The sequence below is a fragment of the Tasmannia lanceolata genome, unplaced genomic scaffold, assembly GCF_043159265.1.
Source record: "Tasmannia lanceolata isolate RefF3 unplaced genomic scaffold, GAP_Taslan_0.1 ptg000037l, whole genome shotgun sequence".
Taxonomy (NCBI): Eukaryota; Viridiplantae; Streptophyta; class Magnoliopsida; order Canellales; family Winteraceae; genus Tasmannia; species Tasmannia lanceolata.
The window spans coordinates 25,616,849-25,682,966 of record NW_027518714.1 but is presented as its reverse complement, the minus strand read 5'-3'; the positions used below and the strand labels follow the sequence as shown (position 1 = coordinate 25,682,966).

Sequence of the window (66,118 nt, the reverse complement as noted above, 5' to 3'; positions counted from 1 at the left end):
GGGTCCCATCTATACACGCGCAGCCCATTTTGGGTGGTTTTATTAATGCATACAATTTATAAGGTCTGTTGCTTTTTGCATGGATCGGATGATGAAAAAGGAATGTCTACTTATATACGTATGCATGGTAAGAAAGAAAGAGAAGGATATATTATTTAAATGGAAAGCAAAGGCAAGGATCTTTTAATAAATTAGAAAGTGGGCTTCATGGCAACATGCCATGTTCTTTTATTGGAACTCACGCCCAGGATGGGAGAGAAACAATTCTAACGTTATATATAGTGTTTCCAAAAAGGTAATCATTACTTTTTCATGGTGTATGTAATGTTAGTAGTTTACTATATTATTCAAACAAAGCTGGGGTTTATTTTTAGAAATCAAACCTCTTATATATTCATGCATTGAACGAATTCTAAAAAAACGATTTTGGGAATTTTCTATAAAATAATCCGAAGAGCACTTCGTCTATTGCTTCTTCTCTCTCCTCTTCTTGTTCTTAAACTACGATTTGACGGTAGTTTTACACTCAATAAAGCTCCACTAAAAGACAACGAATTCTCACTCTTAACAATTGAGATGGATCAGTAGATCGAAGAGAACAATCGTTGTTCTCATTCCCTTGTACGAAAGGATCCCATCGGATCAACTTGCGGCGTTCTCGGCGATTAGATTGTGCGTGACGATTTGAGGAGTAGATCAAGCAGACAATCAATTCCGTGATCACAAATAAGGTATTTGAAATTATCTTTGAATTTCTTTTGTCAACATAATATCATCTAGTCCCTAAGAATCCTGGTTAATAACGACAAAGTTTTAAAAAAAATTGTATTACGCGATTTCTTATTCCGCTACCCATAATAACTTTGTCCAGGGGTACGACCATTCTAACAGAGCAACTGTTGCATGGAAGTCAAAGAGACAGACTTGCATTGCTCTGTCATCTATGGAATCAAAACTTTATGCTCTAGCTTCTGCAGGAGATGAAGCAGAGTGGATAAGAGATCTGATCATGGACATTCCATTGACCAGTTTAAAGATTAACTCTTTAAGTTTGTTCTGTGATAATCAAGCTACAATTACGACGATTGTAAAGAACTCACTCTTTAATGGTAAGAGGAGATATATCAGGCTGAAACATGCCACGCTAAATTATCTCATAGAACAAGGTATAATCACTTTGGTTGATGTGCGATCGAAGGATAATATGGTTGATGCTCTCACAAAGGGACTGAACAAAGATCGAATATTCAAAACTGAGGGGGAGATGGGGTTAAAGACTGTATAGACAGGTATTAACCTACATCCATGTTAGTTTGATTTTTTTTGAATCTCTCTCTTTTGGCCAAGATAAGTACTTGATATGTTTCAATGATGTTTACAGTTGTCTTTATGTCATTCCACATTTGATGACATGTCATTTTGGGAAGGTTGATTCATTCCAAACTTGATGATACAACTTAACTCAAATTTGGATATGATGACTGTAACATTCCAAATGGAAACATGAAATGGTTCTTTGCAAAAGAAACTATTTAGGCCTTGTTCTTGTATTGAAACTTGATAATGATGCTTATTGATATTTGTTTTTTCAGCCATTATGAAATTGTACTAAGTTCTTTTGGTAGAACTATATACTTAAGTATTTTACACAAATGACTGGATTCATTTTCATGAAATTCATATTTGGTAATTTACAGGACTTGGCGAAAATGGAGGAGCTTGTCTCGGTCTGGATTTTGATGAGGATGACTTACTAGATGAGTGAATGCTTATAGAGCAGTGGGAACTTCTTTTTTTTTTAGTTGAATAAATAATTCACTTACATGTGAAACTGCTTTTGTTTAAGTTTAGATTATTTCTAAAACTCTTGGTTATTCTTAAAGTATTCTTGTTTTCTGTTGGATTATGGATCTTTTTTTATATGGTGATATGGATGGTTCAATATTTTGTTTGGACATCACATATCTATCTATTGGATTGTGCTATATGTAGAGCATAGGAGGAAATTGTTGGGTATATAGTATAACCCTAATTATGTTCTAAAATAAGCCCAATAAGATAATGGACTGGTGTAGTGGGCCTACATAGGCTAGAGTCCATTAACCAGTTAATAACCCTAGTGTATCTCTATATATAAGGGATGGAGGCAGCAAACTATGTATTCCAAATTAGATACCTAGGGTGTAATGCTTCAAGCAACCATTGCTTGACCTAACATTAAGGGCCTAGGATTATCTGACCAAGGCATTCTAAATGACATTTGGCCAGACTTATGGTTGCAACCCCTGTCAAAAAATTCAATGTCATACATGAGGGGAAAGTGGTGCCAAGTAATTGTCTTTTAGGAACGAGTATAACAATCCCTTACATTTTAGCATTTTCTTGTAATTATATTGTTGTTATATTCTTATATGTTAACAAAATATTAACATGTCTAAACAGAAATTATGACTTTTTTTTAGTAATTTTCTTTTTTAATTTGATATGAACTTAGGCCATGTTTGGATTGCAAGGCTTTTATGGAAAAAGTTAGGAAAAGATTTTTTTTACAAAATTTCATGCCTTTCTATTGTTTGATTACATATGGAAAAAAAAAGTTGACTTGAACCACCATAGCTAGAGTTTTATTTACAAGAACCTCTAATGACATCCCTATTATTTATCATTTTCCTCCCAATTGTGGAAATAAAGAAATTTTCTTAAGAAAAGTTTTTCTCAAGAAATGTTTTTCCTGCAATCCAAACAGGGCTCCTGTTTGTTTAGATTGCGGGAATTTGGGGGAGAAGTTTGGAAAGGAAAAATTATTTCTTAAGGTCTCTATTTTTACACACAAAAATTAAAACTTGAACCAAACCTATTCAATTTTTATTTAGAGGAAACTTCAATTTGTGATGGTATTCCTCTAAATTAACCATCATAATATCATTTTGCTCTAAATTGTGGAAAGAAAAATTTTTCCCAAGAAAAAATTTTCTTGAATGGAATTTGCAGTTTGTATCCAAGTCTATTCCAATTCGGATTATCCGATTTTGAAGTATTATTTAGTCTCTTCAATGGAATCAGTTGTGGTGGTCGCAGCAGCCATGGACTCTAACGCGGCAATGACAATAGCACTAATGACAAATGCAAGTAGGGTAATAGCACCAGTATCCTGTCTGGTAGAGACAATAGGAGATCACTGGGGGTTGTGGTAATTGGAACGACCCAGATTTTTGGACTCTATTTTTTTTTAAAAGATAGCCAAAAGTCTGAATCGCTATCACAAGATTAGAGATAAAACACAACTGAAAACTGAGCGATCTTATTCTAATAAAAGTTTATTACATTGATTACTAGGACATATTTCAGAAATACAATACACTATGGAGGCCTTTTGCTAAGGCTAACTGGCCACAATAAGGACTCGCATTCGACTATTCACTCTTCCAAGTCATCCACTGTTGGGAATCCTGAAATGTTTAAGCAACATTAGATACAGCAATCTAGCAGGGTCATTCAGTGACTTAACTAAGTATGGAGGTCAATAAAAGAGTAAGTAGTAATATAGTCTACTGAATTGAATTACAATCTGAAATAAACAGGAATAAAACTTAAAAGGTTATTTGGAATAATAAAAATATGAGTTAATAATAAAAATATGAGTAATAAGAAGCATAACTAGATAGTGCAATATACATGAAATATGGAATGGCTACCCAAGGTACTCCGGCTCCCCATAGCTTATTACCTTTGCCTGCACGGTCGGTTCTGTGAGGGCTTGTTACGGTAGATCCTACCGCCTCGGGACTTATAGTATCCAGAGAATTCTGCATCGACAAGGGTTAGCACTTATCACCCTTGACGTCTAATATTCGGGGATAGCTCGTTGGCCTCCCATCCCCCACCCATTAACAATATTCATATATTGGTATAACACCTTATCAGATCTAAATATATATCATATTATCATTCAATAAACGATATTATTGCATCTACTTCCCTTATTGAAAACCATACAGAGTTTAGGCCAACTGTCACCTGCCTTATCAAACATGAAGAGTGTGGATCTGAAATGACTTGAACTGCAATCTCCTTGAAAATAAAGAGTCACACACATATTCTAATTTTTTTATTTACAAATACTTTATTTATTTATTTATTGTTAGATTCCTTTTAATCTCCTAATATGTCCAATTTGTGTTCGTCAAATAATGTTCATTTTAGTCCAGGTAATTTCGTCCTTTGTGTTCCAAGACCGTGTCCTTTCTGTCCAACTTAAGTTCTAAGATAGTGTCCTTTGTGTCCAAAATAGTGTCCAGAGTGTCCCACAGACAGTGTCCTTTCTGTCTGGTTTTAGGCTCAGAAATTACTCATTTAGTTAACAACATATTTGTTCAAATTTTTAAACATATAGTACACATACATACAGGCATTATTTCTGTCCATTTTCTGACCTAATAATGCTCGTATTATGTCTGTCCTAAATAAAGTCATGGATAGTAAAAATCATAATTTCTGCCTTATTTTATTAGAAAAATAAATAAAATTAAAATCTTACCAGATGGGAGAAGTAATTCTCCCTAGCCTCCTCTCTTCTCCTTTCTCCTTCACCCTTCTCTCTCTCTCTGTCTCTCTCGCTCTCTCTTTCCTTACTTTCTCTATTCTGTATTTTTCTTCTTCTTCACTGACTATTTATAGACAAAGTTTACGTGAACAGTATATATCATTATTAAATTCGTACAGGTATCATTATTAAATTATGATAGATACCTTTAATATAGTTTATTTATAAATAAATGAATAGTATAGGTATAAATTTTTAAATAGTAAAGCCTTTGGAATAGTGTCAATGACTAATATTATTTTTTTATTCAAACGAATTCCTTCGACTATTATTTTAATATTAAAACCAAACGGTTTTCGTCGGTGATTTATTACGATCTAACTACTTCGTCGGTATTTTATTAAGGTTGTTGAGAGTAGTTGAGAGGTGGGTCCCGCTAGCGATGGGACCAGCTGGTGGTGGGACCCGCTTGTGATTAGTACTCAGTGGGTCCTAATAGTAATTGTTAATATTATGTTGAATAATACTTTGAATAGTATTTTGTAAATAGTTGTGGGACCCGATCCCGCGGGAGGGTTGGGGCGCGAGCCGCCACGCTCTCTCGTACCCACGCGATTGGCGTGTGCTTCTTAGTATTGATTTTAATACATCTTTTATGTGAACTTGGGATCACGAAGGCAATCCGAATTCCACACAAAAGAAGCTGACAGAGTCGCCACCTAGATGTGAGATCTAGGACTCGTAATTAACCAGAAATCTAGACTCGCTACCTGGTTACAAGAATGGAAGGTATGGGGAGTTATCCACCACATGCACCATTCCTGCCCGATAATCGGTCTTCAATTCCAAAAGTTAACTCTTTTAAATTTATTTTAAATGGCTCATTCAACTCTTTATTAATGTGCTAACTACGGGACATGCATCCTAAAATCTAATTTCAATGTAGATCCTAAGTGTGTATCTTGATTTCTTTATTTGTTTGAATTCAATCTAAGTGAAAGTTCTCCTAAAATTCTAATTTCATGGAAAATCCTAAGTGATTTGATTAAGCATTTACAAGAAAATTAATATACAAAATACCACAATTTGTTGTGGTGCCGACTCGCGGTTGGTATGCCATCAGACATCCAAGCTGCCTACGTACTCAAGCCTCACTGGGATCAGAGTCTACGTAGTTCGGTGCACCTAAGCTAAGCTACTTATGCCTAACTCATCTAAGACACCGATCTAAACTGGACTGACTGTTTCAACAGTTTTGAGAGAAGTTATTTAATTCAAGTTGAAGTTTTTATTATCCTAGGACTTCATCTAAGATGCTATATGATCATATCTAAGTGCAAGTTGTTCCTTAGACTAATGCAGGATAACCTACATCCTAGTTTACTAGGCCTCTCCTAGGGAAAGATTGGGTGACTAGTGTAACTAGACCTATGGCACGGTTGCTATCCATAGCAAGCGTCCGTGATGAGGCTGGACTCCTAACTCTAGGACTCCCTAAAACCTAAGACTCCCTAAAACCTAGGATACGACCTGACACAAGTGTTCCTAAATTGGGCTCTAATGGTTCTTATGACAGAAACCATAATCCAATGGTTCCGAGAGACACGAGATGAATCGATTTCAGTTCTTGAAGTTAATGAATTTCAGATTTCAAGGATTTTCAGTTTTTGGACATTTAAGGATTACCAATGGCTCTAGGGTTCACCAATTTCGGCCCAGAATGGCATCCAAGGGAGGGAATCGTGCGCTCTTTCCTTGCGCAATTTAATACTTAGGTTATAGCATCTTATTGCTTGGCATATCTCAGGATTTCTGTGGACAGTAACCTCGGAGCCAACAACATGCTATAGCTTAAATATTCAAATTGTCAAAGATCGAGTGCAATAGGGATACGATTATAGATGCGCTGGCCATTTTTCCAGGGAAATCTAAAGATCCTAAGATTTCTATTTCAATGGATTAAGGAGTTAATATGTGACAGAGATTTAAGGTTCTTTAGAGATTTTCATATGATTTTCAATTAATTTCGGATTTTCAATGAATTTTATCAATTTTAAACATATGAGTGATTTTACAAGTGAAACTGTTGCAAACGAATTCGAAATGAGTTGAAACTTCTACAGCAGCAAGATGTGATGAAATGCAGCTTACGGAAAGATTTTTACAGATTTTTACATTAAGCTCATATTTAATTTTGATTTAACAATTAATTGATCATATTGCAAAAATAAGACAGAAACTACTAGAAACAGAAATCTAAATTCAATGAAATTTCTACATAAATAAGATATGAGTAAATATAGCATGCTGTGAGATTTTCATGAATTTTAGAAACTATTTACTATTAGTTTCGGATTTTTCAATTTTTAGACCAGATTATAAATTAACACTACATCCCATATGAAACAAGATCCAAATCACTTGAAACTTTTACAGAAACTAGAAATATAGAATATAATACTACTGTAAAAATTTTGGGAATTTTATCTGTGATCTGGTTTCTATAAAAATTCTCCCAAAATCTGATAATTTTCAAAGAAAGCATGTAAAAATATATCAAATCAAATCCAAAAATTCTCAAAAATTCATGGTAGAATGTATCAGCATTATATTATTTTCCCACAAAATTTCATTAATTTTGGAATTCGTTTAGTATATAGTTTATTTTTCTTCGTCGAAAAGATATTTTTGAAGAGTTTTCTATTTTTAAAACACGATTTTCGAGAAAATTACGATTCCGGAAAACGTCCCCCAACCTTGTTCTGATGTGATGAACACAAGAAAATTTTAAAATTCCAAAAAATAGATCATCCTGAGATGGCTATTTTTTCGAATTTCGTAATTACTCAGCCATTATTTTAAATAAAATACCACTCTTCATTCAAATTTTTGAAAACCTTTGATCCAACGTCCGATCCGATCCGACAGTTATTTTACTCTATTTAGATAGATCGTTGTAATAAATTTCGGGACGAAACGGATTTGAAACGCTCATGGAGATCATGATTTTAAGCACACACATTTAATATTACATTAAATTCATTTAAATGCTAAAAACCATGCAAAATTCATAAAAAATGCCAAATCATCTGGAAAAAATCCGAAAATTGAGCACCTACCTGTGATCGAAATCCTCGCCGAATCAGAGAGCCGAAAAATTCAAAAATATCCCGCCGATGTGCGATCCGCTCCGCCTTTCTTCCTCTTGATTTTTGTTTTTTCTTCTTTGCTCTCCTCACTGTGAATGTAGACCTGGCAAACGGGTGGGTCGGGCCGGGTCAACCCGCGGGTGATGCGGGTGCGGGTCCACTGGTCGGGTGAGAAAATGACCAACATTTTGGCGGGTCAAAATTTACGTGACCCGCGCGGCCCGCGGGTGGGCCGGGTCAACCCGCTGGTCACCCGCAAATATGCCGCAAATATGGGAGTGTAATAATTATTTTGATTTGACAGCCTCTATTTTCCCGTAATTGTCATAACCTCCGATATGTGATTTGGTATTTTTTTCGTAATTTTAAAATTTTATAACCCTTTTTAGGTAATTTTTCATTCAAAACTTTATAATTTAGCTAATTTACTTTTTGTGGTGTAATGATTACTTTTTTACATTTTCTAGGAACATTTTAGCAACATTTGGACGCGCGCATTTTGCATACACAAAGGCCACTTGCCGAGAAATTGCCAAAGGAGAAGCTTGATAGCAAATTCTAATAAAATAAAAACCACATTTAAATGTTATCAACACTACTGGGCACTCTCACTTTATGTATGGCCCACACCATAGGATGATCCAAACCGTCCATTAGTTGGGCCATAGCCTAAATAGGTTATGCTCCAAAAATCATTTCCATAGGATGATCATATCCCTCCAATCTGAATGTTAGAGGGTTGATCCTAACCCTCTATAGATCGGAGGGTTAGAATCAACCGATGGAAATAATTTTGGGGCATAACCTATTTAGGGTATGGCCCATCTCATGGACGGTTTGGAACTTTGGATAATCCTACGGTGCAGGCCATACCGTACTTTTTATAAAGTGAGGAGTTACTCATAAAAAACAAACAGCAGTGATGATAACATTCTAAAAAAGATTAAAAAATACGGTAAAAATGCGGGTGCCCGCGGGTTGACCCGACCCGACCCGTGTTTTTGCGGGTTGGGTCACCCGCGGGTTGGTTTTTGACGGGTCACGGAAACTTAGACCCGTGCCCGCAAATTTGCGGGTGGGCCGGGTCGACCCGCGGGCACGGGTCACTTTTGCCAGGTCTATGTGAATGGGGAGAAAGAAAGAGAGAGAGAGAGATGGACAGACCGAGAGGGAGTGAGATTGGCAGAGAGATAGAGGGAGTGAGAGATAGAGATGAACAGAACGAGAGTGAATGGGATTGAGAGAGTGAGATTGAGAGAGTGAGAGATAAGAGAGTGAGATTGAGAGAGAAGAACAGATATATAGAGGGGGAGAGATAGTATAAGAGAGAGAGTATAAGAGAGGGAGAGAGAGAGAGAGAGAGAGAGAGAGAGAGATAAAGACCGAAATTGAGAGGGAGAGAATCGTCTGGCGAGAGAGAAGATACGAAAACCCGATACTCTGTTTTTGTATTTTTTTGTTTATTTTCTGCTTGGGGCTGGAGTGGGTGAAGGAGATGAGGGGATGAGGAGACTACAGGGTGAGGGAGAGGTGTTGAGGATCAAAACAGAGGGATGAGTGACGATGAAGATCAGAACAGAGGGAAATACGAGAGAGAGACAAAAAACAGGGGGATGAACGTGGGATGGCTGGTTTGTGAGAAGAAAACAGAGTGTGGGTGAGGAAGAGGTAAACTGAATGATGGGTAATGGAGAGAGAAAACCGTGGAGAATGGGGGGGGGAGAAAAACAGAGTATGGTGCTGGAGGAGGCAGAGGGGAGAAAAAAAACTGACTCTCTGCAAGCGAGGGCGATCCGAGTGGGAGGGAAAACATGAATTTGAGCAGGCTCTTCCAAAGATTGGAAGTCCCTCTTCTTCTCCTCTGTGTTTCTGCTTGTCCGGTAGAAAACTCCCTTCTTTTTTTTTCTTTTTCTTTCTGTCTTTTTCTTCCTCCTCACTAAGCTGCTGCCGAGAAAGAGAGATCCCTCCTCCTCCAGACCGATCCTCCCTCGTTTCTCTTGTTCTCCCCTTTTCTCTCTTCCCCCCGGGGAATAGTATTGCCCATCTTTTTTGAAGCCGAGCCTCCTCCTCTGGAGAGAGAGAGAGAGAGAGAGAGAGTGAGAGAGAGAGAGAGAGACTATCTATCGTAACTTCTTTTTTTCCTCTCTTTTTTAGGAACTAACAGCTTGCATTCTTAAAAAAGATGAAGAGCTACGAATTTTTTAGGATTAATGCCAAAACCTTGCTTTTTTAAAAAGAATGTGTGATTTGAGCCTTCTAAAAACAATAGCCGACTTACCCCGTTAATGCTTCATAGATTTTTCTTTTTAGAATCTTTTTGTAATTGGGTCAGCAACAGATATTTTAGTGACCCTTGATTCTCTATCCAATGGTTGGATGAGAATCCTTCTTCCATATGAATGAAACAATAATAGGCCTCACTTAAAGTTGGTTGAACATGCCTCTCTTCCAAAATTGCGATTTTAAACATTAGTGGGCCCACTTTTTCTCCCACGCACGCCCATTCCAGTTTACATACCCATTTCAGTTAGATGATCAAAACCGTTAGATTGGTGGGTCACGACATGAGAATCCATGAGCTCAACACTCTCAAAAAAATAATACAGGGTACATTGACTTAATCCCCTTCCAGTTAAAATGTTCAATGCGGGCCCACCAAACGAGTCCAAATTCTCCCTTGCTCGGATTCTCGCGAACAACCCCTTTCAACACTTAGCGGGAACATGCAAAACACGACGAAAACGACCAAAATATTTAGAAATGCAACAGACGGACGCGGAAAGGAAAGACATTGGAAAACCGATAGACAAACACTAATTTCTTTATCGATTAAGGCAGAGCAAAATGGGGGTGTCTACAATAGTACTTTAGTGTCTCTGAATAGTAATTTTAAATAGTGATTTGAATAGTATTAAATAGTGTCTGTTGACATTATGCTATATATATATATATAATATATTTACTCATTTTTGTCGACATCTGGGGTGGTGGCTTAGTGGTAGGAAACCGTTTAATCTACGCTTAGCGTCCGAGGTTCGAATCGCATAAGCCCCATTATGCCAGATGTCATTATGCCCTGATTAACTCGGAGGAAAATAAGTAATGGTCGATGATTACCCACTTATGAAGCCACTATCCTTTTAGTTTTACCTTTCTACTGTTAATTTTTTTATCCGGGTATTACAATATACCCCCTTCAAGGAATTTCGTCCCTGGAATTTTTTTTTAAAGTTTGAAACAGAAATAGGTAAAAGCGTACCTTCATATAATTCTGAAATTTTTTTCTGAACATCAGATTCCCGTTCCCAGGTAACTTCTTCGACACCATGATGACGCCAGAGTACCTTGACTAACGGAATTCTTTTGTTCATTAAAACCTTCATTTTTCACTCAATAATACGCACCGACCCTTCTGGGAAGGACCAATCCTCCTGCAGTTCCACCTCGTCTTCTTCCAGTACATGGGAAGGGTCAGGATGATATAAGCGAAGCATTGAAACACGAAAGACATTATGCATTCTTTGAAGTTTTGGGGGTAACTCCAGTTCATAAGCTCGAGATCCAACCTGCTTAGTGATGCGATAGGGTCCGATGTAACGAGGACTCAACTTTCTCTTTTTACCGAGCCACATCACTGCTTTGAAGGGAGAGATCTTCACAAAAACCATATCATTAATTGCAAACTCAAGCTCCCTGCGCCACTAATCTGCGTAACTCTTCTACCTATTCTGAGCAGCTTTCAATCTTTTTCTGATTAAAGCCACCTTCTTTGTAGTCTCTTCCACCAACTTTGGACCCAGCAACTGTTTTTCACCAATTTCTGCCCAACACAAAGGGGATCTACAAGCACGACCATACAAGGCTTCAAAGGGAGCCATCTGAATACTCTGCTGGTAACTATTATTGTAAGCAAGCTCACAAAGATGTAAGTGTTGCTCCCAGTCTCCTCCAAAATCAAGAATGCAAGCCCTCAAGGGATCTTCCACTATTTGATTCACCCTCTCTATTTGACCGTCAGTTTGAGGATGATATGCAGTACTGAAATTCAGAGTCAACCCCAAAGCCGTATGGAAACTTCACCAAAATCCAGAAGTGAACCAAGTATCTCTATCTGAGATAATAGATGTGGGTACCCCATGCAATTTAATGATTTGTTTAACATACACCTCGGCCAACTTTTCCAATTTCCAAGTTTTCTTCATGGGAAAAAAGTGAGCCGACTTGGTTAAACGATCCACTATCACCCAGATACTATCAAAACCACTCTTCGTTTTGGGTAAACCCATGATGAAATCCATAGATAAACTGTCCCATTTCCACACAGGAATCTCTAAAGGCTCAAGGTGCCTCCAGGTTTTTTATGTTCAATTTTCACCGTCTGGCACGTTAAGCATTTGGAGACATAGTCAGCTACTTCCATCTTCATCACATTCCACCAGAAGTTTCTCTTCAAATCTTGGTACATCTTGGTGCTACCCGTGTGAATGGTGTAGCGAGACTTGTGAGCCTCCTCCAAGATGCTCTTCCTGTGGTCCTCCATAGATGGTACACAAATTCTACCTCTGAAATATAAGCAGTCATTGGTACTAATAGAGAAATCTGGTCTGGAATATACATAAGCCCGTAACCTTAAAATTTCAACATCATCAGCCTGAGCCGATTTAATCGACTCTAAGAATCCAGGCTGAACTTGAAGGTTGGCTATGAAGGAATGCTTACCAACCTCGCAAGTTCCCAAAGTCAAATCCTTGAATTGCTCCAGAAGCTTCCATTCTTCTAGCATCATACAAGCTATCTTCATACATTCATGTCTGCTGAGAGCATCTGCCACAACATTGCCTTCCCAAGGTGATAGCTCAAAGTGAAGTCGTAGTCCTTAAGGAATTCAAGCCACCTCCTCTATCGCATGTTTAACTCCTTGTGGTCAAAAAGATATTTAAGGCTTTTGTGATCTGTGAAGACCTCAAACTTCACCCCATACAAGTAGTGGCACCAGATTCTGAGTGCGAAGACTACGACTGCCAACTCTAGATCGTGAGTGGGGTAGTTCACCTCATGCTTCTCCAACTGTCGTGATCCATAAGCGATCACTTTTCCAGACTGCATAAGCACACACCCCAACCCTTTTATGGAAGCATCACTGTTGACCACGAATTCCATCCCTTCAGAAGGTAGTACCAATATTGGTGCAGACATGAGCTTTTTCCTCAATTTTAGAAAACTGCGCTCGCACTCCTCGGCCCAAATGAATTTAACATTCTTTCTTGTTAGCTTCGTCAATAGACCAGCCAAAGTAGAGAATCCCTCCACAAACTTTCGATAAAAACTGGCTAATCCCAAGAAACGCCTGATTTCAGTCGCATTAGTAGGCTGCTTCCAAAGAGTGACTGCCTCGACTTTTGCTGGATTGACTGAGATACCCTCCTTTGAGACCACGTGACCTAGGAATGTCACACACTCTAACCAGAATTCACACTTAGAGAACTTGGCGAACAATCGGTTCTGTCTCAAGGTCTCAAGTGCTTTTCTTAGATGCTCAGCATGATCTTCTTTGGACTTAGAATAGATGAGAATATCATCGATAAACACCACAACGAACTGGTCCAATAAAGGCTTGAATATTCTGTTCATCATATCCATGAATATAGCCGGAGCATTTGATAATCCAAATGACATCACCACAAACTCGAAATGACCATATCGAGTCCGGAATGTCGTCTTAGGAATATCCTCATCTTCAATACGTAGTTGATGATACCAGGACCTGAGATCAATCTTTGAGAAATGGCAAGCTCCTTGCAGTTGATGGAAAGCTCCTTGCAGTTGATCGAAAGATCGTCAATCCTAGGCAGAAGATAACGATTCTTGATGGTAACATTGTTCAGTTGCCGGTAGTCAAAGCATAGACGAAGACTGCCATCATTTTTCTTCACAAATAGTATTGGATATCCCTAAGGTGAAGAGCTAGGCCGGATAAAACCTTTCTCTAGCAGTTCTGTCAACTGGTCTTTCAATTCTTTTAATTCGGCAGGGGCCATCCGATAAGGTGCTTTAGAAATAAGTCTGGTCCCTAGCTCGAGGTCAATGGTGAAATCAACCTCTCTATGCGGTAGTAAATCGGAGAGGTCTTTGGGAAAAACATCGAGGAATTCGACCACCACAGGAATTTCTGCTGCGGAGAGTTGATGACTATCGTCCTTCTTCACATAAGCAAGGTAGCACTTACAACCCTTGCTTATAATCTTCTGTGCATTGATTGCAACAATGAGTTTGATCTTCCTGGGCGCTTCACACCCTAAAAAATGAACTCTTCTTCTCCAGGAATGGAAAATCTAACAAATTTGTGGAAATAATCAACACTGGCATGGTATGAGGCCAGCCAGTCCATGCCAAGGATGACTCTAAAGTCTTTCACATCTAACAACACGAGGTCTCCTAACAGTTCTCTGTCTCTAATCTTAATAACACACCCTTACATATTAGATTGGTAACTACTACATCTCCTATAGGTGTAGCTACTCTTAAGGAATTTAATAAAGGCACTGGGGTCAAATTTAATTCTTGAACAAAAGCAGGAGATGTGAAAGATAAGTAGAGCCAGAATCAATCAAAAAATGAGCAGGTATATTATTTATAAGGAGTTGACCTTCGATAACTGCTTCTGAAGCCTCCACATCCTACTGGTTGAGGGCAAAGACTCGATTTACGGAGTTCGATGGTGTGTTTCTCCCTTGATTCTGAATGCGGTTCTGATTTTCTCTCCATTGGTTTTGCTGCTGCGGGAGTGGAGGTCGAGGTCAAGGCTGGGCCTGTTGATGTGGAGGTGGAGGGCGAGGTTTGTTAGCCCAAGGTTCCCCATGGGTTCAACTAATCACCTTTTCCTTGTTGTTTTGATGCTAGCAAACCCAAATTGATTAGTCTTTATGGACTAATGTGTTGCTTTGTAGTGTTGTGCCTTAGACAGAAACTTTATATGTCATATCGCCATTACACAATACAACACAACACATGGCTTGAAGATCAACATGCACGAAAGAACCAAGTGAGCTTGCACATATTGGAGGCATCATCCTTGGAAGATGTCCAAGCATAAAGCTCAAGTTGAGGATCCCACAAGCAAGCCTAGCATATGCCAAGAGGAGCTTGAAGTTGAACAAGTGTTGGTGACTATCTCAAGCATTCAAAGTGATGAATTCATTCAAGAGAGAGAGTCACATGGACCAAGCATTCTCAAGTGTTCACTTACAAGTCAAGAGCCCAAGGAAGACCTTTGAAGCCAATACGATCAAGGTGCTAAGTAGTTTGACTTTCTAGATTGTATTGGAGATCTTTTTCAAAGTGGCTTTGCATTTAAAAGTGTTTTTCAAGCCATTCTCAAAGCCACCTTGAAACCTATTTATATTACATGGAAAATTATTTTCAAATGTCCTAAATATTACAATAACAAAAGTTCATAGCCCAAGAACCAAAGCCCAAGTGCTAACCAAAGTTTACAAATGGAAAAACATAACATTGTCAGTTGAATTATGAGTTCAGCACCTTATACTTGATTTAACTGATCCAAAACATTTTCAAATATTTTTGAAAATATTTTTAACAGACAGCTCTCATTTTTCTCATGTCTGTAGAGTATAAGAACGTTAAAATCCGACGATAAATGAGCAAGTTATGAATTTTACAAAACGGGCTGAAAACCAGTTTTTACAACCGCGGACGTCCGGACTTCGTCCGTCTATATTCGTCCGTCTGAACATTTGATTTTCAAATGAAATAACTGAGAAGAATTCGGTCGTCCGGGAAACTGGCGGACGTCCGTCTGAACATGAAGTTTTTGACAAAAAATAACTGAGAGAATCGCGGTCGTCCGGGAAATCGGCGGTCCTCCGTCATAGACCGAGGCGTGATTTTAAAATTCAAACGGTCATATTTACCGGACGTCCGGACTTCGTCCGCAACTCCTGTGAAGACCAAAAGTTAGGGTTTTTCTCTGACTACAACTATATATACATCTCTAAAAACCGTTTGGAGATGCAGATTTTAGAATCTTGGATTTCCCCAAAATCCTAGATGGGAGACGAGAGAATGAGGAGGACCGTCTCTCATTTTGTGATTTATGGCCCTTCTTTCCGTTGAGCGAGAGAGTAGGAGATCGTCCCGTGTTTCTAGGTTTTAGAAATCTCAAAATGGGGGAGAGATATCTAAAACCTTGATTTCTTACTTCAAATCTAAGATAATGGATTTTAAAATCCAGAAATCTACCCCATTTTCAAACTAAAACCTAGATTCTAAAGTCTGCGTATCCAAACGGCGCCCAAATGTTGGACAACAAATGTCATGTGGCTAGGGGTTGGGGGTTGTGGTAATGGAAAACACGTAGAGCCCCAACTGTATGTTGATTCACACAAATCATGTAGGGGTATTTTTGTGTTTCTTTGGATCCTAATTGAATTCGAACCTGTTAACGAATCTTGAAAATGGGTGCATAATATTTTGGATCAAAATTGGATTATGAACATAAAGAATCCATCAGATTAAAATTAGCATCTATGATCCCTTTACATCGAAATGGATCTTGTGGATCCATCGGACCATCCAAACCCATTGACAACCTTACCGGTCAAAGGCAACACAATGGCAATATGGTCCGCTCTGGACCGGCCCGATAACTAAACAGGCCAAATCAGCCCTATAATTGAAATGGCCAAACTATCCGTTTAACTTGGACAGGTTTTCATACCTATAGTTGCTCCACTAGAACCCTACACACGAGTGGGTCAAGAGGTTGCACTTATGTGTGCAATGACTCTTGGTAGCATAGTTTTTAGGGAAAATTACATTTACACCCCCTCTAGTTTCTGACACATACACTTCTTCCCCTATGGTTCTAAACGTGACAACTACACCCCTTGTGGTTACATTGGGTTTTTCTAATTGGACGGACTAGATGGCGAGGTGGAAATGACCAAAATGCCCTCGTCTTCCTCCAACTAAAAATTAGGGTTTGATTCAAACCCTTGTTTATTTATTAACATAAACCCTCGATTTTGGAGTTTTATTTGTCTTCATTCGGACCATTATCATGATTTGCACATAAACCCTAATATTTTAGGGCATTTTGTTTTGTTTTTATCAATGTTTTTTTCTTGAAATGTGGGTTTGATGTAGCCATGGGTTAGGGTTTCATTGTTTGTGGTGGAGGTGACGGCGGTGGGCGAAGATGGCGACGGCAGCGGTGGCAGAAGGTGGCGACGGTGGCGGTGGCCGGAGGTGCCACGGTGGCGGTGGGAAACGGTGTAACCCTAATCTCTCTGCAAATGAGGGTATTTCTATCCTCAAAATATTAACCATGGTTAGTTTTAGTCTTTCTGTCAGGTTAAACTGACGGACCGTTGACGGAGGGGGTGTACTTGTCACGTTTTGAAACCTCACGGGGTGTACTTGTCACGATTAGAACCACAGGGGTAGAAGTGTATGTGTCAGAAACTAGAGGAGGTGTAACTGTAATTTTCCCTAGTTTTTATTAATGTCACATTATTTTTGTTGCTCTACTAGTTTTTTGGCCTCCATATGCCATGTGTTGATTCGATGTCAAAGATCATTCGATAGCCAGTCTAGTTTATGCTGAGGTCTTTTGGTATCCCTCCAGATCAACGGTCTGGATTAAAATTGAAGCAGACTATAGTCTTATCAATCATCTTCCTCCGTCTCATATTTCAGAAACAAACATCTCTCTTTAGTCTTTACATGGAAAGGAATGCCCCCAGAAAAATGGGTTTTGTTCTCCTTTTGTTGTTTCTTTGTATTCCCTCTGCAACCTTCTCCAATCTCCACGAACACCAACCAATTGAAGAAATAAAACCCAATTCAAGGAGTGTCATAAATGTGGAAGGGGGGCCTGATTCTGTGATCTGGGTGGTTCAGCTCTCTGATCTCCATTTTAGTGTTTTTAATCCAGAAAGATCTCTTAATTTCAGAAAACTGGTGCCCCCAACCCTTGAAATGATCAACCCATCTCTGGTTTTTATCACTGGTGATTTAACAGGTATGTTGGTTGCTTTCATTATTCTGGATTGTACAACTTACATGTTTCTTATTGGTTTTGATAATTGAGTTGTGGGTTTGAGATACTATCTCTTTTTATTTCCCATGTTTAGAGAATACTTTGTTTAGTTTCTTATTGGTTGACAAGAAAAAGGATGTTTGGGTGAAGCATTTTGTCCCTAGGGATTGAGCTTTGTTGCAGTTATTGCCAACATTGCTGGAGAAAATTTGTTTAATTTTGAGGTGGTTCTCCAATACAACTATGTAATTGTTTGATGTATTTTGCTCAAGCTTACTTTCGTCTCTCTAAATTCAACCTTGAAATAATTGAGTGGGCCTGTCAGTTGTGTTGAAGGGTAGTTTTTCTCAAATTATGTCTTATCTTGTGGTTGCTTGCTTATAGAGGCTTGAAAGTGAGTGTAGGTTTTTTAGTCATTAACCTTGAAGTGTTTCAAATAGATCTTTCTTTTGTTCTGCCTCCACCATTACAGCCCTCTTCTGATGGATACTTTAGCAAGAGAAATTGTTCATAGGCAGCCCATTGTACCCAGAGTGCAATTTCATTAGTGTAGTGGGTTTTTTTTTATGGGTTGTTGATTGTATTTTCCTATCTTTGTTGTCAGCCCCATCTTTGTTTTTCGTTTATCTTTTCTTTCACTTTGCGGTTGTCTCTCAGGAAAAGAAATCCTTTTCACCCAAGTTCTATGCATTGCTTTACATGGAAACCAAGGGAATTCTTCAAAGAGATTATTAGTGTCGAACTTCCTTACTCTAAGATCTTTGGCCAGGACTCATCAATGGGATACTTTCAGCATTAATTATTGATTCATAATGCCAACTTTGATAGTTGATACAGTAGTGTAAATGTTGATTTACGGCATCCTTGTTCCTATACCTTTCATATCACAATCTGATGATGGACCAGAAAGAGTTCCTCAAGGAACCATCTTGCATTCTTAAGCATTGTATTAGTTACTCATAATGTTTTTTCAAAAATTTAAAATTAAAATAAAATACTCATAATGCCAAATCTGACACATCATTCAAGAATTGTTTGCCTAATTGATTAGGAATCTATTGTATATATGCTATTTTAATCATCGAAAAGGTTAAAAAAACTTATTTTGCTGATTTTAATTGGTTACAGGATTTTAATAGATGTTCTTGTTGAAGTATAAATGATTAAATAACACAAACTCTAACAACTTAATCTTTTGGAGTAATTGGTTGTTTCACATGGTATCATGCTGCATCAGCATGGGTATGAGTGTCGAAATCCAACACGATATTGAGTGTAAGATTCAGCAAACCTCGAAAAAAAAAGATTCTTGGATTTGCCAAAATATTTTAATCAATTCTCAAATTTTAATTATAACAAATAATATATTGAAAATGTTACTAGGGTAAGTAAATATAATGTTTAATTTTCATATATAAAACTACCCATTAGGATGTATTAAACTCAAAACATGCGGAAATTAAAGTTGTGGTAGCAGTTTTCAGGAAAAAAACAAACAAATGAGACCTAAGTGTCGCTATGAATTCTGACGTATCGAAATCCGAGACGAGTATTACACGGGTACTTCACCCATTCAGAAGAATCCGTCTAACATAGGGTACCATTTAATCGAGTATGATGATTCGACTTATAAAATCCCCTAGGAGATGACTTATTATGATATAATATGTGGGAACTCTGAATAATTCAATATTTATTTTTATTTGCAATATTTATAGTCCACACTTGGCACTTAGCATTTTGTATGAATAAATTTGATGTTTTAAGGAGATGACTTCTAAATTTCATTCATGCATTGTAATTAATTTGATGTTGTAAGTAATAAAATGTGTCTTTTTATTAAATTTGGTTGAGATAAGAATTGCTTATATTTTTGCATTTTTTTAATTTTTAACTACTTAAAAAATCCCGATCGAAGTGTCTTTTCTGAAATGAAACACCGAAACAGATGAAATATCGAAATATCCTGTCCCACTAACCAAAACAAAGCGCCAAACGAGACACACACTAGCCGAAACTAAATGCCAAACAAAACGGTATTGATAATTAAGATGTTGACATAGGAGTTAACTCTTGTTCTTTTTGATAAATCAGGATAATATTGAAATCAAATGTGTACCAAAGATCACCAACACCCACATAAATGTTGGGCTTCTATGTAAACTTGGTAATTGAAATACGTAGCAGCATGCAAGCAGGAGCTGGGTCTATTGTTTCTAAACTAGCAAATGCAGTTGCGTGGTAGAACACTATTTCATTTAATCAAATCAATTGGAGAAATAATGTGTTACTATCTGAGTAAGAACAGTGAAACAACAATTACTCCAAAAGCTTAAGCTGTTATAGTTGGTCCTATACAACTTTAATTTCTGCACCTTTTGAGTTTTATCCATCCTAATGGTAAATTTTATATATGAAACTAAAACATTATTTTTACTTTCCTATTAAAATTTTCGATATATTATTTGTTATAATTAAAATTCGAGACCCGTGTAAGATACCAACACTCGTATCGGTATTGATGCAACATAGATGGTGCCCCTCATCATAACCACCAACAACTCCATGAACTTCATCATCAGGATGAATGTACTCATCTTCACCGCCTGCAGTAGCAACACCTGCAGGTTTTCCTATTGATTGCCAACCTAAATGCTCTGTGGTAAAACAACTGGACCATCTGCTATCCAATCCATCAAGACATCAAAGTTGTCTAGATTGATGGGGTCCCTAGTGATTGATGATTTCCTTTGCAATTCCTAGTACAGAATTTTATATTTTCTAACGAGTTTAACTTTAAACTTGTATTTGATTCTTGAGAAGTGAGACATTGATTAAACTTAAATCCTTTCTTAAAACTTCAAATTATAATAGACAAAAACTAGGTCATCCAATCTATGGTGCTCCACCCTATTCCTCTTTGTGGAGTGGATGTGTTAAAAAATACTCTAGTTTCTTTTATATTTAGTTTCTCTTGAAAGTTAGCTAAGAATCCTAATTGCAAATCTTTGCAATTATAGGATATTATTACATGTGTACATTATTCAACCACAATGATAAAATAATAATGAGTTAGGCAATTAGCAGAGTATTACTAACTATTGAAAATTAAAATGAAATAAACTTCATAAAAGAAACAAAAATACTTGAATCTATATTGGTTCAATTATGGATTTCCATTGCTATGCCGAAGTATCTTGAGGCTTTGCGATACTCCTCACATGAGCAGTGGCGATGTCATGCGTACCTTCTTCAGATACCAATATGCTTATGCAATCCACCAAACCTTTGATGACCTCATTGTGCCTGAAGATGTTGTGAAAACAAAGTTGGGTTGAGGATTTACTCGCTACATGAAGGGGACAATGAAGCTTGTCATCCCATCTTATATCAATAACTCTCCAAATGGACGTGTACTCGGACTTCTTATTTGTTTTTTTAGTGGCGCGACTTCTTATTCTTTAGCCTCTCTTGTATGGCTTACTTGGCTTTTTATCCATTACCTCATACAAATAACCCATTGCAGGTTTTCTTGGTGGTCTGCCAAGCAAAGGACTGTCACTAAAGGCTCACTAACATACAAATTGAATCTACAATTGGACCAGAAGGATGACCAAAAAGTATTGTCTAATCGTGTTTGAATAATTCCTTGCTCAATGAATGTTTTACATACCTATAAGAAGAATATTTGTCAGACACAAACATTTGTTGCAGAGCATTCATATTTGTAAAGAAATTTATTCTGAATTTCGTCCAAGTAGGATGACACAAATCTTTTCCTTTTGTGATTTTTTGCTCAAGTAGACAATCCTCCATGATTGTAGATAAATCATGTTATCTTTCGAACTCTCTCTCTACCATGTTTGCTATAATAGGGTCCATTAGAAAGTTTAATATTTAATCTCTAACTTCTTCCCTGCCGATTTATAACTAGGCTCACAATCAATTATAAACTCCTTAATGTTCTCCGGACCTACTTTTTAACTATGGGATAAAAAAAAATCTAATGAATCGACATATTTAAGAATCTTCACTGTGACATATGCATCAACATATTTAAGGAACACAACTCCTTTGGCCGTTAAACTAGAAGTTGATTATTGAACATTATTTTGTATCCGGCTATTAAAAACCATTATTTTGTATTTATCCATCCATCGACCATAATATTATAGTCAAAATTTCCATGAGGAGTTGACCTCAGCCAAGCTGTTGTGTATCTCATGCACGATTTTTTTTAATATTGACCCTCTTGAGTCATGGAAAGAGGATGCCCTATAACCCGACGCCACAACGCCTACTGCATCAAAACATTGGTTGCCAATATGGAGAATTGGCAATATTGAAAGCGAGATTAGCATCATAACAAAATTATTCCAATTGTCATCTCGGCCCGATCAATGATTTCTTTTGTTGCAAAAGCATTTTATGCTTGGTTGGGATCCAGGGTCGTTCGTGGTGCAAAAAAAAAAATGTTTAACACCCTCCTTCCCCGTGCCCCACGCCCACGCCCAACTTTCATTTTCTTCTTTCAAGTCTCATTTTCTGCAACTTCTTTTTCCTCATGCCTCGATCTACCTACTGGGGGTTATTTATACCAGTATCAACATTTTCATCATCATCCCATCCTCATTCAACTTCTTGTAGCATACAATATGAATTACCAACCTCTGCCATAATAATAATTTTTCTAGTTATTTTCTTTTATATTTTTTTAATTTTTTTTGAAAATTTCCATTTTACATGAGCCCTTGTACATGCATGGTTGTCGACCCGTGACTCAATTTCTTAATTTAATGACTTGTGACTATACTCGACTTGTGACTAGTAAGAGTTTTTTACAATAACAAAAATTTAGTTGAAAAAATATAATTATATATCAAAAGATGAAGCATGTAAAAATATAACCCAATAGCACATAGATAAAGCACTAAGCAAAAAAATATAAATAACTATATGCTTGTAACTTGGATGCACAAAAATAATTAAGTTCTAAGTTCCAACTTCCAAGTTTTCAACCATTAAAACAAGAAAGCCCACGCCCAGCGACTCGGCTTGACTCGTAAGAGTCTTATTTTTTCGAGTCGACTCCCAACGACTCGTTCGAGTCACCAGACGACTCGGACGAGTCTCTTCAACAGAGGCGAGTCACCCATGCAACCTGCCTCGAAAACCCAACGACTCGACTCGACTCGGGAGTTGACTCGCACAACTTGGAAGACTTTGAGAACTATGCGAGTCAACCATGCAACTCGCCTCGAAAGCTCAGCGACTTGATTCAACTCGGGAGTTGACTCGTACGACTCGTAGGAGTTTGACAACTATGCTTACATGCTGTCACTTTGCATAGAACACACGTTTTTTATTTCATAGAGTAATACCTCCACTTGATATAATTTTGTTACAACACGTGCAAACTATTTTATTTCGTTGACTTGACACCACTATACCCAAAATCCATGCCAAGCCATCGGCTCTAGCGGGAGCAAAAATAATGGATGGGACTTCTCTAGGAGGCCTTAAACATATCTTGTTCTTTAAATTTAATTGAAGAGACTCGAGACAATGCAAATAAAACCTTAAATATCATATGCTGTGTATATTGTATTAGAGGTACATCTTTTGAATACATCGTTTTGAAGAAAGGCACATACTCATAAAAACACCCTTTGGAAGTAGAAGAAATGCCATTTGAAAGTGCAATAAATAGGAAAGTAAATCCAATATAATGACAATAGAAGGATTTGAGGAAGATAGAAGTGTTGAAGAAGTGAAAAAAAATAGAGAATTTGGCGGTTTTAATAGCTCTAAAAAGATACAAAACACCCTTCGAATGGCTATAAAACAATTAAAAAGGGTTAAAAAGGTAAAAAATACAAGAAAAGAGCAGTTGGAGGGCATTTTAAGAAAATTAAAAAATCGAACGAAACAGACTGTTGTACCCTATTTTGTCATGTTTCGTCAGAACAAAATGGACCAGTACAAAATGAATTTCTGACCGAGATGTTGTGTTCCTGTCATCTGTACCGGTTTCTTACAAAATGTTTTGTCCATTTCGGATGAAATGAAACAAAAATGTTAACTAAGGTCAACTTCCAACATATTAAACTTATGCTTCAAATGAGCTCATAAAAGTGTGATGGAAAATTTGAAACGATGGTTGATGTTTTCCTGACATGGCATATGCAGTTTTAGTTTGTTCATCTAACATCAATTTTTATCTTTGATCTTTTTCTTTTATTTGGCCAGATGGAAAAAGCAAAGATTTGTTAACGATGAAACAAGATGAGGAGGAGTGGATGGAATACAACAGAGTAATGGAAGAGGTCGTTGAAAGGAGTGGACTGGACAAGAAAATCTTTTATGATCTTAGAGGAAACCATGATAGTTTTGGTGTACCTGTAGTCGGTGGCTCATTTGATTTCTTTCAAAAGTATAGTATCAACGGTGGATTAAGACGAACTGGAAATGTCCATAGTGTCACTTTGCAGGTGAGTAGTTCTCATCTTGGTTATTGGTGCTCTCAAATCTTTTTGGGAAAGCATTACATTGCAGTCAGTTTTTCGAACACTCAATCTACCATTCTAAAACTGACTGCAACAACTTTTTGAATTGAACTGGAGAGCATTTACAGACTCATCTCCTTTCGAACATTCAATCTGGAGAGCATTCAAAAACTGACTGCAAATAGAAGCAGTTCCAAAAAAAAAACTGACCGCAATTTACCATTTGAACACTCAATCTACCATTCAAAAACCGACTGCAACATTACCATTCACAAAAAAAAAAAAATAACTGCAATAACTTTTTGAATTGAAAACTCAATCGGGTACTTGGACAAATTCCAAGTCTAGCAGGACTTTGGTCCTTAACGGGTATAAGGTTTTGTGTTTTAAAACCCTACTTTTTGATGCTGATGGTTTTCTTTTGATATCCTTTTCTTGTAAAACTGGTTTACTAATAACTCGGTTGATACTTGATGGCGATGAATCTGCTGCAATCTGCAGGGCGGTGGATCGAAGCATTTATTTGTCGGGTTTGATAGCACCATGGACGTTGGTCTGCGTGGCCCAACAAATCTTTTTGGGCATCCAACAGACGAAATGCTTGCAGATCTAGATTCAGAACTAGCACAATGGGATTCTCAAACAATGGAATCAATAACAAAGATTTCCTTCGGACACTTTCCACTATCATTCTCAGCATCCTCAGATTCTGGAAAGAATTTGAAAGATGTTTTTCTCAAACATTCTATCTCTGCGTACCTCTGTGGGCATCTCCATACAAGATTTGGAAAGAATTTGAAGCGGCATCATATATCAGGACATCATTTGGATTCGTTAGACGAGTATTTTCAACTAAACATGCACCATGGAACTCAAGGGAACAATGCAGGTAGTGGGAATTGTTCTAACAAAATTGCACCTGTCAAAGAATTTTGGGAGTGGGAGATGGGTGACTGGAGGAAGAGTAGGATTATGCGAATATTGGCTATAGATGCAGGTCATGTCTCCTTTGTTGACATCAACTTAATCTTGGGAGCTAAGAAGACAATTATATTGCCAACATTTCCTCTGGATTCACAGGTCATGCAAAGAATTTCAATGCAGGATAATTATATTTGTCAGTCCACGAATACCTCATCTTACGAGACAATTAGGGCTTTGGTATTCTCAGAGCTCGAGATTGTATCGGTTATGGCAAAGATATATGATTCTAGGCCTGGAAGTCTCAGTTTGATAATGGAGGCAATTATGAAAAAGAAAGAGGAAAATGGAACAAGGGGAGATCTATATGTCGCACCATGGAACTGGAAGGCATTTACAGACTCATCTCCGGATCGTTTTTGGCTGCAAGTAGAAGCAATTGACATCTTAGGCACACCCACTTTTAGTCAACTAAGGCCGTTTTCCATCAATGGATTTACCGCGAAACTTGATTGGCATTGGAAGGAGTTTCTAGTTATGGGTTGTCAGTGGGCCGCCTTATATCGTCCAATGCTCTGGTCTCTTCTTGTATTTCTCTTCTTCTTGCTTTTTATTCCAAAAGCTTTTCTCATATGTTCAAAGGAGCATTACTCATATAAGAATCTCAGTGTGAATTTCAACGTAAAAAGTGTCAAGAAATGGTTTTGTGGTATTTTTTGGGTTTTAGTAGAGCTTTCCAGGATCACATCAATATGGTTTACCATGTTAATTTACTTGCTATACCTCACATTCTTTCCATGGTTATATGGGCAAGTTTTTACTGAAAGTGGCAGTATGGGATACATGAACCTCAATGGCTGGACATTAAAATATCCAGCGAGAGCTGTAAACAAGTACATTGGGGTGCCAGATGTGATGGTGGTTGTTCTGCCTCACCTTTGTTTTGTGGTGTTGCCAGCTATTTTGGCTACGGCGGCATTGGCTGCAGAAAAAGCAGCGTATCGAGTGCATTATCTATCATTGTCAGGAAAGAAAGAGGATGATTATGATATAAAGAGTAAGAGACATGGGAGATATGAATTCCGCAGCTCATTTTGCTACTGTTGGGGCCGTTGGATTAGGAAATTGCTCTTGGTTATTTGCCTCCCAATTTTGTGGAAACATTGGAAGGTAAGAGTTGAATTACTCTTATTTATTTTTCTGTCTTTCTTCATCTGCTTATTGTTCTTCTTTCTCTTCTTTTCCTGCTTTTTTTTTCTGCTTACCCCTAATTCCTTGCTCTGGCAAAATAATAACTTCTTTTTGCATTTTAATAAAGTTGTTTTGGGTTGTTGTAACGTGGGAATGAGTGTTTCGTTTAATGGGGGGTTTCTTTTTTCTACTATCCTTAAGGATATGGATCTAATGTCTTAGAAACTTGAAGCCAGTTGATCCATAAGAATGGTGGTGACTGTCTTATTTGTTGCTTGAAATTCTTTTGTTTTCATTCAATTTATGAATTTTCCTTTCTCAACTTTTGCATGTTATATATTTATTAAGGGGAAACTTACACTGTTTTTACTTCTCTCTCTTGATTTCATTACCTTTTTAACAGAATTGCAGAGCTCTGACGAAAGCTTATGAAATGAACCCATTTCTTCATTCCCCTGCATATAGCTTGCTGATTCCACTATTACTAGCTTATGCTATCTACAAGACCAAGGGTAGTTAGATTGTGTGGATGAGTATTTCAGGAGGTAAGATTCATTTATATTTATTAAGATAATGTTGAATTTATGAATTTCCCTTCCCTGCTTTTTATGAAATGAACCCATTTATGCGTCTTACTTTTATAAAGAAAACAAGAAAAAGAAAGAAGGATCGTGTTGTAAGGTTGTTCTTATGCAAGGTGATCTTGGGTTTAAGTAACTCAACTGGCGTTGGGGGTGTACGAGCTCTAATTTTTCTTGGCATGACAATGAATTAAATGTGCACATATTGAAAAGTGAACAAATTTCCCTCTCAAGGTTTATTTTATTAATTTCAGATGATTATAGGTGCCCTCTCCAGCTCTAATGGCCATTGATTACATCAACATTGATATTAAAAATTGAAAACCTTTGATTATCAAGTCACACCTATTCTTGACCTAGAGTCTCCACTAAGAGGAAAAGTCCCATTATATTCGGCTTACTGCATTGCTCAAGCTTAATAGGTGTTTCGATATAGACGTGAGGTCATATTTTGGAACATAGGAGATTTATATACACCATTACAAGATGTATATACGTTCTATGGAAGAACCTTTGTAAACTTACGTGAATTACAACTTGTGTAAATGGCTTGTTAGGAATTTACCTTTATGCCCCTTGGATCATATACAATATATACGGGTGTGAGTGGCTGATTGGGGAAGAAGTAGAAGGGTGCGAGTCGATAGGATTAGGGTTAGGGTTCTATCTGTTTAGAAGAGAAAAAAATAGGGTGTGAGTGGATAGGGATTATGATGCAGGCTAAGAAGAGAAATAGAAGAAGAAGAAGAAGAAGAAGAAGAGAAGAATTAGAAGATGAAGAAGTAGAGAAGAATTTAGGGAGGACAAGAAGAAATTAGGGAGGAAGCACTCAAAACTTATATCAATTCAATTAATCATCAGAAGGTAATAATAAAAGCTGTAACAAGGCCTATATAGATGCTTTTAACAATCCCTAAAAGAAAGAAACTTGCTTAATTAAGAGTTTCTAAAAGACTAAAATAACCCTAATAAATCAAATATACCCCAAAATACCCCTAATAACACTGAAAATAATAAAAAGATTCCTAAGGGGCACTAATAAAAATAAAAAAGATCTCTATGGGGCTCCCCTAGGGCGGCCCCACGGAGAATAAACTGGCAAGGGACGTCGATCTCCATCATCCCCCATCTGAAAAAACTCTCATCCGGAGAGTGAAGAGTCTGGTACTGCTCCAAGATATCGGGGTCCGAACGACGTAGCTCCTCCTCTGTAAGCCAAGTAGCGTCGGAATTTGGTCGACGATGCTACTTGACAAGATAGCGCTGAAACCCACCTGGCGTGATGTAACGATCTCATCGGCAAGTATAGCATCAATATGGTCGGCAAGAAGTGGTGGAACTGGCGGCACCACTGGCATTGAGGTTGGAATAGAAGTGCTGGCAGTCCAACCTGTAGAAATATCTATCGGCATAGTAGGAGGCTAATCAATACGGGACTAATATTCATATAAATATAAGCAGGTAAGTCTATTAAATATGCATTAGGTCCATACTTACGAAGGATACGAAAAGGTCCAATGGCTCGAGCATGTAACTTTTTGAAAGAACGATGAGGAAAACGCTCAGGTCGTACACGAACCATAACATAATTGCCTTCATTAAATTCAAGGTTCCTACGATGTACATCAACGGCTAGTTTGTAGTCCTCGGTAAGTAGATGCTCATCGATCATTGGTTCCTCACTTGGAATCATGTCCTCTATCTGCTCTGTCACATACTCATCTGCTTCCTCATCATCATCACCGGCACATCTACCTGAGATGAAGGAGAAGCAGCCTCTCTAAGTCTCCGGTCTACGGCTAGCCTATGAATTGAAAGCTGTAAGTCCCTTATGGAGGCTTCGTATCAAAGCTCTCTCTTCCAGTTATTATCTCTACCATAAGATTAGGGCTGCAACTAAGCCGAGCCGAGCCGAACTTTGAGGTGTTCGGGCTCGGTTCGCTTAGTTTGAGTATCGGCTCGTGTTCATGACGAGCTTAATACTATGGGCTTGAGCTCGGCTCGCCAAAATTCAACCAAGCTCGAGCCTGGCTTGGCTCGCGGCTCGTTTAGTAAACGAATGAGCCCGAGCCAAGCTTTTAATGAGCCAGGCTCAAGGTTGGTTGAGCTCGGGTTCGGATCGTTTAGTAAACACATTCCAAGAACATGGTATCAAACAAATACCATTAAGTATTATAACGAACATAATCCGAGCTTTAAAGCTCGGCTCGGCTCGGCTCGACTTGTTTATGAACCGAGCCTAAAAAGTTCACGAGCTTGTCCAAGCCGAACTATACAAAGCTCGAGTTTGGCTCGTTTATTTGACGAGCCTAATTTTTGGGCTTGGGTTCGGCTCGTTTAGTAAACGAACGAGCCCGAGCCGAGCTTTTAATGAGCCGAACCCAAACATGTCCGTGATCCGGCTCAGTTCGTCTGCAGCCCTACATAAGATGCATTGATACTAATTTGAGGTTGTGAAAAACTTTCCTGTTGAGGCTCCCATGGTGGTGGCTCTTTTTGGAACATGTCAAGTAGTGCATCAGTCAACATCATAGAGTCATCTTGCTTCACAGATGCTTTCATATTCTCAGATCAGTTGGAAAGTACCCAGTTGTACTCCATTTACGTAACTGTCTCATACAAAAGGGTCCCTGGATTTTCCCAGATGGATCCTGATAGTTGCACATTTTATCCATCTCAGACCTTTTCTAGCAAAACAAATCCTGACCGGCTACTATGGTTGTAACTGGTCACCCAAGAAATTCTCTGCTTCACTGCACCTTAGAGTGATTGAATGGTTGAATGGAAACTTTCAGCTCGGTTTACTACAGACTGAAGTGGCTAACAACTTTCTGATCAAGGATTGATAGCAGCCAGTTATCAACTATTCGGCATTAAACCACTTATCAGTTGGAAAGTACCCAGTTGTACTCCATTTACGTAACTGTCTCATACAAAAGGGCCCCTGGATTTTCCCAGATGGATCCTGATAGTTGCACATTTTATCCATCTCAGACTTTTTCTAGCAAAACAAATCCTGACCGGCTACTATGGTTGTAACTGGTCACCCAAGAAATTCTCTGCTTCACTGCACCTTAGAGTGATTGAATGGTTGAATGGAAACTTTCAGCTCGGTTTACTACAGACTGAAGTGGCTAACAACTTTCTGATCAAGGATTGATAGCAGCCAGTTATCAACTATTCGACATTAAACCACTTATCAGTTGGAAAGTACCCAGTTGTACTCCATTTACGTAACTGTCTCATACAAAAGGGCCCCTGGATTTTCCCAGATGGATCCTGATAGTTGCACATTTTATCCATCTCAGACCTTTTCTAGCAAAACAAATCCTGACTGGCTGCTATGGTTGTAACTGGTCACCCAAGAAATTCTCTGCTTCACTGCACCTTAGAGTGATAGAATGGTTGAATGGAAACTTTCAGCTCGGTTTACTACAGACTGAAGTGGCTAACAACTTTCTGATCAAGGATTGATAGCAGCCGGTTTTCAACTATTCGGCATTAAACCACTTGCAAGAATTCTGCTTCAGAATTCTATGAGTTCTCGGTCTTTTCTCCCTTACAGGACCTGAATACTCTATCAAACAAGCTGTAGGCCTTCACTAAAGCGTCACTGAAATTACAGAAGTCAAGCAACTTCCAAAACCCAAACTAAAGTTTACGAGCCCAGATGGGACTAAATTCGTATGTATCTCAGAAACAGTTCCTTAATCACTGATTTCAACATAGCAGTGAGCATTAATACTTGGGAACTCATGCTGTTCCAGTCCAGATCCACATTGAAATAAGCAGCTAACCAATGCGCCGAACCAAGAGCTACAGGAATTGATAAAATGAAATTCAAGACTGAGAGTTGGAAGCACTGACCAGGAGCATGGTTTTAAATTTCGGCCTAAACGATTCATTCCGGCCGAAATATTTCGGTTTCGACACAAACCGAAATGAAATTCACATGAAGTCGTTTCTTTACAATATTTCGCTTTTGAAATTTCATTTTTGGACTTTTTTTTTACAAAATTTCCACTGAAATTTTAAAAATGTACACCGAAATTTATGAAATTTCCACCGAAATAGCCGAAATTTCAACCGAAATCGCCGAAATTGACACCGAAATTTTAGACATTTCGGTCAAAATAAAAAAAATAAATGAAATCATAATCATATTTTTACATGATTTAAGCCGAAATTTCAGGCCGAAACCCGAAACATTTCGGTGGTGGCCGAAAACGACACCGAAACCGAAATTTAAAACCTTGACCAAGAGCTCAATTATAAGCTTTGAACAGAAAGTGGGGCGTGTGATACCAAACCAAACTCCAATAAGATATGGCCAAGGTTTTAAATCTCGGTTCCGGTTTCGGTTTCGGTCATCAGCGAAACCGAAACGTTTCGGTTTCGGTACGAAATTTCGGACGAAATCTTGTAAAAATTTCAACGAAATTTCCTAAATTTCACCAAAATTTCCAAATTTCACTGAAATTTCCGAAATGTTTCACCGAAATTTCATTGAAACGCTGAAATTTCCGAAACGTTTTGGCCGAAATTTAAAACCATGGATATGGCGCAGCCATTACCATTAAAACGGACAAATCATGGAACAGGTCTAGTGCCAGGAATTGAGGCTATGATTCCAATATGGCATTGAAAGCATGTGGTTGAAGTCCTCTATTTGAAATTGATCGGGCAATGAACAGATGGCAGTAAAGGGCCGTTGCTATTAAAATGATGGCTTGTGTGTTGGAATTCCAGTCTAACATGTAAATGCCCAACTCTCCTTGATCCCTAAATCCTAATGGATGTCAAAGTACATGCTGTCAGACCAAGCAACAATTGGCAATTAGAAGAGTTCCACTTGTCTTCCAAGGAATTTAAAGCCTCTTAAAACTTGTCATCCAACTGATGGCTATTACACTCAACACATGCTATTCAAAACCTGCATCACTACAAGCTACAAGGAACTAAGCAGCAATGACCTGTCCAACATTCAACCATCTGCCAAAACTCGTTGAAGTTAAACAAAGTAAATTTCCTGCACTGGACTTATTTCCTTCTTTCAATTTTGGAGAGCTAATGAGATGAGAGTCCAACATTAATTATATGGCTGAAACTACTTTAATTGCTCTTCATAAAAAATACTCACTGGAACGTTAACAATACCAACAAGAACGATTACCTGATGGCATGTACATCACTTGATCAACTTCTAAGGATGAAAATTTCTTTTAGGCATTACCAAATATTTTGAAGAGTGTCCTAGTATGAAGAAATAACCTCTTGGATTTCCTGATGGAATTAGATTCAAATGCCAATAGAAACTCAGGAACATAAGGACTCGCATATCTAGCTTGAGTATGTAAGTTTCTTGAAAAAATTCGAGATCAACTGATGAATTTCATTCCAAGGTTGTGTTGAATTAGTGCAGGTGAAACTCAATTGTAGAAAGACACTCGTACTCTGTTCTCGTGGCCTCTAAACGAGGTCTAAGAGTAGAAAATTGATTGGAATCTTGAGTGATGTAGGGGATCGAATTTGCTCAGGATTGGTAGACCGAATTTTTCTGAAGGATTCATTAGCCGACCCCAACTAGCTTGGGGCAAAGGCTTAGTTGAGTTGAGTTGAGTATTGGTAGACCGAATCTAACACACAGGAATTGAAATTGGACAGGCTTTGTATCTCAAAGAACAGAACCGATTCCGTCTTCAAATCTGAACAGATCGATCACTTAAACAATATTTGTCCTTGCGAGATAGGATTAGCGAATCTCACTCAAGCCAGGTGCATATTCAACCAGAATCAGAAACACATTGGAACTGAAGAAAGCCAACTAAAAGCTAAATTTTCAGATCTGAGATTTCTCTGTCGTGCAACAGCCCTAAGACATTTGTCTCTGTTGAGAGAGGTAGAGAAAAGAGAGAAAGTAAAGAGTGAGAGAAAAGATTGAGTTAGGGTTCTCCCCCTCACTCATGTAATATAAATAATAAAGAGTAAATTACAAAGACAAGTATGCCCTTGGGCATTACAATAAAGACCTAAAGACCTGTTAACACTCCCCCTCAAGCTGGAATGTAGATATCTAACATTCCTAGCTTGTTACAATTATCAACTAACTTAGCTCTACTTAGAGGCTTCGTGAACATGTCTGCTAATTGATCTGTAGATCTGGTAAACACAGGAATATGTAGCCTCACTGAATCAAATCTCTAATGAAATGACAATCCACTTCAATATGTTTGGTCCTCTCATGGAAGACTGGATTCGTGGCAATGTAAATGGCGGATTTGTTGTCACAGTATAACTGAGCTGGAGAAGGAGGAAATCCAATCTCTGAAAGTAAGGAACGTAGCCACATGAGTTCGCCACTCGTATGAGACATAGCTCTATATTCTGCCTCGGCACTGGATTTAGACACGACATCTTGTTTCTTACTTCTCCATGAAACAAGATTACCTCCAATAAAGGTGCAATATCGTGTAGTAGACAGCATATCAGCCGGAGATCCTGCCCAGTCTGCATCAGTGTATCCTTCAATTCTCTGGTGCCCATGCCTCTGAAATAACAACCCTTTACCTGGCGAACTCTTCAGATATCTCAATTTCTGAAGTACAGCAACCCAGTGTGAAGTGCGAGGTGAGCTCATATACTGGCTAACAGCGCTAACTGCAAAGGTAATATCTGGACGTGTAACAGTAAGATAAATGAGCTTACCAACTAAGTGTTTGTATCTCCATGGATCTTCTAACAGGACTCCCTCCTCAGGGAGTAATTTTATATTCTGATCCATAGGAGTTGAGGCAGGCTTGACTCCCAAACAACCTGTCTCATCAAGAAGATCCAGAACATACTTCCTCTGTGAGAAGTAGATACCCCTAGTCGAATAAGCAACCTCAATGCCCAGGAAATACAGAAGACGACCCAAATCCTTAGTAGAGAACTCTGTCTGAAGGAAGGATTTGAGCCTTTGAATGCCACCTCTGAATGGTACCTGTATCGCTACCAGTAGAGGACCAACAACGAGCAAGTAGAGACAGGGATGAAGACTATAAGCAAGCTAATAGACCGCGGCTTCGTGAGGACAACATATGCATAAGGGAGGCATGAGACAGCCTCACGACATAAAGACAAAGTCGAGACAACTCCGAGCCACAAACATCGCAATGAAGTAAGTACAAATCCAGAACAACACCATGAAGATAGGTATCAAGCCGAACAAGAAAATCTAGGGCATAGCTATGACCCAAAAGAGGAAGAAGAGATTATGATGGATCAGATTAGGGCAAGGAAGAGTGGGGAAAAGAGGGTACTGTAGCAGGAACGGTAGCGATGTACTGTAGCAGTACTGTAGCGATGTACTGTAGTAGTAGAGGTGTGCATTAATCGGTTAAAACCGAAATAACCGACCGAACCGAATTCAGTCGGTTATTTCGGTTCGGTTACCAAGTGTAACGGTTCGGTTTCGGTTACCTTCCTTATAAAATTTCGGTTTTCGGGTTCGGTTTCGGTTTTCGTGCAAAATTATTTCGGTTTAACCGAAAGTATAAAAGAAACAAGGGTATTTCATAATTCATGAGTGAATATAGTGTAACCCACAGCCTTTAACTTCTACTTTTACTAGAAAGTAACTATTTTATAATAAAGAAAGTATTATCATGCATGCCAGCTGTCTCTAACTTTTTCTTTGAGAAGAAAGTGCATTAAATTTCTCTGCAGCCAGTGACATGGGGATTTGACCTCTCATGTAAGTGGGCCCCATTACAGTCATGACACCCATCAAATACCCATAATACCCCAACTGTTTGATGCCTTTATTCACCCATCAAAAGTCTAGTTTCTTCATTAAGAAAAATCTAATTCTGGGAATCTGTTCTCCCAACTCTATCTGTAGCAGGCTAGGTGGCGAGAAATCATGGGAAGGTGGGTCAGAATCTCGTGCAAATTAAAAAGGGGATTTCCAAATTTTTTACAAAGAAAGAGTAGATATAGAAAGATTTTATAAAAAGAAAGGCTCTTTTTGAAGAAGAGAGAGAGAGAGAGGTCGATCCACCTCGCCGGAATTACAAGAATCGGTGTTTGACCGAGGCCGGAGCCGGTGGAAAAATGCTCCCCTTCACCTTCTCCATCTCAAGAACTTCACCTTCTCCATCTCAAGCAAATAGGGTTTTGCAACGCACCAAAACCCTAGGGTTTTCAGGTTCTATGATTTCCTTCCCCATTTTCTCCACTTCTCTTCTTATTTTTCATTCTTACTGATTTGCAGCTTTTTTTCTTTTATTGTTGCAGATTTAGGACTCCTGCTCCATCCTCTTCAGAGCTGATTTAGGTAATTTTTTTGTTTGGAAATTATTTGTTAGTTAATTGCTAGATTTTGTTCTTACAGTAGTGGCATATGGTTTAGGGTTTCTGATTTTAATTCTCAGAATTCTGTTTTCGGTTAAAACCGAAATTGGTTTTCGGTTTCGGTTCGGTTCGGTTGACCAAACAATCGGTTCGGTTTCGGTTCAAAACTTTGGGTAACCGAAAAACAGTCGGTTTCTTGATTTCAGTTATTTCGGTTCGGTTTAAACCGAATAAGCACCCCTATGTAGTAGTACTGTAGCGAGTACTGTAGCGGGTACTGTAGCAAAGAATGGAGGGGTTATGGTTAGGGTTAGGGATGGAGAAGATGGAGGTGGAGGTTAAGGTTAGGGCTAGGGAAAAAAGAAAAAAAGAAAAGAAAAAAAAAATGGCCGTAGGCATCCATGACCTAGAGCTTTGATACCATGTTGAGAGAGGTAGAGAAAAGAGAGAAAGTAAAGAGTGAGAGAAAAGATTGAGTTAGGGTTCTCCCCCTCACTCATGTAATATAAATAATAAAGAGTGAAGTACAAAGACAAGTATGCCCTTGGGCATTACAATAAAAACCTAAAGACCTTTTAACAGTCTCCAACACAGGATTCGGTTCTAGCAAGGATTTTTAGGACTTCTGATATACAAAATAACAGGGGACAGATCACTCGCCAGTCCTAAGAATAGAATTTTACATCAGATCTTCCGCTCCTATTTTCCAAGATCGGCAAGAATTTAGGAATTCTTACAGCTAAGCTCTGATACCAATTTTGATGTGCTACTAATGCACGGATCAGCGGAAATGTTTTTACAGAATTTCTAGCAGATGTAGATGATTTTTCTTGGAAAAAATACAAGAAAATGAGCAGAAAATGGCTATTTGTATGACAAAATTACAAATCTAAGGAAAAGAAAAAGGAATTTTCTTCATTTCTACTTGGAATTCACAAGTAGAGAAGTAGAGGAAGAAAGAGAACTCTTCCAAATTCAAGAAGTTTCCTTGCCAATCCATGAAGAAATCCCCAAAGTACACAACAATCTCCTTCCAAACCCACTTCAAAAAGAATCCATCTAAAAACTTCCTGCATGCCACCTCCTATCTCCTATTTATACAGAGAAAGGTGGGGTCTAGAAGTTTCCACATGTGGTTGCCATCTGGCACCATGCCAAGGGGGTATGCGGCCCCCTCCATGTGGCCCACAACTACCACCCTTGTGATCCCAACTACCATGCCAAGTGGCATTGGTCCCTACTTGCCTCCAACCACCTTCACCCTCCTTATTACAATCACCCCTATATTACACTCTAATTGCAAGAATGCCCTCTGTGGAATAATGTTGTAGGGTAGTTTAGTCATTACTTAGAGTATTAGGGTTTTTATTGTCATTGTATCATTCTTGCCCTAGATGGGCCTATATATACTTGTATACATGAGGAGCTCCCTAGTGGAGACCCTCCATCTCTCCATTCCTCTTCTTCTTCCTCCCTTCTAATCATAATCTCATTTCTAACATGGTATCAGAGCATAGATCCTAAGGAAGGAAAAGTAAAGAAGAAGTGTCTATCCTTTTTTTTGAAATGGCAAATATATAAATATAAAAGAGAGAGAAACAGGGGCCCCGAGATGGACCACATAAAAGAGAGAGAAACAGGGGCCCCGAGATGGACCACAGCCAAGGATACAAGGAGCATAAAAGAAAAGGAAAAGAAGATTACAACTCACAGCGGAAGATAATCAAGCCATTCAAGAACCGAACACCTAACCCCACACCTAGCCAACGAATCCGCCTCCCCATTGGCTGATCTCCGCACATGCTTAAAAACAATAGACGATCCCGAGATAAGATCATCAATTTCGTCAAATATAGAGGAAAATCTCTAAGGCGGAGGCACCCTACCCATGAGCCACCGAATCACATTTAGAGAATCATCCTCCACAATAGTTTTATCCAACATCTCACCATTTAATCCTTTAATACCATAAAAAAAGCCCTAACTTCAGCCTCTGAAGCATCACATGACCAAGGTTTAAAATTTCGGTCGAAATCTTGTACAAAAATCGAAACCAATATTTTATTCATTATTAAATTTCGGTCGAAATTACCGAAATTTCGGTAATTTATATTAAATTAATTTAAAAAACAGCTTTTTTGGGTCAAATTTCGGAAAAACCGAAATTTCGGCCAAAATAAATGACCATTTCGGTTTTGGGTGGTTTCAGTGTCGGTCTCCACCGAAATCCGAAATTTCAGATTTCAGTCGAAATTTAAAACCATACACATGACCCAATAGGGCCAGAGTAAGCCCACTCAACATTGCCACGGTCATTGCGACATAAGCCGCCAACCCCGACCGGGCCGGGGTTACCAAAACAAGCCCCATCAAAGTTCAATTTAACCATACCAGGGGGAGGATGCTCCCACTTCTACACAATTTGATTCCCTCTCTCACTACTAAAGCAAACTTCCCTCCAACCCTCCCATAAGGCAAATGCCGATACAAAGCGGAATGATGGATGACATCTCGCCAAGATATAGCAAGGGCAATAACTCTCATATAAAGCCAATGCGAAGATTTAGCAATCCCCTCAAAAATTCTGGAATTCCTCTCTTTCCAGATAACCCACCATGTAGCAAGCTAACAAATATTCCACAAGATTTTTCCATTCCTTCGCCAAGGCACAAAACTCCATTGGAGTAGCAAGTCCAGAATAGATAATGGTAGAACCCAAGGAATACCAAACCTCAAGAATATAAGACTCCAAATTTGGCGTGCGAATGAGCAGTGCATGAATAAATGATCCACAGATTCCCCATTCTCAAGGCATAGAGGGCAATGGTCAATAACCTCTCTCCTCATTTCATGCACACGCCATTTTCCCATCTCTCGCATATCTTTATTTCTCTCGCTAAATTTTTTTTTCTTCCTTGTTTTTCTTTATCTCCTTATTTATCTCCACACAAATCCCTGAAATATTTCTCAGATTTCCCCCATATCTTTTTTTTCCTTGCGCAAGCCGTAAATCTCTCTCAAGCTTGTCGTGAACCTTATTTTGTGTGAAAATCTATGTTTCATGCGCACTCTCTCTATCCCTATTTTCTCTTTCTCTACCTATTTTCTCTCCCCAAGATCCTTTTTTTGTCTCTTTTTTATATTGTTTGGCTTCTATGCCTTTGTATTTGTGTAGATCTACTTCAAACAAACAAAAAAGTGTCGTCTTGTATTGTTGTCTTGATCTTGTCTTGTTGTCATCTCTTTATTTTTTTCTTTTTCTTTCTTGGCTTTCATGGCATTTGGGTTGTTCTTCAAGGCGCACACCAAGTGTTCGATGAAATGTCCAAGAGAGGTGTAGTGCCTTGATTGTCTTCGTTTCGTTTCAAGTTAAAGGTATTCGACCTTCAACTTGAGGGGGAGTGTTCTCATGTAGTTCTCTGTTGTTCTCAAGTAGTTCTTTGTATCTTTTCTTTCAGGGGAATGTTGTTATTTCTCTTGATGTTGTCCTCTTTGTTGTCTTCTCTTGAGGGGGAGTGTTAGTGTTGTCTTCTTGTTACTGTTATCTTAGTATGGTCCTCTTGAGGGAGTGTTGTCCTGTTCATGCCTTCCTGAGGGAGTGTTGTATTGTTTTCATGTCTTGTTGTTCTTTCTCTTGATGTTGTCCTCTTTGTTGTCTTTCCTTGAGTGAGTCTTTTCTTCATATCTTCTAGTCTTGTTGTCGACTTGTCTTGTTGTCGGATTTACTTATGTTATCTTGTCTTCTCCGGGTTCATGTAGTCTCGCACGAGGGGGTGTTGTTGTTCTCCCTAGTCAGTCTTGTAGTCTCCCTTTTATATTGTTCGTTCTCTCGTCTCTTTATCTTCTCGACTTTATGCCTTATTCCCTCCTTTTCCGGGCGACGGCTTCCATATCCATCATTGGTATGCTCTCTTACAGGCGACGGTCTTTTCCCGTCGACCTCTCTTTTCTGGGTGATGGTTTCCCCATAGTTGGTCGGCTCCTTTTCAGGCGACAATGTCCATGCCGCCGACCTTGTCTCCAGACAATGGTTTCCCCATCGTTGGTTGGTTATCTTCTTCCTCCTTTTCCATGCGATGGCTTCCGTATCCATCGTTGGTCGGCTCTCTTACAGGCGACGGTCTTTTCTCGTCGACCTCTCCTTTCTGGGTGATGGTTTCCCCACCGTTGGTCGGCTCTTATCAGGCGAGTATGTTCATGCCGTCGGCCTAGTCTCCAGATGATGGTGTCCCCATCGTTGGTTGGTTTATCTTTTTCCTCCTTCCATCGACCATGTCACCAGACGATAGTTTCCCCATCATTGGTTGGTTATTTTCTCTATCTCTTCTTCTCTCCAGGCGACGGTTTACCGTCTACCTTATCTCCGATGGTTGCCCCATCGGTTATCATCTTCTATTGGCACAGTGCTGCTTAGCTGGTGTTCCTGCTCGTGTTGCTTCGCCGTTGCTCACGTGCGCACCTTTGGTGTGCCTTTTTTGCTCGATGGATCGTTGTTATTCCCCTGTCGAGGTGTACGTTTCGATCCTTCGTGGTTCCAGACATATTTGCGAGGTTCTCATTCAGGGGGAGACCCGGTTGTGATTGCTCTCGCCGTAGTGCTACTTCAGGGGAGCTGTTCCTTTTTTGTGGCCACTGATCTCGACGACCGTACTCTCATGGTGGTTGTTATCTTTTTTGTACTTTCCTTATGTATTCACCGCACCTGCTTGAGGAGTGTTATAACAAGCTGGATGTGTGTGAGATTATGTACTTTTTTGTTATTTTTTAGTTGTTTGTTGTAGTTTTCTTTATACCAAGTTGGAGTTCCATAACATATACACTCCAACTTGAAGGGGAGTGTGGAATAATGTTGTAGCGTAGTTTAGTCATTACTTAGAGTATTAGGGGTATTATTGTCATTGTACCATTGTTGCCCTAGATGGGCCCATATATACATCGTATACATGAGGAGCTCCCTAGTGGAGACCCTCCATCTCTCCATTCCTCTTATTCTTCATCCCTTCTGATCATAATCTCATTTCTAACTCCCTCATTACAAAACCACTCAAACACCCCAAAATTTATAGAATTATCCCTACTACAAGAAAGAAGGCTACTAGTAAACTACCACCCATCTATCTACGAAACCCCAGGGCTTTGACCGGGGTCACGTCCATACATGTATTGTGGTGGTCATACTCTTGGAGTTACCCACTTCGATCAATTAGCCACGATTTTGACTGGATACAAAATCACTGGTGTTCGATCTAGTGGTATTTTATGGGAATTCTATCAATTGGGCGAGACAATGATTCACATGCTCATTTTTTCATCAACTATGATGACTCAAAGGAGTTTTTGATTTTTGATTTTTTTTTTTTAAAGGAAAACACGGACAAAGACGAGGACTGAGCTGACGAGTGGATGATTTGACTCGGGGGAGTTTTCAAATAGTTCTCACCATCATCTTCCAGTTCTTCATGAACCATTCGTTTTCCCACATTGAGTTGAAAACGGCTACAACACACGAGTGTATGTATGAAGTTCAAGTTTTTGAAATGCATTTGTAGTTCCACCTCCCCCAGTTGCTTTTGCATGCGAGGAATTTACCACCACGAAGCGAAAAGTGCAAGTTGGGATACGTTTAGATGCCTGGATTCAATCTTGTAGGCTTTGTTGATTTGTAAACCAGATGAAGAACTAAGTCATGTTGATCAGTTTTCTTAGTTGGCATGATCTATTTTATGTTTTTATGGGAGGAAGCTGGCTTCGGGCTGGACCCTCTGTACTCAATATCACCCAGGTTGCATTCCTCTCGTAGAAATTACTATGAAAAGTTATAACCTCCATTATAGTTGAAGGTGGCAACAAGGGATGGATACCCACACATAAACACACAGAAAACTGAATGCAGAGAGAGAACAATGATGTCTCAACTACCAATCATGTTGATGCGCTAACATCGTGAGTGGACCTATCTCTGCAAATCAGGATATAATTTCTCATAGGAGATTCTGTTTCCCATTAAACTGAAATGGCTAGTATATTAGCATAAATCATGCATGGATATTTTAGGACTAGTTCGGGTGTGCAATCTCATTGGATTTTGGTTGCATTAGATTGCAAATATACTCACAAATTACACCCACAATCCAATTAAATTGTGCATACAAAGTAGTAGCCCTTTGTGATCATTAATAATCAAAGCCCATTTCTGTTGTGAATAGTTTTCTTTTTCGCCCATCAGGAAAGCCAAGGTCCTGTCGGTCTCGCTCTAGAATTTTGAGTTTCTTGAACAGTATGACCTCCATATGCCCATCTAACAGTAAAGTAGTCATTTGACTAGAGGTGAATATTGAGAATTACTAGCTCTCTCTCCTCTAGGAAAACCTAGTCATTTTTTCTTTCTTTTTCTCTTTGAGAAGAAATTCATATCGATATATGTGAGATTTCAGTAAATCTGTGAACAAATTTGGAATTTTCGGATTTAGAGGCCCTCCAAATTAAATATATTCCTTTATTTAATTTCATGCTTTTTGAGAAATGATATCTGCATTCCCTTGTTTCATCGTGCCACTCATTCATCTTGTACTTTTCTAATTAGCTCTTAAAATCTCTTAACATTCAATAAAATAATATTTATTTAGTTGATGAGTGAAAGAGAACCATTATCATAAGAAGGGAATGCGATATCATTTCCAATATTTTTTTCATCTCATTTGTAATTTAGTTTAAGCTTATTTTTTTCATATCACAATCTTCACTGTTCATCTTTCTTCTTTCTTGAGGGTTTCTTTGGTTTCTTAAAGCAAAACTCTAAACTATTCCTTTTCCCTTGGTATATGAACAGGATGAACAGGGATGCTTCTAAGCTTGACATTGTGACCAGTAACTGTTACACCAGAAAAACTATCACCATTTGCTATTGAAAATCCTGAAATAAATACATTGTGCCGCCGCCGCAAGCTATTTGGTTGCTTTGGAAAAATCTAATAAAGAAAAGGGGTTGATTGAAAATTTTGATTTGGCTACTGTGATAATCACACCAGGGGGAATTTCGCAAGCTTGAATTTTTTCGGTTTATATTGGCCGATACCTATACTTTTGTTGTGTAAGATGAAAACTGTTTGTTATCTCGGCAAAGAGATTGGCTGAGATGAAAAGTGATTAGGCCCCCATATTGGATGGACCATGTCTCAATATCTATTCTATTGAACAAATGTATATGTAATTCTTGATTTTTCTGTATTGAATGTTGACCGTTGGCTACACTCTTTTATGCATCCAGCAGTTGGTGATTTGGTTGGGGACGATTTCTGGAGCTTTGGCCATGCATGGTAGGGTTAATCAAATGAACGGTATCGATCATCAAACAATGGGGTCCACCTGCACCGTTGGCAAAAGTGAGTGACTTTTAGGATCAATGGTAAAAGGCAAATTTTGGGTTTTACAAGTCATAAGGTGGCTTAGGGTCATGGTTTGAAATTTCGGTTTCGGCATAAATCTCGAACCTAGCTGAAACTGAAATTTCGGCTGAAATTTTATAGACACTCGAAATGTCATTTTTTGGGCTGAAATATTGGCTGGCTGAAATTTTGTAATGGAATAAAAAATTAATACATTTTTCCTAATTTTGCCGAAACTTCTGAAATTTTGGCTGTTCTGATTTCGGTACGTTTCGGTGTCGGTCTCGACCGAAATCCGAAATTTAAAACCATGCTTAGTGTGTATGTGTGAGATCAAAGTCGTTGATCTTGTAGAGCATCACCAGGTGACTCACATATTCTTGGTCCCATCCTGAATAGACGTTGTTTGAGTAAGATTAAGGACACGTTTGGCTATCATGAATTTTTTTTTTTCCATGACAAATCGGTGTCTCCAAGTGGTGATGAGGGTGAAGTCGCTAAAAATCAAGAAACAAAAAACATTACTAGTGCCTCCGAGAAGTGGCAAAAATAGGAAACAGAAAACTCTACTCAAGATAGGATTAGTTGTTTCATGACTTCAAGCCACTTCGAAACGAGTTTCCAGATTTTTGTATCATGATTATTAGCTACTTCACCTGCCCTACCCCTCTCTCACCACTTGGAGAAACCGATTTATCATGAAAAAAAATTCTCGGCGGCCAGATGTGCCCACTTCCTGAACCAAATATGAATCTTTCAATTCATTTGGCTCTCACGCTCAGTTATTTAATGGGCATTCCCATATCTTTTAATGTGATCAGCATATCCTCTTTCCTCTATTCGTATTCCGTGATATCAGCACTGGTACACGATCAATTAATGTTTGGATAACATTTTTTCTATAATCCCATTTCGAGGACTCAAGGAAATACCTCGGATAGTGCCACAATCTATTCTACATACATCAATGTGTTGAGCTACTTCACCAAGTTGATGCGTTAGGTATCGTAGAATTGAATAATTGAAATTGAAAAGGATTCATTATTGAAAAGAATTGATAATTGATATTGATTAGTATTCGTCTCAGTCATGTATCAATTTTATTTTCTCATTACCATTAAGGAAACAAGATTGGGGATCAAAATCCAAGAGCCATTCATGAATTCACGATATTTAATGGTTCCTATTGGCCCTGAATTTTTTATTTTGTGAAAATGACTGCAAAATTCAATGGGTTCATTTTTCTTATAGAAACCCTAAGATGGAAGATTGCTATTTTCTTTGGGAAAAATACAGATACACCCCTTCGACTTCCTGACATTTTCAACGAGAACCCTAACGTTTCAAAGTCATCAACTTTTCACCCTATAGTTCAAAATTCATCGAAGACATCTGGTCACGTAACCAGCATCATTGAAAATGTCATAAAGTTGAGGGGGTGTATATGTATTTTTCCGTTTTTCTTTTTAGCATTTTCCTCAAAATATATTTCTCATTCTCTTAGACCGTTATGACTAATCTAGCCATAAGATTAAGCCTCTTCCCTTTCTTGGTTGTAGCTTAAATCGAGGGTATTTCCGTAAAAAGCATAATCACTACTAAATAGTCGAAACCCTGTCCTAAGGGAAGAGGGAGGAGCTTTTGAAAAAACAAGAGAAATGGTAGCGAGGGTTTATGCTTCCATGGCTCTCTGTAAATCACTCCACCTCAAAAATATCCGTTTTTCTCCTTTCTCTTCAATGTACATGCTCCACAAATCCTTTTCTCATCCAATCAGGTATTCTCTTTTCCCTTCTTTTTTTTCTTCTGTATAAATTTGATGGTTTCTCTTAATTTCTATCTTAAGAAACTTTTTGTGGGTTTCTCTTGCAATTATATAGATTGATAGATGGATACTATAAATTTATGGAAACTAGTTGTGTAATTTTTTGTCACATTTACTAAAAAATTTGGGTTTTTTTTTTTTTTTTTTGGGTCTTTCTTTATCCATCAAAAATCAAATTCTTGATCCTAACTCTGAAACAAAATCCCTAATCAAGGTTTGGTAGTATTTGAGAAAAGTCATAATTTGTAAAGAGAAAATCAGTTCTGTTTATATCCTTTATATGTTTTTGTCAAATTTTGTATGAAAAGAATGAATCCTCATGATGCAGTAGCTCGTCTGATGTTTTCTGCAAGGTCTTCAATCAGAAGCCTGTATTTGGTTCTCATTGTGAAATTGGAAATTTTTGCGTTGCGGGGCGTCTTTGGATTTATAGCTACCAGTTTAGGAATATGGCCCATGAAGCAGGGGAGCCTATGAAGAGCTGTCAAGATGGGGAGAGTGTTGGTGTGAATGGTAGTGTGAAAGTAAAGAGAAAAAAACTGAAAGGAAAAAGGGCAGTTGTAAGGTGGTTGAAGCACTTCAGATATAAGAAGAAAAAGGAGTATGAAAGAATGACTGTTGAAGAGAAGATTTTGTACAGACTAAGGAAGGTAAGCTCTTATTGTTCTTTCATCTTTTCTTTTGTGCACCTTCTACTTAGATTTTACATGGTTTAAAGTTAAACTCCCTTTTTCTCTAAAGCTAAGATGAGGTCTTTGATAATTTCAGATTGTGTCTACTTGATTTGCATGTCACCATGGATGTTTCATTAGTAGTGCATTATCAAAGGGTGGACTTGGAAAAGTTGTGAAATGCATGTGTCCATGCGTTTTTGGTTTGATCAACATGAACCAAGAAACATAATTGTAAACCACTTTTATTTGTCCTTTTCAGTCCATGCCCTATTCTTTCAGGCATTCTTGATAGTGCTGCTTACACTGTGTAAAGTTATCTTGGAACCTGAACTGGGATTTCATGAACTCATCAGCCTTCCTTGTCGGGAGCAAGTTTCTTAATCCACTACAAATTGCATTAGGGAAGGAAACTTCAAATGATATTAGTATCCTTGATTTTTCTTAAACAACTATCACTCGAGGTGAAAATACTATGCATATGGTTTGTTTGGTTTGTTGATACAGTTGCTAGTTGTATGAGTTTCCAATTCACTATTTGTTGAAGCACCTGATATGGTCTAGTCGTAGCCTTATGAATTCCTTGTCCTGAACAAGTTTCCTAATCGGTCACTAATTCCATAGTGGGAGGGAGCTTCTCACAAGATAGCATCCCTGATTTTCTTAATTAACCATCGCTCAAAAGGAAACTGCTGGTATGCATGTTGTTGGTTGCCTGGTTGATTTTCTTCTTCTACTGCCACTAATGGAACCAATGAATGGCATTTCTTAGGAAAATATAGAACAACAACAATGAAAACAACTTACTCAAAGTTATTGCATAGATTTTCCATTCTTCTTTCCTTCAAGTCATCTTTAATCCTAACCAAAATCTGACTTTATTTTTCAGGAATGAAAAATTTTCATGAAGATACACCATAATGAAGAAATGATAATCTAGCGGAAGAAAAATAAATTAAATGAAATCAAGTTGATTCCAATCCAATCAAGGAAGTAGAATTATTTCTTTAACAGTTTAGATTGTTGATAAGGTCATTTACCTTGTTGGAATCGTACCTCTGTCCTAATATGTGAGAATTCACCTCATCCCCGGTCCGTGCCTAGATGGTGTTGGACAACTTCATAGCCGTTTTTTGATGCCATAAAAAGATTGATCGCAGTGCATATTTTTGCCTAGATTTTGACATATAATTGGATTTTGCCTAGATTTTGATGTATGATTGGAGCAAAAGCATGAGACAACAGGGGTGGAAAAACCAATGTTCGTGACCTGGGATTGGAGCTCGGGTCTAACGCAGATGGGGCCCACTTCAATGTCGAACAATGTGATGTAGATGGGGCCCATCCTTCACAAAAGTCAAGAAAGAGTTAAGTTGATTGGAATAAAAGAAAGTCTACTACACTCCCATGATACTATTCACATCACTGTTCACGACATTATTCTTCACATCAGTATTCACAAGGTTAGAGTTAGGGACTATGGTTGATTTAGTTTTGTCTAAAAGTCAATGTTAGAAGGTTCAAGTGTTAGAGTGTTAGTGTTTATAAAGTGTCCTTAGTCTCATAAGTCTTGTGTTTCTATTAGTTCTTTCTTTCTTTCTTTTTTTTTTTTTGCAAGAAGTAGAATTAGAACTGTAACAGGGCAACAACAAGGGAGGTTATAGGAGTTGGGCCTGTAGCTCAATGGTTGAGGCTTTGTACCTCAAACTAGAGGTCGCAGGTTCAATCTCAAGCTTACCTACCAAAAAAAAAAAAAAAAAACTAGGGAGGTTATATATACTCGGTAATCTTTTGTTTTAGAGGCAGTTTTGCGTATTGAATAAATAAAGAAAGAGAAGTTTTTTGTAACAATTCTAGCTGATTGTGGGATTTTTCCTTAGAAAGAAACTTCCATACGGGAGTTTTTTGCAATTGTATTTGCAAGTTTTCATCAGATCTAACTACGGCTGTAATCAACCTGATTTTAATCTGTTTTTTATAGCAGCTTCGTCTTGGACGTTTTACAGGAAAACAATGAGTGCTGTAATTTATTTCTGCTGAGAATTGTTCCAGAGTTGAATATATATATATATATATATATATATATATATATATATATATATATATATATATATATATAGAGAGAGAGAGAGAGAGAGAGAGAGAGAGAGAACGGTTTCTACACACAAGTGTAGATAAGTTATCTACACAGTAGCTTAAAATACAGTGGAGGGCATATTGTTTGGGTGAGCCAAACCATTCATTTGATTGGCCCTCACATAGATAGGGTGTCCACAAAAAATCAGCTCCATAGGATCATCCCAACCCTACGATTTGTGGATGTAAAATGGATGTGTATAAACCTTCACAAATCTGTCCATTTTTTGCCTCCACGGTTCGAAGGGTTAGGATGATCCTATGGAGCTGATTTTTTCTGGACACCCTATCTATGTGAGGGCCAATCAAATGAATAGTTTGGATCACCCAAACAATGAGGGCCTCCACTGTATTTTAAGCTAGTGTGTAGATAACTTATCTACACTTGTGTGTAGAAACCGTTCCCTCTCATATATGTGTGTGTGTGTGTGTGTGAGAGAGAGAGAGAGAGAGAGGAGAGAGAGAGAAGGGTTCCTGCACTCGAGCACAGATAAGCATATCTGCGCTCAAGTGCTGGAAACAGGGGTAGGGGCATTGGTGTGAGGGGGGGGGGGGGGGTGATCCAAACCATTCATTTGGAAGGCCTCATCATGGATGGGGGGCCTACCAAAAATCAGCTCCATTGGATCACCATAGGGTGTCCATTTGTGGGGCCAAAAATGAACAGATACTGTTTGTCCACAAATCTGTCCATTTTTGGCCCCTCAAATGGACACCCTAAGGTGATCCATTGTAGCTGATTTTTGGTGGACACCCTATCCATGAAAGGGCCCATCAAATGAATGCTTTGGATCCCATAAAAAATGTGGCCCCACCCTGTTTCTGTGCTCAAGCGCAGAAATCTCTCTCTCTCTCTCTCTCTCTCTCTCTCTCTCTCTATATATATATATATATATATATATATATATATATATGAGAGAACATTTCCTACACACTTGTGTATGTAAGTTACCTACACACTACCTTAAAATACAGTGGGGGCCCACATTGTTTGGGTGATCCAAACCATTCATTTGAATGGTCCTCACATAGATAAGGTGTCCACAAAAAATCAGATCCATAGGATCATCCTAACCATTCAAACTATGGAGGCAAAAAATGGACTAATTTGTGAAGGTTTATACATGTCCATTTTACCTCCACAAATCGTAGGGTTGGGATGATCCTATGGATCTGATTTTTGTGGACACCCTATCTAGGTGAGGACCATTCAAATGAATGGTTTGGATCACCCAAACAATGTGGGCCCCCACTGTATTTTAAGGTAGTGTGTAGGTAACTTACCTACACAAGTGTGTAGGAAATGTTCTCTCTATATATATATATGAGGAAAATGATTGTGAGCTTGAAGCTCATATAGCTTATATGAGCTTGAGGGCCCAAACACATGGGTCCCACATTGTTTATGGTGATCCAAACCATTCATTTGCAAGGCCCCATTATAGATAGGGTGTGTACCAAAAATCAGCTCCATTGGATCATCCTAACCCCTCCAAAATCGGAGGGCAAAAATGGGCAGATTTGTGGCAAACGGTGTCTGTCCATTTTGCCCTCCACTTTTGGATGGGTTAGGATGATCCTATGGAGCTGATTTTTTGTCCACACCCTATCTATATAAGGGCCTTTCAAATGAATGCTTTGGATCATCCTAACAATGTGTGCCACATGTGTTTGGGCCCTCAAGCTCATATAAGCTATATGAGCTTCAAGCTCACAATCATTTTCCTCTATATATACATTCATGTTATTATTCTTGTTAAAATCTGTAAAAAAAATACTACCCATCTACTTTTGGTTCTATTTTATTTTTGAAAACTGTCATCATAATGTGGTATTAAAGCATCCATGGTAGATTTGTTCTACATTACTAGGCACCAATGAGATTGCCTTGAAAGCCAGAGGAACCCCCAAACTTTAGTATACTCATGCAACTCTTGCCTTGGTGTGGTGTCCCCCTTTCAAGTGCATGTGACAACACGAATTAAATAGATATTAAAATTCCATTAGATTTGATCAATTCATACAACTTCAATTTATTTATTGTAGGCAAATCACGTCATTATTACGGGGGCCTCATAAAATAACTGAGATGTAGATTTTCATCAGACATTCTTTAATTGTTGTGGACTAACAATAGCAAGCATTGAGATTCATTATTCTCATTTCATGTAGCACCCTGTCTTCCATCATGCACAATTTTTGTTGTCACGCTTACCTTGAGTGTTTTAGGAGCTCACAATTTTGTAATGTGTTATGTGACAAATGTGCAGAAAGGTTGGGCTGCAAGCTTAAGTAATCAATTTTCCTACCTAGTAAGGTGGCTTCTACTAACCTCACAGCCAAGCATAAGTGTGTCGTGTCATATGCTATGGAAGTTTATCATAAGGGTAAAACTGGAAAACACATCTGCTTGCTAATTTCACATCCCTCCCCAAAGGTGTGGGTTTTTCTGCCTTACAGAGGAACACTAAGCTGTCACTGTGAGCCCATTTATTGGCATTACAAAATGTAAGAGGGCTTGTACTACTCAACCCACCATGAAACTTGTATGTGGCTCACCGATTCTCTTCTTGGGAACCTGACTCGTCATCAACAGAGGGATATGTGGGTCTTGATGGCTGGGTTTTTAAAATTTTCATGGAGGCAAATACGCGGGTATAAATGAGACTCGGTGTAAAATGTCTTGTAGTTCAAAACAAATTTTATTCACGTTTTCCCACATCCAACACCCCCACCACCCAAGCAACTGTTTCCCTGATTCATGTTCCTTTCTTGTTATGTAAAGTGGTCAAGTTGGGCTTCCGTGAGGACTAAATAGATTTTGTTGTACCTTTGTAAGAATTCGGCCATCTCAGAAAATAAAAATGAAAGTTCTCTATATGACTTTGGTTGTCGTCCCATGGTTTATCATTTTGAAGCCTTAAAAATTTCAATGCTCAAATGGTTCTATGAATCTTTTATGGCCGAGTCTTGTGCGATGTATGTTGCTTCTGGGGCGATAGAATGTAGTTGTGCTGTCAATCTTTGATTGTCCTAATCAGTAATCACCTGTTATATACTAATGTTTTTCCCATATGCCATAATTTATGTGAGATACTTAATTCGAGTGCTCACTTTTGTTGTTGTTGTCATTTTTATGCTTCCATTCAAGTACTCCATGTGTGTATCTGGATTTCATGTACATTTTAGCAATGGTGTAACCTGCCGCCACTTGATAGTTTTCTAACATTTTCTGGTTTGTAGCTTTAACATCTGGTGTGTCGTTTATTTATCTTGGTTAAGCATTTGAATTCTCCTTTTGTACTACTTTTGAAATGTGGTTATTCTATTCCTATTACCATGCAAACTCCATCGCCTTTCTTCAGTTTTGCCACCAACAGCACTGCAATGAATTTTGCATATTAAAGATAAATTCATGCATTGGTGAATTTCTGTATTATTTTTTTAGTAAAAGAATTTTGGGTCACACACTTATAGTTGCTTAATCATGGAAATACATGTTTTAAAGAAAATTAACAGTGGTTAAAAGACGGTGAAACTTTGATACCTCACTAAGCAATTTGACCTGGGACGATAACACAACTGTTTTTCAAACAACATCAGTGGCTCGATCACTGGTTTACTTGCAATTGGATGTGCACTATTTTTGCTTATAAATTTCACCATTTTTTCTCAAAACTAATCAAAATCCATATACATGTCTGTCGGTCTTATCTTTTTGTTAATAAACAATCATTAATTCCCTTTTGTTTTTTCATACGAGGAATTCAGGCTCGGAACAAAGAGGCTCGACTCCTAGAGGCTTTAAAGAAGATTGAACCTCCTGAGTCATCAGAAACAACCCATGACCCAGAAATATTGACACCAGAGGAGCACTTTTACTTCCTCAAGATGGGTCACAAGTGCAAAAATTATGTTCCTATTGGAAGGCGTGGTATTTTTCAGGGGGTGATTCTGAACATGCATTTACACTGGAAAAAACATCAGACTCTGAAGGTGATCGTAAAGACATTTAGCCCAGAGGAAGTCCGAGAGATTGCAGCTGAGTTGGCACGATTAAGCGGTGGAATTGTGCTTGACATACATGAAGAGAATACAATTATCATGTATAGAGGGAAGAACTATTCGCAGCCACCAACAGAAATAATGTCACCTAAGATTACTCTCTCCAAGAGAAAGGTACTCTTCTTTTCTGGCTTAAACAGGAAGTTGTTAAATGGTTTTAATTTATTATGGAATGCAAAAACTTCTACTCTTTCTTCAATAACAAAGTAGGCAGGTGGGGCAAGGATTTTCATTGAGGTGTATAAACTCTAAACTTGACTCAGACTAGGCTTGGAATTGATTCGAGACTCACCAAATACTGCCAAATTTTCTAGTTAAAAACTTATGCTGTAGACTTTTTTTTCAAGTTTTTTAAGTGCTTAATTAACATTTTCAGGTATATGTTTTACTTGAATCCATGAGCTTTTTCATGTACTCAATCGAGTTTTTAAACACCAAGATTCATGAAAGAGTTGACTGTTGCTGCTCCGCTGCTCTCTTTTTTTTTCTCTTGATTGCAAGTCCTGCAGATAGGTTGAGTTTCTAAATGTGGCATGAGATGCGGTGGTTTTTCTTATTCTCTTTTCTCTAGATTGAACAATAAAGTGTTACCTTGAGAGAGAGAGAGAGAGAGTGCGGTGGTTTTTCTTATTCTCTTTTCTTTAGATTGAACAATAAAGTGTTACCTTCAGAGAGAGAGAGAGAGAGAGAGAGAGAGAGAGAGAGAGATTCTCTTTTCTCTAGATTGAACAATAAAGTGTTACCTTCAGAGAGAGAGAGAGAGAGAATGCGGTGGTTTTTCTTATTCTCTTTTCTCTAGATTGAACAATAAAGTGTTACCTTCAGAGAGAGAGAGAGAGAGAGAGGTTCTCTTTTCTCTAGATTGAACAATAAAGTGTTACCTTCAGAGAGAGAGAGAGAGAGAGAGAGAGATTCTCTTTTCTCTAGATTGAACAATAAAGTGTTACCTTGAGAGAGAGAGAGAGAGACTAATGTATCCATTCTGTTTCAACCAATGGCCATTGTAACCCAGTATGTGTAATTCTAATATGATGTCCAACACATCCATACAGTTATATAATAACTCGCAGAAATAGATATCTAATAATGTTTCTCATTTAACTATAAGATATACAGAAAGATATCTTGGTAAATAAAATGGCAAAATAGCTGTTAAATGATGCTTAATTTGTGTCTCACACAAACATTTACAAAGGCAATTGGTTTGGTAATCTTGGCCCGCTAATTTCGTGGGCTGGATGAGCGACAACCTCAACTATCAATGACTAATGGTCAGTCTTAGCTATCTCAACCAGTTACCTGCAAATAGATGGTAGGAATCAGCATTGGCATGCGTTTAGGATTGCTTCTTCCATATGACTTTTTGATCCACGGCTTCTTTGATGGGCCAACCAATTGAATGGTTTGGATCATGAGATCACCGTGCCAAGTGTCAGACTTTTGTGGCGCGCACGCTACACGCAAGACTTATCCCTAAATATAAATAAATAAAGCTGTATTTACCATTCAAAATCAAATATGTACAACTTGTATACAAAGAAAACCTCAAGGAGAATGACATTTGTATTGAAATCTATAAATCTAGGCATCACCACCTCAGATTGTATTGTTTGATTTGCTTTTTTCTTTTACATTTAGACTAAACCGATATCAGTTCCATGCCTAATTTTAAAGGTGCCTATAATAATTCCCATGGAAATCATGTATTAAACTTTTCTGGAAATGATATGGTCAGATGCGTCTGAATTCTTACCAAGGAAGGGTATATGAGCTTCACTAGCAACATAAATGAACTCCAGCCATGCATGAATGAAACAACCTCTTTCATATGGGCTGGCCCACTGTACATGTTGCCAAAGGGGACTTTTTGAATCAAATGTGGCCATATCATGCCACTTCAAAAAATTATTTTATATTTTCTATGTTAGCATGTTCATCTCACACAGCAAACTCTTTTAAAAGATGGAAGGGTCATGTTACTTCTTAGCCCAGTTGTTTTTTCAGTCGGTGTGATGCAAATTAACCTGATGAAAATGCTCAAAATGCCCCTATTAATCTATCCTTCAGATGTTTCCATTAATTTCAAGCTTGGGGTGGTTGTATTATTATTTTTTATTTGCAGGCTTTGGATAAATCAAAGATCCGAGATGGCCTCCGAGCCCTCCGAATCTTAATTCCTAGGCTCGAACGAGACCTTGAAGTACTGCAAGTACAAGCTAAAGAAGAGAAAGAACATAAAACTATCCCCACAAGTGAAAAGCATCAAGCTGCTACTGCTACTGATAATTACAGGGAGATTTTCAATCGTCGATTGGAGAATTTAGATGCCTTTAAGGAGATCACATCCGAGAATGATGACATTTCCGAAGATGATTCTTTTTCGGAGTCAAGTCTTGTGTCAGACTCTGAAGCATTGTCGGATATTTTCGAGACAGATTCCGATGGAGAGACAGGAGAGAAAGCGGACCGCCCTCTTTATTTGGATGCAATTGAAAAGTTCCCGACAGAAGCCGAGCGGGAGCCAGAGGATTTCAAGGAGCATTTGCGCCAGATTGCTGCAAATTCGAATAAGACCAATCTGTTTGGGAAAAATGATGAATTGTCAGACCTTGACGAAGTTGACAGGATGTTTTTACGTGCAGGCTCACTATTGAGAAAAAAGAGAAAATAAAAACATTGAAAAAAGAATGATGTTATGATCATTTTGAGAAAGGTAATTACTGTAATTTTCTTCAGTGAAACACTTTAATTTATTCTGCAATTCCATTTTTTGGCATGTTCGATTCTCACTGGATTATTCATTTTTATATGTTAAAGGATTGGCAGCAATCCAAGAGAAATTTCATAGGTTGAAGAAAAATCACTCAATGCTTCCAAGCTGTTACCAATTTAAGAATGTACTTAACCTGCGCAAAATTACGAAGAACAATAGCAAGCAAAGTTTTACATATTAACTAGCAAATCGTCAATCAACTCTTGAAAAAACCTGATTTTTTTTTTGGAATTAAAAAGAACTCCAGCCTAGAATAAACAGGTAAGAAATGTGCAACCATCAACAAACATTGAAAACAATTGAAACAAACTCAAAATCCAAAACCCAAAACCCAAAACCAAATATTGCAGAGATTTACAAGACTACATATCCCTCTTTCGGAAACTTATGGGTGTATTCTTTTTGCTTTTGCAGGTTTTCAATTTCTTCATGTTGGAGCTAGGATGAAGGATTTTATTGTAGAAAAGAGGGGGTTCCAACAGCAATTCTTATGGGTAATAGGGGTGATTACTACAACTAAGGTTTCAAAGAGATGAGAGGTTAAGGGGCTACATTTTTCCAAAGGGAAAAATTCTAAAAACAGTACTTTGGAATGGGCTTCCCATGCTCTTAAATGAGAGGGGAGCTAATTTGGGGGGTAAATTTGAAAAAAAAAAATGTCCCATTGTTAATCCTTTATTAGCTGAAATTGATGGTAAAAGTACCATTTAGCTTGAAATGACCACTACAAACAATAACTAATGTCACCCATTGTTTCATGATTTTACAAGCAAATGCAAAGGATACGATTGATGGTGAAATTGGAAATACATGAATGTCATACTCTCCTTGCTTGCATGTGAGGCCATTTTTTTCTTCTTCACCTAGAGCAATTATAGGCCATTGGGTCATATTTCATCAATAGTCTAAAGTTGGTAGACAAAATGGGTGATTTGAGAGAAAACTTTTATTCTATGAAAATTTCTTATCAAATATTCTATTTTCTTACATTTGTTAAAAGCCATTTAGATTAATTAACAACAATGGCTTTTGCTTATTAGCTACCACGATGATTTTAATTTAAAAAAATAAAATGTCATTGATTGTTGAAATTTTGGTGATTCATCATGGATTTGCTTTTTAATCACGAGATTTTAATTTAAAAAAAGACAAGACGAGTTAGTGCGATTATAAAAAATATCAAAACATCGTAGTGCCAATAGCAGTAGCCTTTTTATACTGACAGCAAAATAGTCTTCTATTTTGTTGTTTTTCCTCTTTCTGAATGGTGCAGATTAATTAAGTAGCAAAAAGCAGTTTCCACCCAACCTCACTACGGTCCAAAGCATCCGCCTCACAATTGGTTGAACAAATAAGTGTTGAAGGGAGACCACTGACCCTTGATAACATTGAGGGAATCTCCCTCCATGACCAAGAAATCAAGGTTGGGTCGAGCAAGAAGAGCGAGGATTTCTACCTTTGCTAGAATTAGTTGTACTAATTGGATGAAAGAGAGCCAACCAATCTCAACATTAACACCAGGGAGAAGTGTAAAACTAGGATCATGGCATTCAATCAACATCAAAAATATGTCACGATTACCTACACAATAGATTTAATCAATATAACATCACAGTTCTATCAAAATTGATCTAACCATGCAAATAAACTAGAATACAAATGGATCGAGATGTCAGTCATGGTGGTGATCGATTTGGAGTGTATCTTCTAGTACTCTTTGGTCCACCTGATCTTTGATGGGAAAGATCTTGTTATAGTGAGTTAGATGATAGTAGAGACCAACCCCCTTATTTAGATAAAAAGACCTCTTAGAGTTCCACCCATAATAGAACTCTAATTGGCTTAATCAGTTTAACCAACTACTAATCATGATGATGCAGAGGGCTACACTAATCATCCATGTCTCAATTGTGATAAGATGCACTGACTCCCATTATACCTTTTAACAATCACTTTGGTCAATGGGCAACTCTAGTATATTCACACTTAATCTCATTTATTAATCTTGATTGTTGATTTAAAGCTAATGATTGCCCTCATAAGATCTTACAAGAAGGCAAGAAGCCCACCAATACCTACAAGGTTAGGATTCCTATGACTCGAACCATCAAAATTAGCTTCTAAGAACCCTGCTAAAAGAGGGGCCAACTTGGCACATGTTTGGCAGGATGGGACATAACACTCCATAGTCTCAATCCAAGAGATATCAACTGAAGACTTTATACCGCTGAACTCCATAATAGCGGCCGTGGAGAATATCTGTTGCTTCAAGTGCGGCACATTCATGCTGGAACCCTAGAAAGTCATTCGATTCCTTTCCTTCAACACCAACAATAACATAGCAAAATGATAAATACCCTACAACTCCTACCCTCTAGACACCCAAAGTTGCTAAAGACCATACCTCAAAAAGATCACTAATATGGCAATGCCATGTCTAACACACTCCAAATAAGTCGAATATGGAATGCATACTAAATAAGCTTGCAATAACCCTGTATCGATTGCACTGTTGATCTATTGTCAGAATTTTGCTTAGACAACCCGTCTAGGTAGAAGGAACAAACCCAAAATGAACAGCAGACCAGGCCCATTTAGCAAGCAGCAAGGGACAAAGTAAAAATAAAAAATAAAAATCATTCCAGTTGCCATTACAAAAGTAATTAGTATTTTTGGCATTAAAAGGTATTTCGGGCCAAAATAGAATATTATTTCCAGTGCCACGGGATACTATCGATTAGCTGATGTTTCAAAAATTACAATTATAAAGTCTTTATAGCGAACACCTCACAAAATGTTCCAAATCCAAACTCTCTTATTATGCCCAATCCATCTATAGGTCCGCAAGTTTCTTTGGACTGCTATTGATTTAGCAGACCAGTTGGCTCAATCTAGGGTATTAAAGGGACTAAACTCTGGGCCCTCTCTCCCCATTGATGTGAATCTGTAATCTCTTTTTGCAATGAATATAGTTATCTTTCGTCACGAAAAAAAGTCTAAAGGTCGTAAGTCCCATCAAGGCAGACATCAAATTAATCTCACAATAATTAGAAAAAAAAAAGCCATGCGGAACTGATGGCATGCAAAACCGATGGTGGATCATCAACTACACCCCCTATCCAAACTTAGATAGGGGTTCGACTCGGGTGGGATTTTGACAATTCGGGTTGAGCTTTTACCAAAAAATGGGGTTGGGATCAGGTTGATTCCAATGCATTTTCTCGCAAAAGCTCAACCAGGCCCGGCCCAAGTTATTGTTGGGTATTTAGTATAACCCATGTATGTTCTAATATAAGTCCAATAAGATAATGAAACGGTGTAGTAGGCTTACATGGGCTAGAGTCCATTAACCAGTCATTAACCCTAGTGTATCTCTATATATATATATATATATATATATATATAGGGGCTGGAGGTAACAAACTTGGTATTCTAAATTAGATACCTAGGGTGTAATGCTTTTGTGAATAGGATCTTACGGGTGAATCAGAACCATTGACACCCGTATCTGTGACTGTAAGATCTTACCAGCACACCCCTTTATGGCTTTATATATTAAAGTGGGATTCGCATGGGTAGCATAGTTTATCTCTAGTAGGAAAGTAGATGATCCTCATGGGGCCCACCTTTGAAACGTTGTTAGAAATACTGAGGTTGACCATTGACAGCAAACACAGCTACTGATCTACATGGGCAGAGATTTTGTGCCTTGTGTTTTTCATTTTCTTTTGCCTTTTGGTGGGGTACCACTATACTTTCTTCTTTAGTTACAAAAGCCGCCCCAGCCCCACCACATGGAATGGAATTTGGAACCTTTCCATTTTAAGGGTGCCCTTATCAGAACCAAAAAATTGCACCGATTAAATAATCCCAACCATCCGTTACAATGAGATTATCAAAACCAAATATCCAACGGTTCAGATCGTCTTGAAAAATTGGGAAAGCTTTTCGCTGGTTATTAGATTGGTGTAATCTTTGCACAGCGGTTACCAACGGTCACGATTATAGATACAAAGTGGGACCCACTAATATTTCTCCTCACTCTATTTTTTTAGGGGAAAAATTCCATTTCAAGGCTGAAAGATCTTGTGGGCCCCATTTTGGATCCTTTCCGAGTAGTAATAAAAAGCATGTTCTCGGCTAGGCTCAGTCTCAGCTCGGCTCGGCTATATTTCTAAAAAGGGTGGGAATCAAATTAGAAAGGCTACCAGTTTGCACTACCATGTTTTAATAATTACACAAACTCGGCTTGTCTTTTCTTTTTTAATCAGCTGTTGAAATTCATTACAGTTTCTAAGAGGCTCTCAAAAGGCAATTAAAAGTGAAAAGAGGAGTTGAGTCGGTGCATTTATTAAAACATGGTGGTGCCAAATCAGTAGCCGCTGGAAATTGACATTAGCGGTTTAGCACTATCCAAACAAACTGTTCATTTAGTAGGTCCTTAGGGAGATAATAAGAAATTCATATGATCTGAACCCTCTGATACATGGATTACAATTTGAGCTATGGTCTACATTCAAATCAAAGACAGAGTGATTTTCATTTTGGTGGGCCCAACTCAAGCATTATGAGTAATTTTCGATCAATTATTCTTTTTTAACCATCTATTTGAAATTAAGTTTTTCATGTGCCATCTATTGAACGGTTAGGATTGTTTAACATGAGATTATTGGTTTTGTAGAACATAATGAGATCACACACCAAACAAATATCCCACAGGTAAGATAAAGACCTATAAAAATCAACGGTTTAGATTTTATCGTTGAACACTGAACAAAGCTTGTTGGATTTAGTGCCTGGGATCATCCGATCAATTTGTTCTCTATGCTATCTGGATGGAATTGTGGTCATTGATCATGATCCAAGGGCACCCACAAGGGTAATTTGGGCCCAAAAAGTGCCTATCATGAAAGAGCCTAACATCTTTTCAGCAAATTTATTTGTCTATTGATATTGGCACTACTATGTTTTAATAGTTGCACAAACTTGGCTTGTCTTTTCTTTTTCAATTCGATTCTAATGAGCTTTTTGGGAACTGTAATAACTAGGAGTGCAACTCGGGTCGGGTTCAACATGAAAAATAGTTGTGCCAGGTTGGGTTGAGTTTGGGTCGGGTTCTGGTTGAGGGTTTGGGCAACTCGACTAGAGTGAAACCCAACATTTCTCATCAATTTTTTCTTGTAAGCTTAAAAACTCGGGTTCGTTCAAGTTGCACTTAGGTCGGGTTGGAAAAAAGGGTTCCTCGGGTCTAGTTGGGTTGAGGCCAACCCGATCCGAGTTGCACCCCTAGTAATTACCTTGGACAGCTGTTTAAATTATAAAAGACAAAATGAGTTACTGCAATTAACAAAACATGGAGGTGCCAATATCAGCAGTCTTTCTTTTTTATGTTATCAGTCCCTCGATTTTCTCAAAAATTACGCAAGAAGAAAGCCAGCTCGAAGCCGAGCTGAGACTAACAACTAGGTCAAATAGAATGGCAAGTGTCGATTATCTACTGGTTCGTAGATAGAGGGACGGCATTTTACCTGGAAAACCAATTAAGAACGGTCGTTCGTACGTAAGCTGTCTAGTCGCGGTGACAAGTCAGAATCGGCTAGGCTTGGCTCATGTTTCTTCTAAGCTGCTGATTTTTCCCCAATTTCCCCAGTACTTGGGCCCCACCTTTGATTGGTCCGAATTGTACCCTTGATTTTGATCTCCTGTCTTAGGAAGAAAATCTCACCATTAACATAAGGGAGATGATCTTTTCGCCCCTCTATAGGATAATGCGCCCCCCTTTTAACGTGATCACAAATCATCGCCCTTAATATAATAATATGCAATTTTTGTTGTTAAAGATGGACGGTCAAAACCTACATATAATCAATTGGTTATCAAATGTGGCATGAAGATGATTAGTTCCGGGCGCTAGAAGATCCAAAACAAAGGCTATCAAATGAACGGTTCAGATCAATCAAAGGTTGGTCCCATTATGTTGTAGTGAAGACGTTACATTGTAGCTAAGAGCTTGTGCCCCACTTAAGCATTACTCCCTTTTGGAATGGGACCCAGATAATGTGAATTGTCTCATGATATTTTACAACATCAACGGTCTCGATTTTAATCATATTTTTCATTAATTTGCATTTTTCCATTAATCCAATTGGACTCTAGAAACGAAGGTGGAAACACATTCGAAAACGAAGTCTTAGCCAAGGAAATAGAGTCTCGAAGTGAGCTGAGCTAAGCTGAAAAGGGTAAAGTCGTCCTGTTTGTCTTTTCGTAAGTTTTTTTCTTTTCCTTTGAAAGACTTTGGAGTAACTTCCCTTTTTCCCCTTATCAGAAGATCTAGATTTGATTTCCCAGAGATTTGATGTCTATGTCTTGAAGCAAACGCCATGACAAAACCACCCAACAACACTAAAACGCATGCTCTATTAAGAGAAACTCTCTCTCCTCATTCCTCAACAAAAACAACTCTGGATTCTAAAATCCAATCTAGGGAAAATATTTTCTTCTCCCTTTTTTTCTTCTGAGGTAGGGTGATGAAGGAAGATGTGGAGAGTTTTTTGAGATGTGGGTTTTTTGTAGTTTCTGTCATGTCTTGTATTGGATGTGAAGTGATTCTTGGTTTTGTTTGGGTGGCTTTGGTTGGGTTGATTTGGGGTTGGAAGGTTTTGAAGGGGAGTTTGAGGGATATGGTGAGAGTTAAGAAAGAGAGATTTAGTGGGGGAAAAGGAGGAGAAAAGATGGTTGATTTCCTTACCCATTGGAGAAGAACAGGTAATTTCATTTCCCTTGTTTTGAAATTTTTTTTTTTTTTCATGGAATTGAATTGGTCCTTTCTTTGCAAAAAATAGAATTTTTTGTTGAGAATCTTGTGTATTGTATTTTCTACATAAGTCCCAAATCAAATATTCATTCTTTTTTCTATGATATTTTTTTCTTCATGTTTTAATCAACTATATAAGTTGAATTTCTCCCAAAAAATGTTACTAATGTCTTTTTTACAAAAGACCCAAATCATATTTTTGGGAAATTTACCTCTTTAATTCCTTTTCCTTTTTTTTTTGGAAGAAAGAATTGAATTTGAAGTCTTTTCAATTATAGAAATTTATCTACTTCATGTTTTGATTTTTTTTTAGATTGATTTTAATGTTTCTGAAATGATCCTTCTAAGATCTGAAACTAAGTTTTCAAGTTATTTTTGAGAAGAAATCAAATAGAAGTGAGAAAGTTGATGTTATTGCTAGTTTAACTAAGTCACAATTCAACATTCTGTATTGTAATTCTTACAAAATTATTCAAATCATTACTGTATTTTAGACCAATGTCCCAAATCAAATCTTTGAGAATTTTGGTGGTGTTGTTCTTCTTACATAGGAACTCTTCTCAATTTTTCTGAATTTGAAAAGGGTGAAATTCCTCTCATTGTTTAGTAGGGCATGCTCTCAATTGTAATTCGATGTGGCCCATCCCTATGTCATAGTGGGTCCCACCTTTGTATCTTCCATCAAAAGATCCGAACCGTCCACTTGATAGTCCTTGCTTCCGATCTCTCATGGCTCGAAAATCAGCCAATAATCCAATCCTGACATCAAATAATATTATCGCGTGTTCAATGTGGTTTTTGGGTCGTAGGAGATCCAAAGCACAAGCTATAAAAGGAACGGTTTGGATCAATCAAAGGTGGCCCCACCATTCATTGTATCGCAATGAGGTTGCGCCTAATTCCTCATGTCGTGAGCTTTTCTGTTATAAAATCCTTCTCGAGGGTCATAAGCCTGAATGATCTGGGCCCTTCATTTATAGGGCTCCACCTTTGAAGTTCTATAGCCTGAAATTTCTTTGATTGGACAATCGTGACCATTCAATCAGTGTCCCCATGAACTTTCGGTTAGATAAAAATTGGGATGATTGTTAGAAATCAATTACCCTTGATTAAATGGTTAGGATTGTTAGATGCTTTAGATCTAAGTATAACATGGCTCCTACACAGGGTGTCAATAAGTGGACCCAGGTGGTCCAATGGACTATCAAAATCCTTAAACTAACAGTATCTAAACACATTAGCAGGATCAATGGACACAGTTTGGATCCCTATCAAAGGATCCAAAATTATTTCTATCGGATTCATGATTAAGATGTAAGTGGATCCATTGATGCCCCTAATGGTATCCCTTCTCTTATTTAGAATAGCTGAAGTGATATTATGAGACAGCTCTAGAGACAGGCCAGGATTGGACTTCCATCCCTGAGATGACCAAGATCATTCATCTGGGGAAACCCTTGATCTATCATCCTGGTTTGTTAATCCTGACCGTCCGATTGGTGGACTTAAATGTGGATCGATGCTAAAGATTCATTTGATTTGCTTACTCATTGATTGAAGCTTAGTACAGGAGTGGTCCAAATCATGCTAGTGACTTAGTGAGCTTTTAGCCAATTTAACTGAAATTGTCTCACCTCTTTTCTGTTGGACAGAGATCTCATTGCCAGAAAGTAAGCGGAGTTTAATGGTGCAAAGCTCTTTCAACATATCGAAATGTTGGTCCAAAAGCCTATGGTTTTGGCTATCGGAATCTCAGCCAAGAGCTTCTGCTAGAAGAGATTCCGGCGAGGGTGCCATGAATTCCGGCAACCGAGATTTCGTTTTCCGGCCGACAAGTGTCGAATCCGCGGTCGGGAAGATATTACTAGTTGAAGATACGGAGATTAACAGGGTACGTATTTTAGTCTTATTATAAAACTCTGAAGTTACTAAAGGAAAATGTTATCAACACTACTGTATTTTGATGATCACACTCCTCACTTTATTAAAAGTACGGTATGGCCCGCACAATAGGATGATCCAAACTGTCCATTAGATGCGCCACAACCTTAAATAGGTTCGGATCGGAGGGTTAAGGGTTAGGATCAACCTGTGGAAATAATTTATTGTGCAGTTTGGATCATCCTATTGTGCGGGCCATACAGTACTTTTAATAAAGTGAGGAGTGCGATCATCAAAATACAGTAGTGCTGATAACATTTCCCTGACTAAATTGCCCTGCACTGCAGGATACTTCCTCCTCCTTTAACCTCCTAACTCCTGCATTTTCTAGTTGACTAAAACACCGCGGCCGTGATAATTATGCCGTCCGTTGGGTCTCAGGTCGAAGTAAGGGCATTTTGGTCATTATATATCTATTTTACATTTTTAGTCATTATTCTTTGTTAGAAATCATTTATCCAATACATTTTTTAACGACCAAAAGGCACTCCTAGGTTTCCCTCAAAATTTTATTTTCTTAAATTTTAATTCAGATACATTTTGCTAGGGACTTATAGATAAAGGAATTTCGCGGCTGACTGTGAACAAGAGAGCAGCCACATAGGCTCACTTTTCAGCAGATTTTGTCTTATTCATTTAATTCATCTCAGGTGGCTGCTATCTCATGCAACAGCCAGCCACGAAATGCCTTTATGCAAAAATCCGTAGCAAATCCGATAATAAAATCTGAAATGGCAAAAATGCCCTCTATCTCTATATATACATTACAAAAATTCTTGTAGTATTATTTTTTCTAGTTCTTATTGAATTTTTGCCCAACAATATGCAGATGTTGCTGAGGAAATTGTTTAGGGACCTGAATTTGCTATTCGAGGAAGCTGAAAATGGGCAAATTGCTGTTGATTTCTTTAAGCAAGGGAAGAGCTACGATCTTGTCCTCATGGATAAAGAAATGCCTGTCATGGACGGCCACGAGGTCAGTAGAAAAAAAAAATTCAGAATATTTCTGAATTTATTTTCTCAAGGGGAAAATAGTCTTAAAATGGCAAAATGCAAATTTGATTGATGCTGTTTTATCTTCAGAGCTGCCACAATTCATGGGTATTTTTTGTTGTTGCATTTGATCTTCATCCAAAATCTATATGGGGATTGATACTATGAAGTGCCTCCTGTATGAGACATCGGGAGACAACCATTTATTGTCTAGGCCGATAATCCGAATCAACACTACCCGATTTTGGTTAGATGGGTTGGGAAATTTAGAGGCGGGTTGGGTTAGGGTTGACCATCCTCAAACCGAGGCCCGGGTTGTGTTAGGATTGAGGGAATGCTATCTTGGGTTGTGTTAGGGCTGGCCTCAACCCGATCCAACCCGACCCTAGTTGCACCCCTAGTGAGGTGGCTCTCTAGTTACATTTCTCTAATTAGCAAAGTGGTTTCTATTATCATGTATGTCCTTTCATGAAAATAAAGTAATTTTCATTTTTGTTGGTACGCATTATTATTATTATTTACTTTGTTTATATTATGAAATAGGCAACTCGACAACTACGACTATTGGGAGTTAAAACACCGATCGTGGCCTTGACTGGAAATAGCTTACAATCAGACAAGGACATGTTCTTTCAAGCTGGAGCCAATGAGTTTAGGACTAAGGTCCTTGTTTATTTATTTATTTATCTATTTTATTTACGACTTATATCTATATGAAATTTTATATGGTGTGCGTCCGTATAGCCCAGTATTTTTAAAAAAATAAAAAATACTGTACAGCCCACTTCACAGGATGATCCTAACCCTCCAATCTAAAGAGGTTTCCATAATGTGCAGTCCCTCTATAGATCAGAGTGTTAGGATCATAATATGGAAATGATATTTTGGCACAACCTATTTACGCTGTGGCCCAACAAATGAACGGTTTGGATAATCCTATGAAGTGGGTCATACAGTACTTTGTTGAAAAATATTGGACTATACGGCCGCACGCCTTATAAAATCTCTATATATTGATGAACCTCTTTAACCGTGTGTTCTGTGTTTTCTTGAATGCAGCCGCTTTCAAGAGAGGAGCTGGTTCGGCTCCTCGCTCGATATGGTTTAGAGCATCCACCCCCCTGCTAATGCTTCTATGCGTCGTCTTATTGCTATTTGACAGTAAATCTTGACCATTGATCTTGGTTGATGTTGGTTTTGCGGACGAGATGATACAACTTATAGTAAGGATTACAAATTGTTGTTGATTAAGCTCAGCTCGGCTCGATGGTGGGATTTTGTTTCTTATTTTTATATTCAAGTGTAATGTATTTCCTGGTGAATGATACAAAACTTGTCAAAGTTATCATGCACGTTAATGAAAATTTAAAATTGTGATTTACTATCATGGAAGTGATATCAACACTCATTTGTTTTGATAGGATTGTGGATTTTTGTGCATTGGCTCTCTAGTATCTATTCGTAAAGCCTAATAGATAAACGGCTTGGATCAATGAACATGTATTTGATACGTTGCCAAATTGCTAACAAAATTTACAAAAAGATTTATACTTGCTAACAATGCTAATTACTACTATTGAGGTTTGATCGTTGTCTTCTGGTTCGATATATAGATTTCTTACTCATATAAATTTCTTGCTTATAACGAGAGATATATGAGCTTCCCCTTTATGGGGGGAGGATTTTAGTGTGTTGAGGAAAGATACAAACATTCTGATTCTCTGACAGTATATTTTTAGCAAAAATTAATTTGTTTTTCATTAGAAATTGAATTGAATAAAGTGAAGGGTGATGTTATTGAAATAAGGGTGTGAAAATATCAATTCCTTTATTTTTAAGGTCTTATAACTAAAATAATTATAAGCCTTAAAAACAAAACAAAAATCAATTGATACAAATACTGCCCAGAACAATTCAATGTATCCACACCATATACTAGTAAAAGTGTTACGTGCCTAATCGGCCGTTACACAAATAAAGAAAAATAAAAGCTGGAATAGAGAATGGATGGTTGATTCGAGGCAACCGGGACCTCCTAACGGCTGGGTTCGAGGGGGGCCATTACTCTCCTAGAAACTTAGTTTCTATTTTGTTCTAAATTCTCTTCCCCTTTATTAATGATAAGCATGCTCTTTAAATAGAGCAACTACAACCACCTTTTGCAGTTACATGGATAATAGCATAACCCCAAAATAAGGAACAATGAGGAAAATTAGGAAAAGTAATATTA

The 66,118-nt window shown here is 38.1% G+C and overlaps 3 protein-coding genes across 8 annotated transcripts; all 3 read left to right on the top strand.

Moving 5' to 3' along the window:
• Window positions 1-17,325: 17,325 nt before the first annotated feature.
• On the top strand, window positions 17,326-42,569 carry LOC143860568 (Calcineurin-like metallo-phosphoesterase superfamily protein). Of its 2 annotated transcripts, XR_013239751.1 has the most exons (7): window positions 17,326-17,734; window positions 24,002-24,243; window positions 24,760-26,349; window positions 26,774-26,915; window positions 34,837-35,139; window positions 35,229-35,268; window positions 42,115-42,569. XR_013239751.1 is itself a non-coding variant. In XM_077371268.1 (5 exons), exons 1-4 carry the CDS (start codon window positions 17,437-17,439, stop codon window positions 26,888-26,890), a joined length of 2,247 nt encoding a protein of 748 aa, XP_077227383.1. In that variant the 5' UTR covers window positions 17,329-17,436; the 3' UTR covers window positions 26,891-26,915; window positions 42,115-42,569. The 2 variants fall into 2 exon arrangements, 1 of the variants encoding a protein (XP_077227383.1); XM_077371268.1 differs by lacking the exons at window positions 34,837-35,139; window positions 35,229-35,268 and having other exon boundaries at window positions 17,329-17,734.
• A 1,709-nt stretch (window positions 42,570-44,278) lies between these two features.
• Window positions 44,279-54,955, top strand: LOH1 (RNA-binding CRS1 / YhbY (CRM) domain protein). Of its 5 annotated transcripts, none has more exons than XM_077373406.1 (5): window positions 44,279-44,447; window positions 44,827-45,145; window positions 51,074-51,481; window positions 53,490-54,080; window positions 54,555-54,955. In XM_077373406.1, the coding sequence occupies exons 1-4, from the start codon at window positions 44,329-44,331 to the stop codon at window positions 54,036-54,038; spliced, it is 1,395 nt and encodes a 464-aa protein (XP_077229521.1). In that variant the 5' UTR covers window positions 44,279-44,328; the 3' UTR covers window positions 54,039-54,080; window positions 54,555-54,955. The 5 variants fall into 5 exon arrangements, with proteins under 5 accessions (XP_077229521.1, XP_077229519.1, XP_077229520.1 ...); XM_077373404.1 differs by having other exon boundaries at window positions 44,280-44,447; window positions 44,824-45,145; XM_077373408.1 differs by having other exon boundaries at window positions 44,308-44,447; window positions 44,861-45,145; window positions 54,555-54,954.
• A 5,503-nt stretch (window positions 54,956-60,458) lies between these two features.
• LOC143861008 (uncharacterized) lies at window positions 60,459-65,275 on the top strand. The gene is made up of 5 exons (XM_077371892.1): window positions 60,459-60,905; window positions 62,607-62,845; window positions 63,725-63,871; window positions 64,432-64,551; window positions 64,948-65,275. The coding sequence occupies exons 1-5, from the start codon at window positions 60,668-60,670 to the stop codon at window positions 65,014-65,016; spliced, it is 813 nt and encodes a 270-aa protein (XP_077228007.1). The 5' UTR covers window positions 60,459-60,667; the 3' UTR covers window positions 65,017-65,275.
• The last annotated feature ends 843 nt before the right edge of the window (window positions 65,276-66,118 follow it).

Coding starts and splice junctions, on each gene's coding strand:
- LOC143860568 (XM_077371268.1), top strand. CDS start 17,437: ATGGAAAGGAATGCCCCCAGAAAAATGGGTTTTGTTCTCCTTTTGTTG. Junction 17,735..24,001: donor TATCACTGGTGATTTAACAG/GTATGTTGGTTG, acceptor TTATTTGGCCAG/ATGGAAAAAGCAAAGATTTG. Junction 26,350..26,773: donor TTTTGTGGAAACATTGGAAG/GTAAGAGTTGAA, acceptor CCTTTTTAACAG/AATTGCAGAGCTCTGACGAA.
- LOH1 (XM_077373404.1), top strand. CDS start 44,329: ATGGTAGCGAGGGTTTATGCTTCCATGGCTCTCTGTAAATCACTCCAC. Junction 45,146..51,073: donor TTTTGTACAGACTAAGGAAG/GTAAGCTCTTAT, acceptor CGAGGAATTCAG/GCTCGGAACAAAGAGGCTCG. Junction 51,482..53,489: donor TTACTCTCTCCAAGAGAAAG/GTACTCTTCTTT, acceptor TTTTATTTGCAG/GCTTTGGATAAATCAAAGAT.
- LOC143861008 (XM_077371892.1), top strand. CDS start 60,668: ATGAAGGAAGATGTGGAGAGTTTTTTGAGATGTGGGTTTTTTGTAGTT. Junction 63,872..64,431: donor CTGTCATGGACGGCCACGAG/GTCAGTAGAAAA, acceptor ATTATGAAATAG/GCAACTCGACAACTACGACT. Junction 64,552..64,947: donor CCAATGAGTTTAGGACTAAG/GTCCTTGTTTAT, acceptor TCTTGAATGCAG/CCGCTTTCAAGAGAGGAGCT.